At 48.1% G+C, this 72,089-nt stretch overlaps 2 pseudogenes; one reads left to right on the forward strand and one right to left on the reverse strand.

Moving 5' to 3' along the window:
• Positions 1 to 13,199: 13,199 nt before the first annotated feature.
• On the reverse strand, positions 13,200 to 16,603 carry LOC149367658 (uncharacterized; annotated as a pseudogene).
• Positions 16,604 to 29,266: 12,663 nt separating this feature from the next.
• On the forward strand, positions 29,267 to 34,183 carry LOC149367659 (uncharacterized; annotated as a pseudogene).
• Positions 34,184 to 72,089: the final 37,906 nt, after the last annotated feature.

A 72,089-nucleotide genomic window follows, 5' to 3' on the forward strand; every position in this document is an offset into this window, starting at 1 on the left:
CAAGCATTTAGCGGGAGGTTACTGTGGAAGTCGCAAGAGCACCTTTAGTTTACCGTAGAACCGCACGAACACAACGATAGCCAAGGCCGCAGTGGCGCCATCTGGTGTGATAATGTGAAAACATTTTGTGTCGTATTTTTCGCGGTTAGCCAACGCATTGGCCAAGCTGATCCAAGTCGTATCACGTAGATAGCCGGTTGCATGGCGTCCGCGATGAGTCGCGCACTGTGCAGTCGAGGCAGGGCCTAGCTTTTTTTTAAATTTTTTTAGGTAATCGAACCGAGCAAGGTTTTTTTAAGAACCTCATGGTATGTACTACTATTCTCTCGGACCCCTACTGCCCTACAGCCGAAACGGCCTAAACGGCTTCTTTTGGCAAGGCTGTGACTATCTTGGCATAAAAATCGAAATCAAGCCAATCCACAGTCGGCGGTGTTTTGATAGGGTTAGGAACGGCGGAATCGTTACACAGAATCCAAAATAGGGCAAGTTTATCACTTATTCGTGCTGCTGTCGGCGAGAGGAGGCATAGCGAATATCACACGTTCCATTTAAGGGCAACGAATGTGCCTAAAAACCCAGTAACACGACATCTTCTCTCCGAAGCGGGCGACGTGGGTGCCACCATGTTGACAACGCTATTTTTCTTGGCGTACGCAAGAGCACGCACGCTAAATTCGAAAAATAGCGTACGTAACGAGAACGTACGTAATCCATCGGTTTGAAATAGCGTTTGGCGCATGCGCAGTACGACTGACGCTATTTTATAGCGTACGCTATGCCTTTGCGTATGTCTACGTACGCTATACTAAAACTCTCTATTATGTAACGTCAAAATGAAAAAAAAAAAAACACGAACACCAGGGCGTTTATAAGTTTCACTACAAACAATTTTATCTATTAAAGGGACTATGCAATGAATTAAAAGTCACTTGTAAATGTTTTCAATGCTTGGAAATGATGCTCAGAAGCATTCACACCAAGTATGAGTCTGGAACTGAGCCGGCAATTTATTATGAATTTTTAAAAACCGCATTTTTTAAAATTCACAGGCCGATTGGTGTCTTCGTAGAGACAGACTTTGAAACCAAAATCGGGAAAATAGACGTCACTAGTCCCATGACGTCGGCAGGCCACCACACGTTGTCATTTGCTGGAGCCACGACGTCACGGGCACGCTTCCGGTAGTGGTGAAAATCGTCTGCTCGAGCCGCCGCGCGACTCCCTCGGGCAAGCGCGAGCCAGGGCATTGCCTTCACCGCATATGTTTTCAATTTACCTCTGCCGCCTCTTTCTGTCGGGAGTTCGGAAACCACTCGCAGTGCCTTTGTCGCAGTGACAAGAAAGAAATCCGACGTGCGCCGCAATCCAGGAAGGCGAGGAGAGACCGGAGAGACGCTGCCAACGCTGCTGCTGGTTTTCTGGGTGAGGCTGGGTGCGACAACCGGAAGTCGCAAACCGAATGTCAGGGAATGACGCAATCAAGGGCGTTGCCCAGTCCCGGAGCTGTTTTCTTTATTTTTTCTCGGTGCTCCGCGCGTACGAGTTGAGGGAGGAGAGGAGGAGCGTGATTTTTAATCGCCTGTAACTTCATTGTTATTGATGCTAGCTCAAAAATTCTTGCGCTGGGGTGACGAGTGATGCAATGCCTATCATCCGTCTGCTTTACGTAGTCGCAATTAATTTACTGCATGGTACCTTTAAGTAATAATATTTGGTTATGCAAATTGCAAGCACATAGTATTTGAGGATTGAGCTGTGTTCTTCTTTTCGCCAGCAGAAGCAAGTGACTCCTCTGGAGAGATCCTCCGTTGTGGCGCACTTAAAGGCAGTCCCCTCTCTGTTTCGCTCTTCAAGGTTAGGTTAGGTTAGAAGAAACACACGCACTTTGTTTGTTGCCTCCTTACAGGTGTGGGTGTTTACTTTGAGGAGACCCATTGAGCCTTTTCCATCAGTCAACTGCCTCGTAATATTCCTCGCAGCAATTTTCAATTCTAGTACAAACACACCCAGAACACTGAGGCGAGGGTACGCGCCACATTTGAGATCTTCTTATGAAATCATTGGCGCAGCTGTGTTCCCCTCCCCCCCCCCCCCCCTTTTTTTTCCTACAGAGAGAATAGTTGGAACAGCTGGAAAGTGGTGTCATTGAAATTTTCTCATTGTGCGTACGAAATTTTTGACGCTCATGTAGGTTCCCAATGAATATCGCGGCCGCACAGCGAATTTCCCACGCAGTCTTCCAGCTCCTACGTCTTCGTTGCAAGCGAGCACCACATCCGGTGGATGGTTGTTCCATCAGAGATCCGAAGCAGTAATGCATTGTTGAACTGGCACGTTGATCTCATTTGTACTAGGCCAGTTATGAATGGGCACAATTTCGTGTCTGCACTTTGCCTTAAGTTTCAGTTGTGAAACATAGTGACATTTGTTAATCAGGCATTGTGCTGCAGGGTTAGTTGAGGCATAAGTGAAACAGCGCGAAAGAAGAAGCCTGGAGGCGAAGCAGAGAAGGGACAGGAAAGAGCGCTGAACTCGCAACTGAATTTTATTGAGCTAAACTCGCACAATATAAAGGAAGGCAGTGGCAAAGATAGTCGGATGCAGTCAACGTCACATGGTGTGAAGAGCCATAAAAGTGATAAAAACCTAACAGGGTGATGAAGCTAAAAGTGCCGCCGCGGTGGCTCAGTGGCTATGGTGCTCGGCTGCTGACCCGAAAGACGCGGGTTCGATCCCGGCTGCGGCGGTTGAATTTCTTTGGAGGAGAAATTCTAGAGGCCCGTGTGCTGTGCGATGTCAGTGCACGTTAAAGATCCCCAGATGGTCGAAATTTCCGGAGCCCTCCACTACGGCGTCTCTCATAGCCTTAGTTGCTTTGGGACGTTAAACCCCATAAACCAAACCAAACCAAACCAAACCAAACCGAAGCTATAAGTCAACTGAATATCAAAAGGGATGATAACAAAATGAAAAAAAAAAAGTACACTTGATGGCTATAAACAGTTAATGTCACATGGTGTAAAGATCCATAAATACATATAAAACATCAATCGCAGGTAACAGGGGTAAAACCGATAAAAACTGACAAAATGGCATTGTGGAAAGAATATGAACTGAATGTGACAACGTGTGGCTAAAAAAAGTGCACAGACCTTAACAATAAAATGATGAAACAGTGACACTCAATGATTTAAACACTTGTAGTCAGCAATAAAAATTCAGAAATTTTGTTCCTTTGGCTTTGTGTGCACTCATTGTCGCAAGGATATGGAGGCTGATAAGTTTCTTGAGTGGGGCAAGCACTAGTGGGCAACAAAACATGGCTGACTGACGCAGGTGGATAATCAGAGAGGCTTTACTGTGGAGGAGATCTTGTTATACCTCCTAGGCTGTATAAAGAAAAGTGACTCGTCACACAGCACACTTGAGCTACTGTGCTTGCATGCAAAGTATGTGCTCCTCAAGTGAACATTCTGTGACGTAAGGCGTCCCCGTTTTAATTCCGTAGGAAAAAATTTTTTATTTCAATACCTCTCACTGCAACTCTGTGCCAATAATGACAAACTTAATTGTGTACCAGTTCTTTACATAGCAGCTTGCCAACCTTAACCCAGGGGTGAGACTTTGAAAACCAGTTTCGAAGTTCGCTGGCCAGCAGTTGTTATAGTAATAGCTATGGCTGTTACAGCTCAGAACTAGTTTTAGTGTTTGTTTACTTTTATTTTTTCTACTAATGTACCTTTTTCTTAAAATCTAAATAACCGCAAAGTGTCGCAATTTTGTATGAAACTAGCAACGTGCGCTTTACACAGTTGGGACTAAAATGCGCTTCGGAGAAAAACCACATTTGTTGTTTTTTTGTGTGTCGATCAAATAACACTGCTACATATTAAATTAAGGTTTTGTCTTTTGGTGAGAAAAAGAAATGCACCTACGCTAATGATTCTACTTCCAGCTATGTAAATGCGATTAGTTAACATCTGTGAAAAAATTTGTTTGCTTATGTGTTATAGCTCCCGAGAAAAAGGTACATAAACCTCCAAAAACGTTGTTTTGAGAAAACTGCTAATGAAGTCTCTGAAAACCACTTTCTTCACCAAAACTTCCCTTCGCAGAGGAGCTACAGGAGGAGCCTTAGAGGCTAAAAAATCTGCAAACGAAGCCAAACTCCAAACCGAAACCAAAACCTGAGTTTCCAATAAAAAAAATTCCTGAGCATTGAATTTTTGCAAGTATCCTAAACGACTAGACCACGTCAAGGTGCGCCAACTTTTCCGGTCCATGTGACAAACAAAAATGACAAAAAAATTATTTTCGAAATTGCGAATACCCAAGTGTAATATATTTTGTGAAAGGTAAAGAAATTCGCTATCAGATGATCGCAAAATCTCAAAATCTAATTTTTTGACCAAGTTTCACCCCACCGTGATATTTGGTGCTCCAGAGTGCCTTATTGGTTCAAAGTGCTCCAGACTGCTCCTCGGTCATTCTGCTGCTCCAGAGTGCTCCAAATGGGAAATTTTGCTCCAGATTGCATTTTACCAGCAGCATCACTGTATTTGTGATATAAGGAAAGGCAGTGATGCATATTGCTGGTGTAGTGTGCCAACTGTGACGGGTTCCGCTACCGTCATGCGCCGACACTACGCTGCGCCTGACTACAACAAAGTTGCCCCGCTCTCTTGGTGCTGGCTACGCCTGTCTACGCTGCAAGATCCTACACGGAGGTTCAGTCTCTCCGAGTGCGCCTAATAAACGCACCCCCACACTGGAATTAGTTTCACTGCAATTTGTGCAGGCAGGCTGTTCCAGTCGTTTGTTGTTCATGGAAAAAAAACTATTGCAGGAATACGGTGGACGTGGCTCGCTAAGGACAGGGTCAATGGGAGAGACATGGGAGAGGCCTTTGCCCTGCAGTGGGTGTAGTCAGGCTGATGATGATCATCATCATCATCAGCCTGACTACCCCACTGCAGGGCAAAGGAATCTCCCCTCTCTCTCCAATTAACCCTGTCCTTTTGCCAGTTGCGGCCACCGTATCCCCGTGAACTTCCTAATCTCATCCGCCCGCCTAACCTTCTGCCGCCCCCTGCTACGTTTGCCTTCTCTTGGAATCCACTCCGTTACCCTTAAGGGGGGACACTACCCTAAACAGTGAACTTTTGAACCATTTGCTCGATTTGATTGAAACTTGTGGGGCTAGTTTATATTACTGGTGGGACCACCTCTGCCAAATTTGATTATTCTAGAATAAATATGAAGCAGGTTATGCAACCTTTATGCCAAGGAGGACTATGCTTCCTTAGGAAAACTATTGTTTGAAAATAAGAGTAATTTTTTCAATTTCTTGTGTTATGTGGCATTGGGAATGTCCAGAGCACACAACTATGGAATTATTTTGCTTAGTTCTCCTATATTTTGAAAAAAATGATACCATGCAAAGAATGACATTGGATTTTCATTTTACGTTAATTTTTTTAAAGTCATTTTTCAGTGTGAAAAAAGGGAAAAAATAGACAAACTGTGCGCACAGTTGTGTTCCTCATCAAATTTCGCTCCAGAAAACCTGCTACAATACCAATATTATCAAGTAATATTGGAATGATAGTTTTTCTAAGCTGACAGTTTACTGGAGAAACAGGAGATGAGAAAAATAGACTCACATGATTGAAAATCATCCTATTTTATTTTAAGCACTACAATGTTCAAGACAAGTCCCCCCCCCCTCTGAGTAATAAAATTTGGCAGAGGTGGTCCCAGCAGTGATATTCGCAACTTTCAATGAAATCGAGCAAGCGGTTCAAAGTTCACTTTTTGGGTAGTGTCCCACCTTAAGGACCAGCGGTTATCTTGCCTTCGCATTACACGCCCTGCCAAGGCCCACTTCTTCCTCTTGATTTCGACTAGGATATCATTAACCCATGTTTGTTCCCTCACCCACTCCACCCTCTTCCGATCTAACGTTACACCTATCCCTTTTCTTTCCATGGCTCACTGCGTTGTCCTTGACTTAAGCTGAACCCTCTTTGCTAGCCTCCACGTTTCTGCCCCATAGGTGAGTGCAGGTAAGGTACAGCTGTTGTATACTTTTCTCTTGGGGGTTATTGGTAAACTGCCATTCATGACCTTAGAGAACCTGCCATATGCTCTCCAGCCCATTCTTCTAGTTATTTCCCTCTTGTGATCATGATCAGCGGTCACCACCTTCCCTAAGTAGACATATTCTCTTACTACTTCCAGCATCGCGCTACCAATTGCGAACTGCTGTTCCCTTGCTAGGCTGTTGAACATTCCTTTGGTTTTCTGCGTGTTAATTTTTAACCCCACCGTTCTGCTCTGCCTGTCTAACTCATTGATCATACTTTGCAGTTCATGTCCTGAGTGGCTTAGCAAGGCAATGTCATCAGTGAATCGCAAATTACTCAGGTATTCTCTATTAACTCTTATCCCCAACTGTTCCCATTCCAGTCCCTGGAATACCTCCTGTAAACAGGCAGTGAATAGGATAAGTGAGATCATGTCTCACAAGAAAAAAGTGCGGGTGGAAACATAACATAACGGCTCATGTATGCATTTCTCTTTTGGAATAGCAGTTTTACCACTTGGTACATTATGAAAGGTGTCCCCATAGCCTGAGTTGCTTTGGGACATTAAAGCCCCATCAGACAAACATTATGAAAGGAAGAGAGTCTCAAATTTTTTTCGAGTAACAGGCACCCCTCAAATCAAAAAAGCTTTCTTTGAAATCAAAATCTCCAGAGGCAAATCTAACGGCCCGTTTTTGGACACACTCCAGTTCCTCAATATTCTAATTTGTATTCATTTTGCATACAAAACTATGCACTTTACATTTGGGCTCACTTGAATTGAAAGCCTTGTTTTGTTTAGAATAGCTTAAAGACTACGCCCGTTTAGAACTACACAAATCTGTTCATTCGATGCATACTGCATTCAGCTGCCTGAAACTGCTGATCATCAACAGCAGTTCTTTTGTGATTCTGCAGCATTGTAAGTTCACTTTGTGGATGCAAGCTCTCAAGAGCTTTGTGTCAAAAGGTGATGTTAATTCGTCGGATTTTAGTTTGGACAGAGGTGACTGCTCCGCTCGGGACGCTTTACCAACAGGTGTTCGTCTGTAACTTTCATTTTAGGTCCTGCCTGAAGGTTATGGACAATTCTGTGACACCAGCGTTTATTTCTTTCGTGCCTGCATTGCAGCAGGGGGAGTCACTTTCACAGAAACGACAAATCGTGCACTTGTCGAGTGAGATAAGGCCTCAAAAGGATCTCGCAAAGAGTGAACAATGGAGACCTTTAAAAGTGCATCGTGCGGGCCAGTCAATGACACATCATGCGTCCCTGCAGGGAACTGCCCTGCATTTATTCTTCAGCCTGTTTTATACACAATATGCAGAGGACACCCTGTCCACAGGGGGGCGTATTTCACCACCAACATAGCGTGCACCACATGCATACCTGTTTATAAACAAACAAACACGAAAATTTTTTTCTTGAGGCCAAGGACAGCTTTCTAGCTTGGAAAACAGAAAAGACAACGAAATCAAAACCTACGTGGGCATACATAAAAAATCGGAGTACTGAATACAGTCACTGCACTTGCTCAATATTCTTGTAGGCAGTCCCCATTGAGTTGTCCTCCAGGGAGCCACTGCTTGCTGCGGACTTGTCGGCACAATGTGCCAGTTGGATTTTGCGCCACAGTTGGGTCGCGTTATGCGCCCGCAGGGGCAGCACATTCTTTAAAATCGTCATCGTGATGATGACCACCAAGGCAGAAATCTTCTCTGGTTGGCAGTTGCTGCTTGTGATTCCATCGCAGGAGTTGCCCGTCATTGCAACATATCCCTTTCAGGCGCCATTTTTTGTTTTGACTGAAACCAATTACTTTTTCACCTAAGCAGTATGTTCAGGCCTCAAGAAAGGGAATTTGTTAGTTTTCGAACGTGGAAGACCAGCAGGCAAGTTTTTACAACGATGTGGAGAATTCCATGCGAAGTGCCAGATTTGCCATGCTTCTGACGCAATGCATCATGCGGCTCTGTCGATAGCACATCATGCGTCACTTGCTTTTGAAAATGAACCACCCAGCGTTTATTTTATTCTTCACTGGTCTGATACACAATATGCAGAGGAGGGCGTATGCCACCATGAACATAGCACACATTACATGCTGTGCCGATTGCGACACAGATTATGATGCAAAAGGAAGTTCATAAAGTTTTAAATGGTGATTCCATTTCTTTGAAACATAGGATGCCTGCTTTGGATACTTCTTTTAATGTCTATACTAGTCAGAGTAATAAATATCACACGAAGAGTTTTAACCTCCGGCTTGTTCTGCAATGTTTAAGGTTTAGCCAAATGAAGATAGCTTTTGCTTCCTGGTATGCTAAGTGTCCAGTTGAAATTTCTGAGAAGAAAATGTATTTCCCTATTCTGAATCACTTTCAGTTTGTCTACACGCTCTTGCATGTATGGGTCCCAACAGATAGATGCATATTCAAGTATCATGCGGACGTGAGTAAAATAAAACTGTTCTTTGAGGTGTTTGGGCTGAGCTTCTTGTTAAGAAACCTAAGATACCAGCAGCTTTCTTCACAATGTATTCAACATGTTTTGACCACCTTAGGGTAGCAGTGAGATAAATGCCTATGCTTAAAATTTTGCGCTTTGTTCAACACCACATGGTTGGTAGTATATTACCTTCAGGCGCGAAGTAAGAAATACGACAAAAAAAAATTTTTGAATTTAATGGAACCATGTTTCTACGAGTCGCTCCAGCACATTTCAGTCGGCAAAATATTTTTGATTGCGCTTTGGAAAAAAAAATTGGGTTGTGTGCACACTGTGCCTGGATGCAACTTTCCAGGTTTTGACTGTGAGGAAAGTTTAATGGTTACAAATAAATTTTTGGGCACATTTGCTACTACAGAGCCCATTTGGTGATGATACCTTTAAGCCTATACAATGGAATTTCACATTTTATGAAATTCATAAAAGCAGTAACATTTGTTGCTAGGCCATTCTGCAATGCCTTTGAGGACTACAATATAGAATTTCACATTTTGCTATGCATTTCATAAAAGCAGTAACTTGCGGCAGACGAAAGCAACGCTTCAGGAAAAAGGCTCAGGATTCCAGGCAGTCAGTCTCATTTTGTTGCTTCTCCCTGCTCCACTTGCTGCCTTTGACATCTTCCCAACGTCGATATGGTATTCAACACCATGTTCACTGGCCCATTATTGTGCTACCTGGCAATGACAGTGTCTTTTTCGCTTACCTTCCTGTTGTAGCCCCCCCCCCCCCCTTCCACTTCAATTCCTTCGCACTTTTCAAAGGTCATCCGAGGAGTTGGTTTGATCAGATGGTTCCAGTGGCTAAAATTCTAACCTCCTTTAGTTCACGGTAGACCGAGTAAAAATAGTTATCATTGTAAACCTTTGTGTTGTGCCCATGATGCTGTACAAGCCACATGACTATAGAACCCCCAAAACCAAGGTGGGGATGGTGCTTGCTTATGCCTGTGCCCTTCCCATGGTTGGGCAAGAGTACACTAAATGAGGAGTCTACTATGTTGATGTGGCCGGCCCTCCCCCCAGGGGGTTTTACATAGCGGCAGTTATACTCCAGGAAAAGCAGGTTGACGGGCTCTGCGTTCTAGCTCTGAATGTGACACAGGCAGAGGATGTAGCCTCTGTGCTTGCCATAGCTGACCCAAGCTCAGAATTTATCCTTAAAGACTCTTGCCGGGCTTGTGTGGGCGACCTAGTGGGTGAGATAGCTCCGCCCTTGCTAGTCGACTGCTGATCCTGCCCCGAAACACATAATTTGGACTTCTGGATTTAGGCACTCGGCGTAATGAAGCTCCTGACACAACGGCCTGAGCGCTTACTTCCCAGGAACCTCCACCCACTCCTTTGAGCACTGCCTCTGCTGAGGCTCCGAGAAATTCAGGATTACTGCAGCCATCACCGCTCTCCCCCACGGCTCGGGGTCTGGGAAAGGCCGATGAGCAAAGGCATCCACAGATAAATACGTTGTTATGCCCAGTCACTGCGAAATATTTTGATCCGAACATGTGCAGCCAATGCAAACACTGTGGGGAAATGGCTGACAACTTTCACATGGTGTGGGCATGTCAGAAGAACCCCAACCTTCCCCCTACCTCCAACTCCATTAGAGAGGACTGGGAGGTGACCCTGCTGGACTGCTCCTGACTGGAGGACCAAAAAGGCTTGGTCCATCGAGCCTGAGTGGCAGCTTCGATCAGTGATGTCTGGTGTCACCTAGGGTATGCAGCATGTGTACGAGAGCAGCGGACGCAACAGTCATCACATCACATCACTTTATTTTCCTTAAAGACCCCTTGCGGGGTGTTACATAAGGGGTGGGTTTTTATGAAGTGCAGGTGTTCAATGCAGTCATGATTGTTCCAGGGCAGGTGATGGCAGCAATATCGTGGGGAAGGCCGTTCCAGTCAGCTGCTACTCGGCAAAAAAAATGAATTAGAGAAAACAGTAGTACGGGCACGTGGGCGCAAAACTTGAAGAGGGTGACTGATGCGATGGGATCTGCACGGTGGGGGTGCGCAGATGTAGGGTTCTTGTCTGAGTGGCGAATAAAAAACCTTGTGAAATAAGACGAGACTGGCAGTGCGACGGCGAGCAGAAAGATTAGATAGACCTGATTGCAATTTTAGAGATGATATGCTAACGTCATATGAATACGAGGAATGAATGAATCCGGTGTCCCTGTTCTGCACAGCTTCTAGGGCGTTTGTTAGATATGCTTGGTGAGGGTTCCAGATGGCCGATGCGAATTCCAGTTTAGTTCTGATGAGTGAAATGTGTGCTTGTAGTCTTACATGTTGAGGGGCATCCCGCAGGTGACGTTTCAAGAAGCCAAGTGTTTTATTAGCTGATGATATCAGGTTAGTCACATGCAGACGCCAGGATAGATCATTAGAAATGGTGATACCTAAGTATTTGTACAACTGGACGAGGTCGACAGAGGAGTTAGAAATTGTGTACTGGAAAACAAAAGGATTTCGGCGGCGGTGAAAAGACATATACTTACATTTGTTAGGGTTGAGTGTCATCAGCCACTGCAAACACCAATTTTGCAGATGGTTTAGGTCAGCCTGTACGGATTCTTGGTCAGAAGGGTTAGTGACTGAACGATAACGCAGTCATCAGCAAACAGACGGATATGACAAGATACATTCTGGGGTAGGTCGTTAATGTCAAAGGACCGAGAACAGAGCCCTGCGGGACGCCGGAGGTTACTGCAAGCGGTGGGAGGGCTGATTATTAATGAAGACGGACTGAGAACGATGCGTGAGGAATTCTTTAATCCACGCGATGATGTTTGGATTTAGGTTCAGCTGAGAGAGTTTGAGAAGCAAGCGTTGATGAGATACTTTGTCGAATGCCTTAGCAAAGTCTAGGAATATGGCATCAGTTTGTAGGTTAGTGTCAAGGTTGGCGTGAATGTCATGAAGAAAAATGGCTAGTTGAGTTTTGCAGGAAAAACCTTTCCGAAATCCATGCTGGGACGGATGGAAGAAGTGATTGAAATCTAGGACTTGTATGATCTGGCTGTAAATGACATGTTCCATTAATTTGCAGGGTACACTTGTTAATGAAATAGGGCGATAATTAAGAGGTGAATCAGTAGTACCTGTTTTGTGGACGGGAATGTCCTTCACTTTCCAGTCGTCAGGTATGGTTCCTTCAGACAATGATTGCGTAAACAGTGCACAAAGGATACTGGAACAGGCTAGTTTAGCGTTCTTCAAAATTTTTTAGTTTTTATCATCTATGCCGGTAGCCGATGAGTTGTTTACTTTATCAGTTATGCATGAAATTCCGCTACTGTTGAAAGTTATGGGTTCCATGGCTGTGGTGATAACAAGTGGCAATGTAGAATAGGGCAATTCGGATTCATCAGTAAAAACGCATGAAAAAGCAGTGTTAAATGCGTTTGCACATTCAGTATCAGTAATTGTAACACTGGCATTGTTAGTGAGGGTGATAGCGCTTTATCACTTTCCAGAATTTTTTGGGGTTATCGACTATCATTTTTGGTAGATCGACTTCGTAGAAGGAGCGCTTAGCTTTTACAATCGCAGACAAGTACAAGCGTTCAACTTCATGGTATTTTACCCTCGCAATTGGGCTCCCTTGTCGCTTTGCTGTACGAAATGCGCGTTTTTTTCTTATTTTCGAGTGTTTTGGTGAACCCCGGCTTCTGATTACGCTTCCTAAAACTGCACGTCGGGATATATTTATTGGTTACGTCAGCCATTTTATGTTTGAAGAGTGTCCAGTTTTCATTTACACTTCTGCTATGAAAGGAGGTTTCAAACATTGACAAGAAGTTATTTAATTCATTGCTGATTGCTTCGTAGTTTCCCTTGTCGTTGAGCATAATAGTATTCCGGGAAGGTTCTTTTAACACAGGTGTAAAGCTGAAAGTGGCATGAATTACCTTATGGTCACTGATTTCGCGGAGGTACGTAAGGGATTCTAAGCTATCTGGGTGAGTGGTCAGAATGAGGTCTAGAGTGTTAGATGCTTCTCCTGCGACACCTGTTGGTTCAGATACTAATTGGGTCGAATTAAAATTAAGACTGACATCAAGGAATTCTCTCGACTCTTCCTGACTGACCATGGGCTGAGGTTGACTATTCCAGTCGATATTGGGGTAGTTGAAATCCCCAAATAGGAGGATATGTGCCTTAGGGTGCTTTGAAACCAGTTGATTAAGGATATTGTGAAGCTTGCGAGGAAAGTCGGGACTACTTCGAGGTGGTCTATAGCACACCCCAATTAGAAGTGTCAGGGGTGAAGCACGGCACATGAGCCATAGTATTTCCAAGTCCGAGCAGACATTGATGACGGAGCATGATAACTTCGTTGACGGGCTTCTTTCCTATCGGCGCGAAAAAGACGAAAATTTGGCAATTCAAACAGGATCTCTGAGTCATTTATGTCGCTGTTCAACCACGTTTCGGTTAATACAAGTAGATCGCTGCCTGATGATGAAATAAGGTTTGACACGATATCGCGTTTCGGCAAGAAGCCGCAGATGTTAGTAAAGATAACTGAGAGGGAAAAGTTGGCACGAGGAGTAGGTGGGGAATAATGCGGTGGCCGGCAGGGGTGAGTTGATTGTTAAGATATTTCTTTAACAGTTTCAGAAGTTTCATCAAAAATGTAACGCTTTGGGCCGATATGCAGTGTTTTAAACCGCAGGGAATAAGACATAGACTTTGCCTTTGCGAAAGCTATAAGCTGTTTTCGGCAATTCTGAACGCGGGGCAAAAAATCTTCACCTACGCTGTAGCCTGTATCTTTGAACTTTAGACCTTTGGAAAGAACTGATTCTTTAGTTTTGAAGGATGTAAGTTTGACGATAATCGGGCGTTGCCGATCCTGAGAGTGTGTTCCGAGGCGGTGAGCACGTTCAATTTCGATTGGGCTTAACTGGATATCAAGGTATTGGGAGCAGTGGCGAGTGATTATTTCTTCAGATTGCGAATAGGTTTCAGAGGGGTTGGTATCAGGTAAACCATAGAAAATTAGGTTGTTTCACCGGGAGCGGTTTTCAGCTTCTTCCAGGCGAGCCTCTAGCACACTAACTAGGCGAGTCGTTTCGGTCGTAGTGGTTTGGATTGCTTCAAAGTCAGTGCGCATTGTAGACAGATTTCTGCAGTGTATTTCTAAAGTGCTATAGTCGTATACAACTTAAGTCTGCAGTGAAGCTCCGCCCACATTCAGCCTCCGCGCACAAAGTTCCTCCACGACAAAAAAGTAGTCCGCTGGTTTAACGTTTCTTGTTACGTAAACAAGAAGCTTATCAAAAGAAAAAGAATTATGAGCTCTAGAATTTTGATACATGGATTGTTTGATATAGTCAGACACGAAAAAGCTGATTTCATTTACTGTTGCGATTGGCCAGCGGAGTAATACAGGACGCAGCGGACCGCGGCCCAGTGTTAGCAACTGCTGTTTTTTTAAGTTGTATCCTACTATAAGACGGGTGGTAAAATCTGCCATTTTATGGTTTATTGAGAGAAGTTGGCTCTTAAGCTCCTGCACTTCAGTTACTAATTTGGTCTGGCCAGAAGACTTTTTTAGTTCGTCAAGAATACTGTCTAGCTTGTCAAGACTGCAGGGTTGCTCTCAATATCACCACACGACAGTCACAAGGAACGAACAACGTGAAGGCACTCAACACTGATAACAAGGCAGCACTGGAGGCTCGGGAGCTGCACCAGGAAATAGTTACTCGTTTTCTTTGAAAAGAGACTGTAATGGCCACCAACCTGCATGGCGAAAACGAGCAGATTAGAGAACTGTGTTGTGGCACAGCCACCGAGCCCACTGAGTGTCGGTGTTGTTGCGACTGAGAGAAGGATGAAAAGGAAAGTGCACGGGCCTGCCAACTGGCTCCTGCCGAGCGACGGTCGCTGTTCATTTATAGTTGACACGTTCAATGTAGTCGCTGAGGATGGGGCCTTCCAATCGGGTCCGAGGATCTAGTTGTTTTGAGCCGATATTGCAGGAAAAGGGACGTTTTTGGTTGCCTTGTAGATGGGACCTCCGTAAGCTGCGTCATGCAGGGGCGCACGCTCGATCGCGCTCGACCAGGGAGCGCAAAACATGCCAGGGAGCACGACGCAGACGATGAGGGGCGAGAGCACCTGCATGGCGAAGACGAGCGGATTAGAGAACTGTGTTGTGGCACAGCCACCGAGCCCACAGAGTGCCGGTGTTGTTGCGACTGAGAGAAGGATGAAAATGAAAGTGCACGGGCCTGCCAACTGGCTCCTGCCGAGCTGCTGTTGTGTTGTTGTGACTGAGAGAAGGATGAAAAGGAAATTGCACGGGCCTGCTACTGGCTCGAGCCAAGCCACCACCGCTGCCACGTGCAGATAGAGGAGAGTTAAAAGATCAGAGGAAGGAGAGAAAGGAAAGGAAAGACGCGCGTCGCAGCAACAACTGCGTCCGCCGGAGCGGACGCTGCTCAAAAATCAGATAAGCGGCCGAAGCCGCGCTCGCCGAAGCGAGAACAGATACACCGAGCGACGGTCGCTGTTCATTCATAGTTGACACGTTGAATGTAGTCGCTGACGATGGGGCCTTCCAATCGGGTCTGAGGACCCAGTTGTTTTGAGCCGATATTGCAGGAAAAGGGGCGTTTTTGGTTGCCTTGTAGATGGTACCTCCGTAAGCTGCGTCGTGCAGGGGCGCATGCTCGATCGTGCTCGACCAGGGAGCGCAAAACATGCCAGGGAGCATGACGCAGACGATGAGGGGCGAGAGCACCTGCATGGCGAAGACGAGCGGATTAGAGAACTGTGTTGTGGCACAGCCACCGAGCCCACAGGGTGCCGGTGTTGTTGCGACTGAGAGAAGGATGAAAAGGAAAGTGCATGGGCCTGCCGACTGGCTCGAGCCGAGCCACCACCGCTGCCACGTGCAGATAGAGGAGAGTTAAAAGATAAGAGGAAAGAGTGTAAGAAGAGACGCGCGTCGCAACAACCGCGTCCGCCGAAGCGAAGACGCTGGCTGAAACCCAGACTGCTGGTTGTTGTGACTGAGAGAAGGATGAAAAGGAAATTGCACGGGCCTGCCTACTGGCTCGAGCCAAGCCACCACCGCTGCCACGTGCAGATAGAGAAGAGTTAAAGGATCAGAGGAAAGAGAAAAAGGAAAAAGAAAACGCGCGTCGCAGCAACTGTGTCCACCGGAGCGGACGCTGCTGAAAAAACAGATAAGCGGCCGAAGCCGCGCTCGCCGAAGCGAGGACGTTGTTGTTGTGACTGAGAGAAGGATGAAAAGGAAATTGCACGGGCCTGCCTACTGGCTCGAGCCTAGCCACCACCGCTGCCACGTGCAGATAGAGGAGAGTTAAAAGATCAGAGGAAAGAGAAAAAGGAAAGAAAAGACGCGCGTCGCAGCAACACCTGCGTCCGCTGGAGCGGACGCTGCTCAAAAAACAGATAAGCGGCCGAAGCCGCGCTCGCCGAAGCGAGGGCAGATACTCGGAGCTACAAGCGAGGACGTTGTTGTTGTTGTTGTGACTGAGAGAAGGATGAAAAGGAAATTGCACGGGCCTGCTACTGGCTCGAGCCAAGCCACCACCGCTGCCACGTGCAGACAGAGGAGAGCTAAAAGATCAGAGGAAGGAGAGAAAGGAAAGGAAAGACGCGCGTCGCAGCAACAACTGCGTCCGCCGGAGCGGACGCTGCTCAAAAAACAGATAAGCGGCCGAAGCCGCGCTCGCCGAAGCGAGAACAGATACACCTCACCCAGCGAGGACGTGCCGGTCGCTGTTCATTTATAGTTGACACGTTGAATGTAGTCGCTGACGATGGGGCCTTCCAATCGGGTCTGAGGACCCAGTTGTTTTGAGCCGATATTGCAGGAAAAGGGGCGTTTTTGGTTGCCTTGTAGATGGGACCTCCGTAAGCTGCGTCGTGCAGGGGCGCATGCTCGATCGCGCTCGACCAGGGAGCGCAAAACTTGCCAGGGAGCATGACGCAGACGATGAGGGGCGAGAGCACCTGCATGGCGAAGACGAGCGGATTAGAGAACTGTGTTGTGGCACAGCCACCGAGCCCAGTGGAAGTAAACTGGTTTTTGACGAAAGGAAACAGCGCAGTATCTGTCTTGCATCTCGGTGGACACCTGAACCGCGCCGTAAGGGAAGGGACGAAGGTGGTTGTGAAAGAAGAAAGAGTTGCCGTATTGGAGGTTTCCCAAATAATTTCGATCACCTGGGGATCCTGAACGTGCACTGACGTCGCACAGCTCACGGGCGCCTCTTGCGTTTCGGCTCCATCGAAACGCAAAAGGCGCCCTGTGCTGTGCGATGACAGTGCACGTCATATTCGATTTTCTGGACTACTTGCTGAGAGAGTTCTGGGCTTCCGCTCTTTCAGGAAACACCGCCATCGTACGTCATATGACCTACTGAAGTGGCGAATTCGTAACATTTTTTGCGCGTAAGCTGCGGATGCGCAAAGCGCGCAGCAGACAATGCAGCAGACGACGCCGCTGCGTCCAGCATTACTTTACTGCGCCGGCGGCCAAAGATACCCAGTAGTCCTTCCGAGAGCGCGTGACTTCCGGCACACTTTTTGGCGTGCAGCTCGGATAGCGAGTGCCTCTCCTGAGTTCTCCCTGTGCCAGGGGCTGCTTGCGGATTCGTCTCCGGAGTCTGGCTCCCTCTAGGTTACCGTGCCAGGACGCCGTCGCCTGCTTGCAGAGGACGCATTTAAGCCATGGCCACCACGACGCAGTTGGGAGCAAACGCAGTTCTTTCGCAGTGACGTCGCGCGTATGTTTATGTCACATTTCAGTATGAGGTGTTGAATTATTTCCACAGGTATACCACATACTGCACATGTGTCACCATCTTCGTTTAATTTCTTTTGTAGCTGCGCGTTCTAAGACACCCTGACCTAGCTTCAAAGAGCAGGTTTATGGGTTTATTGGGGTTTAACGTCCCGAAGCAACTCAGGCTATGAGGGACGCCGTAGTGAAGGGCTCCGGAAATTTCGACCACCTGGGGTTCTTTAACGTGCACTGACATCGCAAAGCACATGGGCCTCTAGAATTTCGCCTTCATCGAAATTGAGCCGCCGTGGCCGGGATCGAACCCGCGTCTTTCGGGTCAGCAGCCGAGCGCCGTAACCATTGAGCCACCGCGGCGAGGCCAAAGATGTAGGGCACGGCCTCTTGAGTTATCATAGAAACATTCTTTCCTTATCTGCCTTTTCCAGTATCGATATAGTTCTACACTATGCTTCTTTTCCATTGAATTAATCCAATTTTTCCGCGTTTTTAACCTGTCGTTTAATGCTCTTTCTTTCTCCGCCCTCATGACCGGCGTACTAATTACTTGTTAGTTTCCGAATTCTTTTCCGCCACTCTGAGTCAACGCTCTTTCTGTATAAGTATTGAAATACCTTAGCTGCCCACCTGTTATCGTCGAATTTCCTCAGGCGTTCTTCATATAGTATTTTACTCTTAGCTTCCCGTGCTTCGAACGATGCCCAGCCCATATCCCCTTGTACTGCCTCGTTTGCGGTTTTGCCGTGGGCACCTAGCGCTAATCTTCCAACAGCTCTCTGATTTACGTCTAATCACGACTGAACTTTGCCCTTAAGCGCAGAACCGCATGGCCGAAAGTAAGCCCCGGCACCATATTCCTTTCCAAATACCCCAGTACTTCATATTTGTTGTACCCCCATAATGCTCTATGTTTCATTATGCCAGCGTCTCTTCGTCCTTTTGCCCTAAGAGACTGTTCATTCTTTTCCGTGTATATCTGCCCTTCGTTTAGCCATATCCCGAGGTATCTGTATTCGGCCACTTTGGGTATTTCGTGGCCTTGTAATGTCAGCACTTGATCATTTGTATCAGGTGTATCAGTTGTATCGACAGTGTAAGGCGCGCCACCTGACGCCAGCATAACCGAGCAGACGCCTGCGTGGTCAGAGCCGACGGAGGCGTTGGCACAGCTCTCGAGCAAATAGCCATGGACTAGGTGCATTGGTATTAAAGGTTGTTTACCACCACACGGACAACTTCCCTACTCGGAAAAGATTCTATGTGCGCGTCGACACAGCGCTCACCTAGTAGAGTGAACTGTATGGAAAACCTCAGGCCGTTTGATTCGAATCCGAAAGTTTGCGGACAGCACATTTTAAGTCCGCGTGGGGCGGGGGGGGGGGGGGGGGGGGGGGGAGGTATTGTACTGTACAGGGTGTCGAACTGGAGCCGAACTCCAATTTTTGCCCGGAACTGGAACAGAACCGAACCCCAATTTTTTTCGCCATCTTGGAAGTGAACCCGAACCGGTACGATTCAAAAGAACCGTTCCGAACCGTTTCAGGACTCGGTTCAAGCGCGCATTTTTTTGCAACACGGTATACTTTTTTTTTTCAGACAAAATGACATGTGCCAGCGCGTAAATTTACCCACGGAAAGCTCTCTGAGTTATGGAGTGCGAAAAATGGCATCCAGTCGAAATGGCTCCAGTTCGGCAACAAAACTGAAAGTCTCGTGTCTAGGAATAAAGGCGCTTCCGCAATGTGCTTTTGGTAATTCTTAAGTATTTTACGCCAGATTGATGTTAAATGTTGGATTTCATAGTATCCCCCTTTCACATGCTAATCGAATTGCTAGCACTGCTTTAACTCGTAAAGCAGTGAGTGAGAATGGTTTCATTTTCTTTGCGGCATGTACCATAAACATGTGAAGCATAAGCACAATGACCCAATCACGTTGTGCAATATATTTACTTTCTGAGACATTCCTTGTCTCAGACAGCAGATAATGAATAAGACCTCTCACGATGGCTCAGTGGCTGTGGTGCTCGCCTGCTGATGCCAAGGTCGCGGGTTTGATACCGGTGGCGAGGCCGCATTTTAATGGCGGCCAAATGCAAAAATGCGCGTGTGCTGTGCGATTTGAGTGCGCTCTGAGGAACCTCGTTGGTCTACGCTAATCTGGAGTCCTCCACTGCAGCGTTCCTGATAGACTAAGCGTAGCTTTGAAGCGTTAAAACACATATTAATGCAATATATTACAAAACGAAAAAATATAAATATGTGTTCTTCTTTCTAAAGAATCCTAACATTCTTTGTTGCACGCGACGGAAATAAGCAAGGAAAGGCATGCTTGTAGCGGCGGTGCAACTAAAATGAAATATAACTGTGATGAAGTGATTTTGTGTTATGCTGATGCATTGAAATTGTTCTGCTTATAAAAAGAAAACGCCAATCGCTAGCGTGCAGCTTCGTCACACTGTTTTCTGACTGCTGTATCTTGAATTCTCTGACGGGCTGCTTATATCTGCCTCTCACTGCCGCACATGAGGGAAGCCAAACAATCGCCGAAACCAAGGAGCATAGATAGGGGATGTACTTTAAAAAAAATTGTAGTGTTCATCAATAGGAGCTTAATAAGGTAATTATTTTAACGATAATTAATTAGAAAGAAAAAGAAACATGTGGCCGGTAGAATCCTAACTTTTTGCTGGGCTAGTTGGTCCATTCTGACATGAGTGAACACAGCGCGAAAAAAGAAGCCCAAAGGCGAAACGAAGAAGGGACAGGAAAGAGCGCCTTCGCCTTCGGGCTTCTTCTTTCGCGCTGTTATCACTCATGTCAGAATGGACCAACTAGCCCAGCAAAAAGTTCTCCTTGAATCCAAACCCTTGACTTCCGAATTTTGCGTGCTCTACCAAGTAATTAAGCTACGGCGACGATTTTTTTTCTTTACTGCATGGAAGTAGCTAGTGCCGAAAAGGAAAACCTGAGTAGGCTTATGCCACAAAACTCCGAGCTGTGTAATACGAGCCCACCATACCCATGCACGTCCCTCACCTTCCCAAACATCAAAAGTGTGCATCCAGACAGGGGAGCCAGCAAGGCGGCTCTTCCAGGGAACCGTATACTCCCTTCACTAAAGCGCATGGCTCAGGGAACAAATATTTTGATGACCGCGGTGATTCCGCGTGGCGTTTCATCATACAGCTCTTCAACAGACTAAATAGTCAGAGCAACATTAATAGATCATGCGGCACAACACAATTTTTCTCCACTGGCAAAAAACGGATACTAACGGGTGCGATTTCAATGTCCTTGATTCGCTGTAAATATGTCCCAGAAGAACGTATATCATCATTGCACAGAAGAAAACAATGGTAGTTGGCGCACTGCGCAGGCGGCAATTCACCGTCCATGGAGCATGAAGTCATGCCTTGACAGGCAGCGTCGATCTGTGCAGTTTACAGAAGAACGTTTTTGCAGCAGAGGACATTCGCTTAACACGTTTTAAAACACTGGCGTCCAGGAATTCCAGAGAAGGTTGCCGATATAACGGTACAGGAAACAAATACCCTGTAAGTACCTGGGTCGTCTGCCTTCTGTAGTGGCTATAAAGAAAGAAAAGCGCACGGTGAGGAAATTTAAGGTGTCCGCTACTTCCTCGTTGCGGCGACGACTACCTAATCTTTTGGCTTTGGGGAGTAGTACTTATGTGTGGTGCAACCGAACCGTGAGAATGTTCACCAGCGCCACTGTGCGTCTTCGTTTACCGAGAGTGCCACATAGGAACGTGGTCGAACGGTGGTGTGCGAGAACCTTCGGGTTGTTTGAGTCTGAGGCACCCCCGCCGCGAAAGGGACGGCCACACCGGCGGCAAAGGGTATGCGGGTAATCTTCCCATGGCAGCCACTCTATTCCAGTTGGCGTTTAATTAGCTCTGCTACTTGGACACACACACACACACACACACACACACACACACACACACACACACACACACACACACACACACACACACACACACACACACACACACACACACACACACACACACACACACACACACACACACACACACACACACACACACACACACACACACACACACACACACACACACACACACACACACACACACACACACACACACACACACACACACACACACACACACACACACACACACACACACACACACACACACACACACACACACACACACACACACACACACACACACACACACACACACACGCACGCACGCACGCACGCACGCACGCACGCACAAGGGATAGCTATGAACTGCTTCCGTAATGAACTGCAAAAGAGTTGCCACCACAGCATCAAGGCAAGCTTCGATAACCAGTTTGAACGCTTGGAGGCGGCCGGTTTCCCGAAAGATCTTTTGAGGGTGGTGGCAGAAACGTTGTTGCAAAAGATTAAGGTTCGAGACGTTAAAAGGGTTGACCCAAATGCAGTTGAAAAAAAAAAATTGAAGTGATGCCTTATGTGCACAAAATTTCCCACACCATCAAAAAGGTCGCTGGAAGGCAGGGCATCAGTGTTGTGTTTTCTGCTCCCTGCAAATCATCATGCCTGTGCTCACGGGTTGCACGTCGCAGGACTTATCGTCCGGTCTGTTCGACGCAGCATGAAAACCGCTACGTCACTTGTGCCAAAGGTGTGGTGTAGAGGATTCCGCTGACCTGCGAAGAGGTGTGCATTGGCCAAACAGGCCGGTGTAATAATGAAAGATTGAGAGAACACCACAACTCTCTGTCCTCTAGGGACGGTGCTAACATGCCTCGACATTGCCGGGAATGCGGCTGCTACCCGCTGTTTTCTAATGTCAGTATCGTTGGCAAATGTCAGGCAAAGTCAGGCAAAGGAAAAGTCGAGCGACAAATCCTCAAGGCATTCCTCATTGGTCGCAAGGGGATCATTGCATCAGTAATCCTTCTATCTCCTTTATGCAGAAGGAACTAAGCTTCCTTTGGCAACGGCACTAGAGCAAGGCATATCCTTAGAATGCAGATTTTTGGTGAATGAGCTGCGCATGCTGTGCCACCTTAGCCTGTGTTTCCTTCAATAAAGCACAGTCGTAAGCCCAGTCGTCGTGTGTCTGCCTCGTCTCTTCGCTGTGTTCCGTCTTTTGACTGTTTTCATGAATATGTACCAATTGACCCGCGTTTCAACTCTACTGAAATATTTCTTTACTTTGCTAAAAATTCGATTTAGTTAACATCTCACTGCTATTACATAAACTAAGTGTGCTGAACAATGACCCTGCAGTTTTTAACTGGATCTGTAGATTTCCTCCTTCTCGTGCTGAATTTGTCAGCATTAATGACGCTGATTCCTCTACTGTACCACTTGGTTCTGGGGTTCCTAAGGGATCAGTATTTGACCCCTTCACCCTTTTTGGTCTTCTATATTTCTGTGGATTGCCGTTCCCCTCTGTAATGTACTCTGTGTATCCTGGGTGTAAAATAAATAAATTAATAATTCTTGCCAAGGAGCATGCCCGGAGGAGGGGGGAGGGCGAATGAAAAAGAGGGTGCTAACTGAGCCTCCCCCCCCCCCCCCCCCCCCCGGGCGCCTATGCATAGAGATTCGGGACAATGCGACGAGAGACCTTCGTGCTTTCCAAGGAGGCTTTCCAAAAATGGAACGAACGATGGGAACGGTGTATTGCGAGTAGAAGGTACTACTCTGAAGGGGAGAGCGCTTAAAATGTAGCAAAATAAGCAATAAAGATGTTATAACAAAAGTTCGGCATCTTTTCGGAACAAGCGGCTCTCTTCTACGTAAACATGAATGCCCTGTCAACATGCGAGTTCGGTTTCTGCTCCTTGTCTATGCTCATGTGTGCCCTTCGTCCCGTTCTCCTTGCGCAGTTTCTGTCGTTCTTTTGAAATGAACAAACGAGCCCGCCAGAGCGTCGTACTTTTTGAAGAATACACCTCGCATATGCATAGCAAGGGGCTTGCACTCTTCTCTCAAAATGTTCTGTTCATAATTTGGGACTCTCCGGCAAGATTGGCCATTTTCACACTGTTGGCAACTTGCAGGTTTTTCGTTTCCGGCTCACCCCTCCGTCTTCTGATCCTAATCCACTGTGCGGAAGAAGAAGAGCAGAATATATTGAGGGCACACGGAAAACACCCAACCGGGAGTTTTGTGTTCTTTCTTGTCTTCCTTGTTTTCGCGCTGTGGTTTCCGTCACTTATTAAGCACAAGCTAGGCCAGGCAAAAGTCCGTATTCCTTACTGTTATGAAAGAACTGATGACCAATCCTTAACGCAGTCGCATGCATCTGAATGGAAGCAAGACATGAGAAGTGAGAACGTGAATTGCGGTGACCTTCCAGCGAGGTCCAGCGGAGGTGGCAGGCCATTTCTCAGAGTGAGCGCGCAAGCTAGAAGAACAATGGGCACGCTTTTCACTCTGGGTAATGGCGAAGCCGCAGCCATAACCGAGCCATATGAAAAGCTTTGAGCGCATTGTCGCCCCAGAAGGCACGCGGCGTCTTAATTATTAGCCCTCTCTTTTGTGAGGAAGCTGTGCCGATGCTTCGTGTAATTTTTCTTTTGTCTATTCCTTCTGCTGCGCGCTCGTAACTAGGGCACTTGTTGCTCCGAGGTGGCGCCTCTGATTGTTGCTCCGGCGTGGGAAGCTGTTCATTCGGGGCGATGCTGGTCGTCGGTGGAAGATTCGTTAAAGTCGGCAGAATGCGGAAGACGGAAAAGGCGATCATTCATCCAAACAGCCCAAAATAAGGGCAACAGTGATGAAGACATAATAACTACTCCGCAGGCATATTACCCTACAAAGGGGAATGTGAAGGGCAGGTCAGTCTCATATGAGTGCACGGAGGTAGATTTTAACACACGAAAATTTTTGAGATGTAAATTTCACACACACACAGAAAAAAAAATGCCGATGATCTAGATATTTACGTAGAAGTGACGCCTCTTGAGAATTCCGGTAACTGCGCGGACTCCCAATTGAATTCTTTGCCGGCCGCGATTGGTTCATAGCTTTTATTTACTTATTTGTACCTCACAGGCCCCGAAGAGCATTGGGTCAGGGGGCAAATCGGAAAAAGGAATATTCAGAAGGAAAAAAAAAACATAGTATCGGTACAAGAACGCGGTACAAAGCAATTACATGAAAGGAACACGAAATTTATACAAAACAGAGTTAAAATAACATCAGACACGAAAATAGAAAAAAATGCGAAACACGAACATGTGAAGAAAAAAAAGGCGACCAGGGGCAACAGAAGAAGTGGGAAATGGGAAAACAACGTTAAGAACAAATGAAACTGTCGTACATTTCGAACATCACTAGGGCAATAAGTGTATACATAGATATTTTTAAACTCTCCAGGATGAATGAAAGAGATTGCGTTTTGTCATTCAAGAGTTTTATTGCTCTAAGTAATGCTTTCCTCTGAAACAGTATCTTGAAGCACTCCGCCACTCAGAGAAATGCGCAGAATTTTAGCAGCACTCATCACAGCGCTCAAAAATTATCAACAAGCATTTGTTTCAGTGGAAACATGAACAGTCAAGCAAGCGCTCCTTAACCAGGGTATATGAGAGAGGCATGCACAAAGGTTCCAAAGAGATCTGACCTGCCACTTCAAACAGGTAACTCCAATTCTTGTTCCAAGTAAAAACTGATTTCTCGCTATTCTGATATTTTTTGAATATATTGCTGAAGCAATCGCATTAAAGGATTTTGCCGCCATTCAGTTCAATAAGTGACGTTCATTCATATGCGCAAATAGAGAAAATATGTACGCAGACCGAAGAGCACCAAGTGTGTGTACACGTGTGGTCTTCTTGTCCGTGTTTTTTTTCTCGCGCATTTAAAAGTACGATCGTCTGCCAACTTTCCCAGGTTTCGATCCTAACTTAGTTACGTAATGGCCGAAGGGGTTGCGTGATCATCGCGTTGGGCTGTGCAGCCTGGACTCACAGATCTGCGTTCAAAACCTCTCGGCATCGCCGCAGTTTGATCGCGAAAAGTGCCTGTGGTGGCGGTACCTGCATCAGTTTTTAGTGCGTAAGCAATACATCGCCAGGTTTCGAGCCGTCGCGTAGCTCCCGGCGGTGGCCGAGGTCAAAGAAATGGAGCGCCGTTGCAATAGCAACCGTTTCAGCCGCGCTCCACCAGGCGGCAGGACCGTCGCTGCGCCGCCGCCGCGGCCGCGCATCTGCGCGCTCTCGACGCATGTGTCTGAATGTGGAGAGAGGAAGAGGGAGGGAAACGGGGAATAAATACGCGCCTTCGCCTCGGGCAAAACAGTTGCTGCTCGCTTACGCAACTTGCCCGGTTTAACCAGAGCTAAACCTCAGCTAATTTTTTAATGTTATTTAGCTTGCAGAAATGTTTTCGGTGAGAGTTGTGTTTTGTGAATATTTAGTGTGATACAGCCATTTGTTCCTGTGACCCTTTACAATAAGCAAGGTGAAAAAGCAAGGCAAGCACAACTTGGCGCTGCTTGCGTTATCTGTGAAGAGCACCAAGGGCGTCCAGCTTGAGCTCTTTAATGTTCGATGAGTTGTGTCGGAGGCCAACAAGTGCCAGCGCGCTGTGGCGTCCTATCTACAGAGGCGCCTGAACTCGCTCCAAGCCGGTGAACTCTTACCCAAATTAGGCTAGAATTTGGAAGCACCAGGATGCGGGTGATTGCTATGTTTTCAGTGTGGATGTTCAGGACCGTTATTATTCGTTTCCTCACGATGATTTCATCAAATATGCCAGACATACATCAGCCAAGACAATGACGAAGTTGCTTTTTGGGCAGGGGTCTCTGTGCAAAGGTTCTTTCAATTTTGTTTTATGTTTGCCGTCTACTAGAGCAGGGTGGATTGTCCAGCACTTCACCCAAAATTGGAGAGAGTGCATGTTACTCTGCCTCGTTCTAAGCAATACATTTGCGGGCTGCGTTGATAGATCCATCAAAGATAGCTCACATGGCTTGTTTCTCAGGATATGTTATGTGGATAATTAGGTGGTACACCTTCATGTATCTGATTTCTATCCTGGCATTATGGACACCTTGAAGTTGTTCAGGGACAGTGGTTACACAGTAAAAAAATTTGCACCCTTAAAGGTGTAACGCTCATGGCTGCACCCTTTCCAAACCATCATTTTTCTTATTTTTTTGGAAAAGGGTGCGCTGAGAACGTTAGCACCTTTAATGCAGCCATGGACCCTTCAAAGCTGCACGGGTGCGAGGGTGTTGTAGCCCCTTCGGGTGCAAGAGTGCGTAAGGGTGTACGGTATTCTTTGACTTGTCGAGCAACATTCCAGTAGTTCAATCAAGCGTGCTTTTAAAATGATGCGAGCTATTCGAGTTTTCCATTAAAAGACAACTGCAACCTTGATGCGAGCAGCTATGACCGGAGTCTGTGTCCCCAGAATGTGATAACTGACTGAATTATTTTAGCTGAAGTGCTAAGCGTCACTGACTCCAAATAGGGGGTCGCTGAAATGGCACATATAAACTTAGAGAAATTTTGAGCAGAAGGGTATCTGTTGTTTCAGCCGGCGTCATCGCTTCGGCGGACGCGGTTGTTGCCACGCGCGTCATTGCACAGCAAGGAGGTTCAGAAACACCGTTGGGCACAAATCTCTGTAATTTAATTATAGTTGGAGATGCCGTAACGTTAGTGCAAAGGTAGACAGGTAGTCGGCAGCTTTTCGTACGAAATGTTTAGCTTCTATTCAAGAGTGCACCCCAAAAAAAGAAATTGATCAGCGCCTTTTAAAGCAATAAGAACCTATGAAACTTTAAAGCAGTCGGGAAAAGGGTGCGACAAGCATACTTTGCACCCTTTTACGTAGCCAAAAAAATACGGGTGCAACTAACGATCCCACCCTTGCTATGGGTGCGACGAGCATACTTTGCACCCTTTTTGGGAGGGTGCAAGGATGTGAGTTATAGACAAGGAAATGCGCCCTTAAGGGTGCACATTTTTTTACACTGTAGGAGTGGAATTTCCGAAAGATGGAAAACTCCAGCTTCTTGACCTCAATATACGACTCCTTCCTGGTCAGACGTGTGGGCGTACCGTCGGAGATTTGATGAAGGCCTTACTACATTACTACTGGAGCTACTGCGAAGTAGTGAAGAATGGTATCCCGTTGTCATGTATTAGGCCGGGCGTGTACGATTCATGTGTTCGAAGGCAGCTTTTCGGAGCAAACCTGGAATAGAGTGGATATCCGGGACATCTTTATATCCAAGGCACGTGAGATGGTCTTAAATTTGGCGAAGGAAGGCTCGCGCCAAGAGTGCATTCGCAGTCAGGCTAATGAGGTGGCTGCTCTATCACATGTACGCAAAATCAATCAATCAAATCTTTATTTCAGTTTGTACACGCAAACTGGGGATGGTGAGAAAAAAGCAGTGAATGATACACCGCTTGACGGGCCTCACCATCCTTACAAGTCGGCAGTTGGCACGAGGCAAAAAGAGAGAGAAAAAAAAAACACTGTTGAAAAGTGGATACAAGTGCGCTTATGAAGAACAATGTATTATAGGAAACAGATATCTAGCAATTGGCAGTAATAATTATAATAAAAGACAGTGAGGTTATTACACAGAGTGGCATAGTACACCCAGACGCTTCGCATCACTGTAGCACATATTGCTGAATAAAGCTTTTCCGGATGGCAGACAAAGACAAAATATTCACTTGGTCACTGAATGAGGTATTGAGGAACTTTGGCACAATATACCTTAACATACAGAATCCATAGTTAGTTCTGCATTTTGGTAGTACAAACCTACATTGCAATCGGATGTCGTACGATGATTGGCGATATGTCATTGGCACAATCTGAGAAATAAATGAATCACCCTTTTTTACCACTGTTTTGTAAAAACATGCAAATCTGTAGTCAAATAGTTTGTTGACAGGTATAATATTATAATGTAGGTAAATGTGTCTAGTAGGTGAATCATATGACCCATTGACGATTGCACGAAGCATTTTCTTTTGCAATGTTTGCAGTTTTAGGACGTTAGATACCGTTGTGTTGCCCCAGACAAGGAAACAATAGCTTAGGTGGGAAAAGAAAAATGCATAATACAAAGTAATTTTAGTTTTGGTAGGTAAAATGTGCCTGTTACGCATATTTTACCTACCAAAACTAAACCTATCTCCCTTCGGCTGAAGGATATGTACGGGAACGGTACGGCATGAATGCTGTTTTATCCTCCCCTAAGTTGAGCAGTATTGACTGCAAATTGCAGAAGAATCTGTTAAAACCAGAGTATCGAACCAGGATTTTTTCTGGTTTGATTTGTGCAGACAAGGTCGAACCAAGGGAATAACCAAGATCAAAGAAACGATGGAACCATAGGAGAAGGAATAGACACAAGCGTCAGTGCCAGATTAATTCAGATATAGGGTGCATTCACATGGAAGGCGCAGGAAAAGGCTGAAATGGGAGAAAATAGAAGGACAGTAAAAAGAGGAGGAATTAATGTGGTATGGGTTAGTGGACACACATCTTAGGGACATGGAGCAACCACTCTTCAATCCTGGCTATGCATGGGAATGTTGCAATAGAATAGAGGGCAGCCAAAAGGGGGTGGAATTTGGGCATTCATTCATAAAAGTATCAATTGGCAAAAGGTGAAACAGAAATGCAAAAAAAATTATGCCTAAAAGGAAAAATGGCAGGCAAGCAAACACTCCTTGACCTTGTATTCCTGTGGACTGGAGCTAATGCCAAAGAAGAGAACAGAAAAATGGTAGAATGTATCACAAGTGACATCGATGAGCTTGGAGGAGAGGGCGAGCAATTATATTAGGCGACATTAATGCATACTAAGGTGGCCTGGATGGGTACGCAGATTCGATAGGAAGCATGGTGCCAGGTAAGTCTTACAGGCGTGATTTAGTTGTATGTGACAGTACCGAGAAGTGTGAAGGGCTCCGTACATGGGGAACAGGTAGTCTGCGTTCGACGATAGATTTTGCACTTATGTCACACAGGATGCTTAATAGGAGAGAAGCCAACAGCCACAGAAACCAAGGGACACGAGGGATTTTTTTTAATTATTTTATTTATTTTGTGCTGTTTTTCGATTAAGAATATTACTGAATAGGTTACCGCTTAAAGATAATTGATTAGAAAAGCAGAAGAAAAAACAACCACGTGCCGCCGGTGGGATCCGAACCCACGACCTCCGAATTACGCGTCCGGTGCTTTACCGCTGAGCTACGGCGACGGCTGTCAATTCTTCTGCTTTCGGGGGTATTTATGTTTACAAATAACCTAACCTTTAGAGTGTTCACCAGCGCCACCCACGCTCTTAAGCGGCGGACGTGGCACGTCCTGAGTTACCGCTGATGTGACGTAGAACGTCATCGAACGGTGAGAGTGGAAGCTGTGTGAGAACCCTCTTATGCTTCCTATGGCGTCAAGGCTGCCAGAACCGAGGCCCTCGCTAAGCAATTAAGCAAACAAAAGAGGGGGGGATGAGGGGCTCGTTATAAATATGAGAGAAGCCAACAGCCACAGAAACCAAGGGACACGAGGTATTTTTTTTAATTATTTTATTTATTTTGTGCTGTTTTTCGATTAAGAATATTACTGAATAGGTTACCGCTTAAAGATAATTGATTAGAAAAGCAGAAGAAAAAACAACCACATGCCGCCGGTGGGATCCGAACCCACGACCTCCGAATTACGCGTCCGGTGCTCTACCGCTGAGCTACGGCGACGGCTGTCAATTCTTCTGCTTTCGGGGGTATTTATGTTTACAAATAACCTAACCTTTAGAGTGTTCACCAGCGCCGCCCACGCTCTTAAGCGGCGGACGTGGCACGTCCTGAGTTACCGCTGATGTGACGTAGAACGTCATCGAACGGCGAGAGTGGAAGCTGTGTGAGAACCCTCTTATGCTTCCTATGGCGTCAAGGCTGCCAGAACCGAGGCCCTCGCTAAGCAATTAAGCAAACAAAAGAGGGGGGGGGATGAGGGGCTCGTTATAAATATGAGAGAAGCCAACAGCCACAGAAACCAAGGGACACGAGGGATTTTTTTTTAATTATTTTATTTATTTTGTGCTGTTTTTCGATTAAGAATATTACTGAATAGGTTACCGCTTAAAGATAATTGATTAGAAAAGCAGAAGAAAAAACAACCACATGCCGCCGGTGGGATCCGAACCCACGACCTCCGAATTACGCGTCCGGTGCTCTACCGCTGAGCTACGGCGACGGCTGTCAATTCTTCTGCTTTCGGGGGTATTTATGTTTACAAATAACCTAACCTTTAGAGTGTTCACCAGCGCCACCCACGCTCTTAAGCGGCGGACGTGGCACGTCCTGAGTTACCGCTGATGTGACGTAGAACGTCATCGAACGGCGAGAGTGGAAGCTGTGTGAGAACCCTCTTATGCTTCCTATGGCGTCAAGGCTGCGAGAACCGAGGCCCTCGCTAAGCAATTAAGCAAACAAAAGAGGGGGGGGGATGAGGGGCTCGTTATAAATATGAGAGAAGCCAACAGCCACAGAAACCAAGGGACACGAGGGATTTTTTTAATTATTTTATTTATTTTGTGCTGCTTTTCGATTAAGAATATTACTGAATAGGTTACCGCTTAAAGATAATTGATTAGAAAAGCAGAAAACAACCACATGCCGCCGGTGGGATCCGAACCCACGAACCCACGAACCCACGAAAAAAAATCCCTCGTGTCCCTTGGTTTCTGTGGCTGTTGGCTTCTCTCAGGATGCTTAATAGGTCAGGGGTAATGAGCATAGATGAACATGGCTCCAGGTGTCTAGGTTGTGACCACAAACGTATCAAGCTGACTTTGAGAAAAGAAACTAATGTAGGACCGAGGCAAGATGAACAATCAGATGGGATATTTTACTCAGAACAGCAATTGGAAGCAGCAGGGAAACAAATTGAGAAAGTATTTTTGAGGATAATGAAACAGAATGAACTTATACCAAATTATCTCGATTACATGAGCTAGCGCTAGCCAAGGCGCAAGTCAGGCCAAAAAGGAAAAGAAGACGCAAACGCAAGAGTTGGTTGGATGAGGAGGTTAAGGACGCCATGGAGAAACGTCAGGAAGTGCACAGCGAATACAAATATTCCGAGAAAAAGGGGAACCAGAAGCTGAAGAAGACAGAAAACGGAATACCTTCATAAAGTGTAGAAAGGAAGCATCCTCTTTGATCAATGAGAAAATTAGAAGAAATGAGGGTCAGTGGACGTGAAAAGTAAATAAAAAGAATAGGAAAGCAAACAGAAAATTTTGGAAAATCCGAACTCCATGAGCAATAAGACTAGGTCAGAGAAATGGCTTATAGTTACAGATCAGGGTATTCGGCTAGAAGGGGATGAAGCATGGAACATGTAGGAACAAGTATGAGAGAAAAATTTAAAACCAGAGAAGTGTTACACATTGAAGGAATCTATCGAAGGAGGATAGAGCGGTCACAGCAGTTGTTTCGATTGGACAAAGAGAGTGGGAAAGGGCAGAGAAGGTTCCTAGTAGTACTTCGACAGGACGAGATGGTATTCCGCTCATGTCAATAAAGATGCGATGACCAAAGTCCAAGGAAACTTAAGAGAGGTAGTGAGCGAAATGATAATAGATGGATGGCGTTTAAGCAGAATGAACATCATAAATGAGAGACAGAGGGACAAAGCTGGCATGAACAAGTACCGTTCCATACTTGGTAGGAAGACAGCGCAAAAACGACAACCACAGGGGAGGACAAGAAAAGAACGCTACTATCAACTTTTGTGTCTTGTCCTCCCCTGTGGTTGTCGTTTTTGCGCTGTCTTCTTACCAAGTATGATTGACCAACTAGCCCAGCACCATGTTTTATTACCGTCCCATAACAGTTGTGTCTGTGGTTTACAGGGTCGTGATGCAGATTATAAAGGACAGACTGCAGGCATGGGTGCAGAATGACGGGATGCTAGGCGAGCTACAAAATGGGTTTCGGAAGCAAAGAAGGTTGGAGGATAATCTGTTTTCATCGATGCAGTGTATAGATAGCTGAAAAGAAACACAGGCCCCTGCGGCTAGCATTTCTGGATATCAGGGGAGCCTACGGCAGCGTTATTCGAGAGGATCTGTGTGACATACTGGGCACCTTGGATGTGGAAGATGGAGCAATTAATCTTTTAAAATGCATCTATAAAAGAAACAAAACGCTTATAAAATGGCAAAAATGCATCAGAGCATATAGTGGCACTGCGGGGGCCTAAGTAAGGATGTCCTCTGTCGCAATTGTTCATGTCGTACTTACAAGGAGAGGGGCAGACTTTATTTCAAGCAAGCCGAATGGATTAAACAGTACGCGGATGATACAGTGCTAATGGCTGACAAGGAAGATTTCCAGAAGTTTATAGACACCTGTGTGGTACAGAGATGGATAGATTAGACTTCAAGTTTAGTGAGGAAAATCTTCACTCATAACATGTAATGATAAGGGCGACGTGCATAGGATACAGGAGATCACGCTAGAGGTAGTGGGTAAGTGTGGATAAATAACTGCGCCGAGTATCTGACAGAGCATCAAAAAATTCAGGGGCCACTTTAACGAGGCTGAAGTGCGCGAGGCGAACGCCTTTCCACGCAACTCTGGCCGCACGCCCATTGGCACACACGAGGCGGCTATGGGGCGACTTGGTTTGGCTGGCCATGACTAATTGAGTCATGACTAGCCAATGAATCATTACACATGACTAATTAGTCACGATTGTTTATTGGCTAGTCATGATTAGTTATTGACTAACTAGCCATGACTAATTAGTTCATGACTGGTGAGTGACTAATTCGTCTTGACTGATTGGTTTATGACTAACTATTCGTGACTGGTTAATGACTAGTTCACTTTCGCTTTGGATGTGACAGACGGACGGACTCATAGCCGCGAATATGAGTCATTAAAGGCTTTCGCCTTAACATATATAATGACTAAACATAGTAGGAAAACAGCTGTCATGAAAAATAGGGTATTGTAGAATTAGGATAGGTGCGAACTGGTAAGAGGGATCTGGAAAGGGTGATCGTTGCTAGCCTTACTTTCGGGCATGCGGTCTAGTGCGTGAGACCAGTTGTTCAAGCGAGGTTAGAAATCAAACAATACGGCGTAGAGAGGGTTTCTTTGGGAGCACACTGCAATGCACCAGATCAGGCGGTACAGGGTGGCATGGGATGGGCGTCGTTCGAGATTAGAGGAGCTAGCAGTACGATAGAATTTGAGGATCGATTGAGATAAATGGGGAAAAAGCAGTGAGGTAGGAAAGTTTTCTGTTACTTGTACATAAAGTATGTCGACACAAAATGGCGAAAGCGAACAAGAAAACTGGCAAGCAAATATCCGGACAACAGCTGGAGGACAAGCAATTATCAGTAAAGAAAAAGGTTAAAGAAGAAGAGAGGGCCTTGTGGAATAGAGGTATGCTTAAGAAATTGGCACTGGGAGCATGCAGAATGTTTAGGCAGAAAATTGGAAAAGAAAATATTACGATAACTGTAGGGGAAGCACTTTGCTTTTCGAGGTCAGGACAGGAGTTTTGCGGACTAAGACACACCGAGTCAGGCACCGCGATGTAGAGACCTCATGCGACGCATGTGGAGAGGAGGAGGAGGAAAGAGCTGAATGCTTGATACTTTTCTGTAAAGGGCTTCACCCTACAGTTGAAAACAGCGGGTCTGATTTATTTAAAGCATGAGGGTTTAAGGACAGTGAAGGAAAAATTGATTTTAAGCGGGTACAAGTGAACAAGAGAAGGTTATCTGATTAGCTAAAATCAAGACGAGTGAAATTATACGAGTCATGGCTAGGTGGCTAGAACCACCACCCGATTTAAAAGGTTCAGCCCTTATCCATCCTTCCGTCCATAAGTCCGTCCGTCCGTCCGTCCGTCCATGCATCCATTGTACGCGACGATCTTCCCAGCCGGAGTCCTCTGCCCCCCCCCCCCCCCCCCCCCCCCCAAGACATGCTGCTGACGGTAATTTTAACCTTATTATTCATAACTATATTGTTACGGGACGGCGGGCCCGCGCAGAGAAAGGCACAGGAACGTAGAAGATCCAGGCACAACCGGCCGCGGCGGTTCTCTTTCGGTCTCTGTCTCGCGCTACCACCGCGCGCTCTCCCCTCGCGCTCGCCCCGCGCCTCTTCTTTATTCGTGTAGCGCAGCGCGCGCTTCGCAGCGCTGAGGTAGCACGCAGTTCCAACACCGCCGGCGTCCTCTAGCGCGTGTTTCGCTTTGCAGGTTGCCATCAGGGTGGCTAGTGCTCCTTGAGCGTGGTCGTGTCCCCGGCGAAAGTGATGGGGATTACATCGCTCGCGAGCGACGTATTGTCGAGCACCTGCAGGTTCTGTGCCAGGGGTGAGCGAGGTTCCGCAATGTCAGAAAAGCTTTCGCCGCTGGGTAGGGACGAGGAATCCGGCGACGAAGCGTGTGGGCTACGTGACTCCACGCCGGTGTCTCCTGCGACGGCATCCGATAGGGAAGGGAACGGAGGCACTGATACGAGAAGCGCCCTGCATATCTTTGACATTTTGCGGCGCTTCCTTGACGGGAGTGCATTTGTTGAGAAAGGCATCGAACTCGTCCCGATGAGCCCGGGTAGGTTCTTCTCACCGGCGCAGCTTGATTTGCAGGAGGCATCATCACGTTGTGATGACAGTGTCGTCTGACACCAAACTGTCCAGGTAGATCTCGGGGCTGCTTGCAGGCGATTCCTCACCGTACGACAACAGCGAGGGCTTTTGCCTGCCTTCGGAAAGTGGTTCCAGTAAGCCGTTCATCGAAATCTGAGGCCGACGTTCAGTTCCGGTGGCGTAGTCGGGAGACAGCGTTTGTATTTGCGTTTGCGGCTTCGTGTTAGCTTGTGGAAGCGCATCGCCGCGCTTGCCCTCGTCTAGTGTTCCTGTAGGCGACTGGGTTGCTTCGACGTGCGCAGTCGGGGCGGACAGAAGTCGCAACTTGTGATTGCGTCCATGGCACAGCGCTCCACTTATGTGGCGGCATTCCGGGAGGGAGGCCTGGTGCTAGCAGGCGGCGGCGGCACTGTTGAGGACGTGGGAGCCAAGTCGGGATCACGGCGGGTGCCGGAGACATAGCGCTTCATGTTTGAGACATGTTCGGGAAAAATGTGGTGCACACCGCGTGGTCGAAGCTCGGGGAGGTCTTCTAGGCGGTACGTAACGGGGCCGAGCCGTGCAACGACACGGTAAGGGCCGCGGTATCGGGGCAAGAGCTTCGCGGCACGGCCAGTCGCGCTGATGGTGCGGCGAACGAGGACCAAGTCACCGGACCGGAAGGAGGGAAGTGGTGGTGCTGCCGCATTGGCCACTTGCGCACGCGCATGAGCCGTGAGAAGATTGCGCTGAGCGTCGAGGCGGGCGTAACGAAGTCGTTGGGCGCAGTCAGTCGGTGACGAAGTAGGACGGGGAAGGCCCAACTGCGCGTCGAGAGGGATGGAGGGCGTTCTGCCATAGACGCCTGAGAACGGCGTGACATGCGTTGTTTCTTGAGCCGCAGTGTTGAGTGCAAAAGCTGCAGCAGAAACGAAACGATCCCAGTTTGTGTGGGACGGGGCGACATAGGAGGCGAGTATATCCGTGAGGGTGCGGTTGACACGCTCCACGAGGCCATTGCGCTGGGGATGATTGACGGACGTAGTGGAATGCGCAATTTCAAAGGAGCGGAGGGCGCGCTCAAATTCTTGGGACATAAAGCAGCTCCCACGGTCCGTGATGAGGCGTCGGGGCACACCGTGCCGAAGAACGAGATTGTGTTCCACAAACAAGACGGCATGAGCGGACGACGTGTCGAACGGGCAGTGCTTCGACCCACTTGGAAAAGTAATCGATCGCAACCAGAATATACCGATTGCCGGCGCCTGTCTTCGGGAACGGGCCCAAATGGTCAAGTCCAACCAGTTCGAAAGGTGAACTCGGCGGTGAAAACGCCTGCGGGGGTGGCTTGGCTACTCGTGTGGACGACTTCCTGAATTGGCACGGCTGGCAGGACGCCACGTGTTCCTTGACGTCTCTAGACATACTAGGCCACCAAAAGCCCTCCGACACTCGTGCGTTGGTTTTGCCGCGGCCAAGGTGACCAGCCGTGGGAGCGTCGTGTAGGCCGCGCAAGATCTGCGACCGCAGTGTTGCCGGCACCACTGGCAACCACACGGGTGGTCGACCACGGAACCGCCTCACATGACATAAGAGATTATCCTTCATTTGATACACCCGGCGCAGTTTGCGCAGGTCGGCGCCGACGGCGGTGCCAAGGGAGTGGATTATGGCAGCAACGTCGGGATCTTGAGTTTGCGCAGTCCTGAGGTCCGTCAAAGCCGTCACAGAACAAGGGTGGCGAGAAAGGAAATCGGCATCCTGATGTGCAGAGCCGCGCCAATGCACTATGGTGAAATCATACTCTTGAAGTTGCAGGGACCAGCGTGCAATCTTGGCATTTAAGTGTTTGGCAGACTGCAGCGAAGTGAGAGCGCTATTGTCCGTGACGATGGTAAAGTGACGGCTGTACAAGTAGGGACGGAACTTCTCGACTGCCCAGACAATAACGGCGAGGCACTCGAGTTCTGAAGAGTGGCGGCGGCGCTAAACGTCGGAAAGCCGGCGGCTGGCATAAGCGAGGACTTTGTTGTCACCAGAATCATCCTCCTGCAGGGGAACAGCCCCGAGCCCATCTTGGCTGGCATCCGTGTGGAGGACGATGGGGGCCGATTCGTTGTAATGGGCCAACGTAGGAGGCTCGAGGAGAGCTTGCTTGACGTCAAGGAACGCGAGCTGTTGGGCCGATGTCCAACTCCACGCTGCATTCTTCTTCAGAAGGGTATATGCTTGGGCTTGTTGGTTCATATTTGAAAGGTAAAAAACGTAGCGCAGAGAGACGAGGACACAGAAAGACAGACAACACACGGCGCTATGTGTTGTCGCCGTGTGTTGTCTGTCTTTCTGTGTCCTCGTCTCTTTGCGCTACGTTTTTTACCTTTCAAATTCTTCTTCAGCAGGGCGATTAACGGAGCGCTTCGCTTGGCAAAGTCGGGTATAAAACGACGGAAATACGAAGCAAATCCAAGGAAACTTTTGAGCTCCTTGGCAGTGGTGGGAGCTTCGTAAGCCGTAAGCGCTTTTAGCTTCTCCGGGTCGGGACGGATGCCATGCCGGTTCCCAACGTGACCCAAGTACGTGACCTCTGCGAAACCGAAGAAACATTTCTTTAGTTTTAAGCAAAGCCCAGCAGAGGTAAGGGCTTCGAGGACGAGTTTGAGTCGCCTTTGGTGTTCTTCAAACGTGGCCGCATAGAAAATGACGTCGTCCAGGTAGACCAGCGCCATAGTCCACTTCATATGGCCTAAGACGCGGTCCATGAGGCGCTGAAAGGTGGCCGAAGCATTTGAGAGACCGAAGGGCATACGGTTGAATTGGTAGAGGCCGTCGGGAGTCACGAATGCCGTCTTTTCCACATCATCGGGGTGAACAGGCACCTGCCAGTAGCCCGAGAGCAGATCTAGTGTGGAAAAATAACGGGCCCCCTTCAGGCGGTCAAATGCATCGTCGAGGCGGGGCAGCGGGTACACGTCGAGACGAGTGATAGCGTTAAACTTGAGGTAATCAACGCAGAAGCGGAGTGTTCCATCCTTCTTGCGCACAAAGACGACAGAGGAGGACCAAGGGCTACAAGAAGGGGCGATTATTCCCTGGTCAAGCATATCGCACACGTGCTGCTGGATGACTCTCCGTTCAGCTGGCGCGACACGGCGAGGTTGGTGATGAATAGGCCCACGGTTTTCGGTGTTGATCCGGTGTTGGGCCCAGGAAGTGCACCCGAGTTCACCGGCGCTTAGAACAAGACAACTGCGATGCTCTAGCAACAAGGCCTTCAGAGAGGCGAGCTCCGCGCAGGTCAGGGTGGGCCCAAAGTTAAATGCGTCCCATGATAGGACCGCCGGCGCTGGATTGTGGTGGGTCTGGTGAGATGGTTCTTCAGGTTGCAAAGACGCAACCGGTGATTCGGAGTGCAAGACTGACGCTGTACCCAATTGCCTGCCGGGAGTCAGCACGCGCGGTGCGCGGCTGATATTAAGCATTAATACGTGGGCCTCTCCTTTGAGCACAGACAGAAGGCTTCGAGGGGAGGTCATCTCTCGGGCTGGAGCCGAACACCTGGTAGGTTCGAAAAGCACATCCGCTGTGATGAGACTGCCAAACTTGGCATTAACCCAAGTTGCCGCACCCGGTGGCAGAGTCACGGCGGTCGCCACAGTCACGGTAGTGACGTCGACTGGCTTGACTCGACGTGGTCACTTCGTTCCGAGGTAACGCTCAGATCCTGAAGCACGCTTGGTCGCCGACACCAGGGACTGCCACAGGGTAACAGCAAGGCTGGAAATTCGGCTAAGCCAACCTGGCCCACACAGAGTTCGGCTTGCACGTGGTTCTGTGGTGGTAAAATTAAGGACGACCGCGGCTTGCTGGCACCACCCGCACCCGAGGACCCCTGGCCAAATAGGGCTGTCCGCGACAACAAACTCGGTGGAGATGGTCTTTCCGAGTGCTCTGAAGTTGACGATAACACGTCCGACTTGCTCCACCGAGGCGCCGTTAAAAGCTACGAGCTGGGTTTTGGCGGCTGGAAGAAGCAGGTGGGGCGCGTTGACAATAAACGATTTGTCGGGCGCATTGACAGCCGCTCCGGTGTCGACCAAGCCGCTACGTGCCGATCAAGCAGGGCAACGTCAACGAGCACGTAGGGAGCTTCAGTTGTCATCGAAGCCGACGAAAGAAGGGGACGCAGTGAAATAAGGAGTGCGGGAAAGGACTTTATCCGGGGGCACCGTTCCACCGAATCGTTTTCCGACGTTGGAGGGCCAGCACAGTCCCTCGCGTAGTGTCCCCTCAGGCCACAGCGGAAGCAGGTCACGCGGGTGTCGTTACGCACGCGTCGGGTAGAGGCCGCTGTAGGGACTACCAGTCGAGGAGCCTGCAGCGGGATGCTGCGCTCGGCAGATGGTGGCGACCCCCGCGTGGCCGGCAAAGTCAATTCCGCCTCGACGGTGAGCGCCATGGCGGCGCGAACGGACTCAGGACGCCCAGAGGGGACAAAGCGCTGCACCTCAGGGAGTCGGATGGCGTCGACAAACGCCTCAGTGCCAATCAGGGCCACGGCGTTCTGAGGCGCCCCCGCGGCAGCGACTGCAGTGCCAGGCGCTCAATGGCGGCGGCAAGGTCCTGATATGTCTCCCCGGGCTCTTGACGGCGGGCTCGCAGGCGATGGTACTGGACACGGGGGTGGCCAGAGGCACTGTAGTGGTCGGCGAGGAGGCCCGCCAGGACAGTATAAGAGCCCAGCTGGTCGGGCGGCACGTTCTGCAGCTGCTCAGTCGCGCGGCCTCTCAGTTTGGCGAGGAGCATCCATGCCTTCATTTGCTCGTCCCAGCCTCTCGCCGCCGCAATACTGTCCAGCTGGATGCGGTAAGCATGCCACGAGATGGTGCCGTCGAACGTAGGTAACTCCACGACGTCCAATGATGTGCCCGCGCCGAGCACGCTATTGGCGGCGACGACCGCAGGTACAGCGACGGCAGAGCCGGGGACAGCGGTGGCGGGGACGCCCAAAGGCACCTGACCCGTATTCGGCTCGAGTGGCAGAAGGCGACGGAAGTCGCGCGTAGGGCCTCCATCTCCCCAGCCTGGGCAGTCAGACGGGTCTCCCATGCGTCCATCCGCTGGGTAACCATATCCAGGAGGCGCCCAATACCAGCGTCCAGCCGCTGCGGAGGACCGAGCCCCTCCGAGCACCCAGGTCTAGCGGTGCCGGCCACTGCGTCGTCGGCGCCATCGGCTGGTGGCGGAGTCCTGTCATCTGGCACGTCGGGTACTTGACTCTGGGAGCGGGTGAGTGGCATAATCCCACCGCTGCCACCAAATGTTACGGGACGGCGGGCCCGCGCAGAGAAAGGCACACAGGAACGTAGAAGATCCAGGCACAACCGGCCGCGGCGATTCTCTTTCGGTCTCTGTCTCGCGCTAGCACCGCGCGCTCTCCCCTTACGCTCGCCCCGCGCCTCTTCTTTATTCGTGTAGCGCAGCGCGCTCTTGGTCAGCGTAGGTCCGTAACAATATCATCATCAACATCAGCCTGACTCCGCCCACTGTAGGGCAAAGGCCTGTCCCATGTCTCTCCAATCAACCCTGTCCTTCGCCAGTTGCGGCCACCGTATTCCCGTAAACTTATTAATCTCAACCACCCACCTAACTTTCTGCCGCCTCCTGCTACGCTTGCCTTCTCTTTGCATCCACTCCGTTACCCTTAAGGACCAGCGGTTATCTTGCCTTCGCATTACATGCCCCGCCCAAGGCCACTTCTTCCTTTTGATTTGCGACTAGGATGTCTTTAACCCGCGTTTGTTCCCTCAGCCACTCCGCCCGCTTCCGATCTCTTAACGTTACACTTATCATTTTTCTTTCCATAGCTCACTGCGCTGTCCTGAACTTAAGCTGAACCCTCTTTGTTAGCCTCCACGTTTCTGCCCTATAAGTGAGTACCGGTATGATACAACAGCTGCTGTGTACTTTTCTGTTGAGGGATATTGGTAAACTGCCATTCATGATCTGAGAGAACCTGCCATATGCACTCCACCCCATTCTTATTCTTTCAGTTATTTCCCTCTCGTGATCCGGATCAGTGGTCACTACCTGCTCTAAATAGACACATTCCCTTAATACTTCCAGCAGCTCGTCACTAATTGCGAACTGCTGTTCTCTTGCTAGACTGTTGAATGCTACTTTGGTTTTCTGCATGTTAATTTTTAGCTCCACTGTTCTGCTCTGCCTGTCTAACTCATTGATCATGCTTTGCAGTTCATGTCCTGAGTGACTTAGCAAGGCAATGCCATCAGTGAATCCCAGATTACCTAGGTATTCTTCATTAACTCTTATCCCTGACTGTTCCCATTTCAGGCCCCCGAATACCTCCTGTAAACAGGCGGTGAATAGCATAGGTGAGATCGTGTTGTCTCCCTGCCTGACTCCTTTCCTTATTGGAATTCTATTGCTGACTTTATGGAGAATTCCGCATGCCTGCATGATTTCCTGATTCCGCAATGCCTGCATGACAGCTGAGGTTTCTGCTGAGTCGAATGCTTTCTCATATTCAATGAACGCTATAATATAGGGGCTGGTTATATTCCGCGCAATTCTCTATCACCTGACTGATAGCGTGAATATGGTTATTGTCGAGTATCTTTTACGAAAGCCTGCCTGATCATTTGGTTGATTGAAGTCTAAGGTTGCCCTGACCCTATTAGAGACTACCCTAGCAAATACCTTGCAAGAAACAGACAATAAGTTCATCGGTCTGTAATTATTCGACTCCTTGACGCCTCCTTTCTTATGAATTAAGATAATGTTAGCGTTTTTCCTAGCTTTAGGCGCACTCGAGGTCACAAGGCATTGTGTATGCAGGGTGGCTAGTTTTTCGAGCACAATCTCTCTCCCATCCTTCAGCAAATTTGCTGTTATCTGATCCTCACCAGCTGCTTTCCATCGTGGAGGAAGTAAAGAAAGCCTTAGGAACTATAGATAGGGTGAAAAATTAATTTAATTCATTGAAACGAAGGTCTGGAATGCACTGCCGATAGAAATATAGCTTGCGAGAAAATTGTAAGCTCCCTTGGAAGCTGTTTTTCTTGCACACAACAGTAAGGATGTGACTTCGCTATCTGCTTTTTGTTTGAATTCAGTATCTGTATTTCGTTTAAATGTTGCTTCTCACCTTCCACATGGGGTTGCCTATGTGCTATGTTGTGTATTCGACCCGACACAGGATGATTTGCATGTCTCATTTAGTTGTTTATATTTTGTTTAATTCTTTGTTCACACATTTCATATCGCAGTTGCGCAAATTTTCTGTTTTGTATTGGACCGGATACTAGCCGTGTAGGGTGTCGGTCCGAATACTGAATGTGTGTAAGTTTTCCTTGAATGAGCAAATAAAGTTTCCTTTGATTTGAAGCTCCTTCTCCCTGACATCGACGCTTCCTTTGTGGCGCTTATGCATAGGTACCTCCAAAGCCGATACTGCTATACGAGCATTAATGAACAGACATCTTTCAGGTAGAGAACAACCAGTGGTGTGTTTCAAAGTTTCGTTCCGGGTTCCCTTTATTTACAAATGACGTTTTTACTGTGAGACGGAACTCATCATTTTTTTCTGCATGCCGATGACATCAAGACATTTAAGGAGGTGCTCGAATTTGGGGACTGCAATGCTGTCCAGGCTGACATTTCTTCATTCCATCTGTAGTGTCTCAGAACAGTCTTATTTTTGAATGCGGCGAAAAGAAATGTTGCCTCATATAGCGAAAAAACTCCTACAGAAGCTCAGCTCTGCCGAGGGCTGCCGGAACGCGCCATTTGGGAGCGCTTTTAAGGCGAAAGCCTTTAACGCCTCATTCAGTCGTGACCAAGGAATGTTAGCAAATGTGTCTGCGTTGCGGCTTCACTACTTAGAAAGAAACTGCGTCGAGGCTGGGAATCGTTCCAGGGCCTTTGGCACTTGAACTGGAGACGCTACCACTCCGCCACGAAGGCTCAGGGCTTGGGCATGGATAAAGGCGAATCCAGTGAATGCATGGGTTTCATAAATAAAGTAAAAGAAATAAATAAGAAAATAAAAATAAATAAAGATAAAAAAGAAACAAAAATAAAAGTAAAATAAAATAAAATGTGAAAAATAAAAAAAACACCAGAATTGCTATCGCCTTGCAGCACTTTAGAGAGCCAAAAGTGCCCCCGGAATTTTTTTTATTATTCTCTGTTGTGTTCGCCGTATGAGATTACTGGGTGTGCTCTTCAGTACCTTGGCGCAGCTTGCCACTTTTCCGGACATTCTGGAGGTGCCCTTCCCTTCCTAATTAAAGCTGCATAAACCTTTCTGTGTACGTCTAGTCGAATACAGTTGAACTGTTTGGAAGGAGCGTGCAAATCCAACAGTGACCGTATTGAAAGAGTTCAAAATAAGTTCCTGTCTACCTGCAAACAATGTTTCCGTAATCTGAAGGCAGACACGAGCATTGACATGTCTTTCCTGGCAAGTCTTCTCACTCAGTGGTGTCGGCGGTTACGGGCAGATCTTTTCATAGCTGTATAGGGTGGTATTTTGTGTGATGATCAACTGAGGTTTGTCACCATTCGCGTGCCGAACAAAACCGTCAGGTGAGACGGCCTCTGCACAGTCGTCACTTTCCCACCGACAAGTTACAGTCCTGCATAATGCATCTGAGAAGGCAAACTTGTATCATATGGTATGGGCTTGTCAGAAAAATGACAGCATTGATATCATAAATCAGCCAACGCGGGAGGGCTGGGAGGCGGCCCTGTCCAGCTCGGACCTCGAGGAACGACGAGCCCTCGTCGCCAGAGCACGGGCAGCGGCTTTCACCAACGGCGTCCCGGACTAGGGACCCGATCAGCCTTCCCTTCAACTAAGGCATTGTGGCTTTAATAAACGTTTTCATCATCATCATCTGAGGGTCTCCGCATTTTGCAAACATCTCTACCATTAATTTCAAACGAACTGAGAAGTGTAGTTTTTAACTGGCTTTAATATTGTCACGACCCGAGGAGCCGTGAAGGTAGGCGTGGGGAAGAACCGAAGACTGGGAGCCTTCTTTTAATTCGAGAGCCAGGTCCCAGGACACAGAATAGAGCCAGCGCGCCTCGAGAGCCCACCGCCGCTTCGTCGTCGTCTTCGACTCAGCGCGGAGGCCGCGCGGCGCGTTAGGCGCGTGGCAATATGTACAAATTCCTTTTCGTTCTGTTCATGTCTATGTTTGTCTGTTTTAAGTGTTTTCATTATGCACCCTTTTCGCTGTTTTCATGTTTTCGCTTTTAGTGCGAAAGGACTCCTTAACGAGATCGAACCCCAGCCAAGACAACTGTGCGAAGCTTGACCCTGAGGGCGACACACACTACCGGAGCTGGTTACTGGGCGTACTGGTCGATGGCACCGCGGGACCTGTGTCGCCAGTGCGCTCATTACGCAATGACGGCAGCTCTCGCGGCGTGGTCGCCTCGCTCATCATGTGCCACCAGCGCTGCGAGTGCGCCATTTGGGCCTCCTTCGCCTGTGCGCTATCTTCGCCCACTAGGAGGCTCCTATGGCGCTGTTGTTTAGGCGTGCGCCTCTCTGGTGGTGGCGCAGCTGCAAGAACTCTAGCGCAGATCGTTTCGATGCCAGTCAGAACAAATGCTTTCGCACGTCCACTCGGTTTGACTACCTTTAAAGCCCTCCCACTTTTTTTCGTTATCTTTCTGTTCGCTCTCACTCCTCTGTCTTAAGCACAGGCCTTGTGGACAGTTTTGTCTCTAGCGCCTTGAATGGTGCATTATTTTTCCTCATTATTGCTATCTGTGCGAAAAAGATGGTAATATGTTGGTTTTGTAGGTTGGGTATACCAGCACAAAAACATTAAGGTTGTTCCTTGGCACCGCAAAGTTTTATTGATTGATTGATATCGAAATAAGTAAGGCAATGAGAAGGTGATATCCTAATAAACAGAGGGGATGAGTGGTACATACTAGCGAACACAGACTTGGATTTGGGGCCCAAATATGCGAAACTTGCTGCGAAGCCGTCCTGGTTTCTTCGTCGCCGTCGAAGCGCACCGAAGAGCCGCCACAGCTCGCTAGAAATGCAAGGCTGGAGCCGCCCAATTGCGTGTGCACAGGCAAATCGTAATCCAAGCGAAGCCTTCCCAGAATTGCATCCGTTGTTCTTATTTGAAGAAATGGGAAGAACCTCATTACTTGCCACAAATCTGAAGCCATAAAGTGAATGGGGGAGAAACATTGTTTAAAAGTAGATTACTACTAACCTTGAAATTACTACTAGCTCTGATCAGCTTGATTTTAATAACAAATTACTAAAAAATGCCTCTCTAAACCTCTATCACGTATTGACATCGCTTTTTTCACAATCATTATCGTCTGGTACAATTCCTGATGACTGGCGTACAACGAAAGTAATACCCATTTTCAAATCCGGAGACCGCACTAATGCACTTAACTATCTCCTTATCTCGTTAATCAGCAACATTTGTAAACTCCTCGAGCACGTAATTCCCACTCAAGTCATTAATTATCTAGAGGTCACGATATCATTTTCAAATACCAGCACGGTTTTCGCAGGGGTTATTCATGCGAACCTAACTCGCTGGATTTACTAATGACATATTTTCCACACGCAGGCTTAAAGGTTGACGCAGTATTTTTAGACTTTTCTAAATCATTTTAGCGCGTTCCCCATCACAAGCTATTAACCAAATTGACACTTATATCTCCATCCAAACGTTATTTCATGGTTAAAACAGTTCCTCTACAATAGAAAACAATTCACCTCTGTCAACGGCTTTAACTCGTCTTCTGTCCCTGTAAAATTTGGAGTCCCCCAGGGCAGTGTACTTGGTTCTCTGCTTTTCAAATTTTTATGAACGATCTACCCAAGTGTGTATCGTCTGAAATTAGGTTATTCGGGAATGATTGTGTTATATATCGTAATATTACTAATGAAACCGACCGCCGTTCCCTTCAAACTGATCTTGACGCTGTAACGGCTTGGTTTTCCTCCTGGCTAATGTCTCTAAGTGCATCTAAAACAAAGTTAATTTCGTTTACTAGCCGTTCCACTCGAATTCCTGTAGCCTACCTCCTCAAAACGATAACGTACAACTTACAACAACTTACAAGTACCTAGGAGTTCACTTTCAGTCTGACATAACTTGGCATTACCATATTAACACAATCTTAGCATCAGCAAAATGCGCACTTGGCCTTCTTAGGCGTAATCACAAATACGCACCTTCACACTTCAAAAAAAAAAAAAAAGCTCCGCCGCGGTGGCTCAGTGGTTACGACGCTCGGCTGCTGATCCGAAAGACGCGGGTTCGATCCCGGCTGCGGCGGCTGAATTTCGATGAAGGCGAAATTCTAGAGGCCCGTGTGCTGTGCGATGTCAGTGCACGTTAAAGAACCCCAGGTGGTCGAAATTTCCGGAGCCCTTCACTACGGCGTCCCTCATAGCCTGAGTCGCTTTGGGACGTTAAACCCCAATAAACCAAACCAAACCAAACCAAACACTTAAAAAAACTTGCTTACGTCACGCTAATCCGCCCGAAAGTTGAGTACGATCTGCCATATATGAGACCCTCACTAAGCATGCATCATAAACAACACTGAATCCCTGCAAAACCGTGCCATTCGCTTCATCTTTTCAGATTATTCACGCTTCATTAGTGTCACAGCATTACAACAACGTGCCGAGTTGGAACCGCTATCATGTCGACGCCATTTCGCTTGCCTAACCTTATTTCACAAACTGTATCACCATCCCACCCTCCACGACGACTTCTTTTTGCCACAGCCTGCAGTCTTTCCTCGCCGTGACCACGATAACAAAATAAAACGCATAACATGCCGTTCATCGCTTTACGCGAAATCATTCATTCCGCATTCATTACATAAGTACTGAGGTTAACTTACAATCGTTTTAGCATTCGTTAAAGCAAACCATGGACTAACAGATATTGTATTTTTTGCATTATGTGCATTTACTCGATTATATAATTCTGCGTTGTTTGTTGTTTTATTTGTGTACATTACTAGCTTTACTTTATAGCTCGTTATTTCATGTATTTCATTCAAGCACCTGTGCCGCATTTTCATGCTTGAATCCCCCCCCCCCCCCCTATGTAATACCCTCGCACAAGGGCCCGCCCTTAGGGGTACTGCAAATAAATAAATAAATAAATAAATAAATAAATAAATAAATAAATAAATAAATAAATAAATAAATAAAGCAGCATATAAGTGGTATATTTTAAAAACGATATTGTTTTTCGGATCAAAGTTTTAAAGCAGAATAAAAAAATTATTATGAAGCATATATCCGAAAAGCATGCATCTGGGTACATTTAATTACCAAGCATACATACGCCCACAGTCACAACTTCAATTTCCCCGCAGGGGTGTCTGCAACATGCAGTTCCTGGTGAGCTCACCCGATGCCGAGCGTTTCGACCTTCAAAGGGGCTCTGAAAGGGGGCCCGAAGAAAGTTGTGGTCTGCCTGGGATGCTAAAGGACGCAGCGTCACGAACATCCTCCAGCATCCTCGTATATTCCTTGGAACTAGTCCAAAATAATTCTGTTCGCTTCAGTCTTTCAAATTACAACCGTACGGCAAGCATCACAGCCATGAAATCTAACGTGTCACTCCCACCGTTACAATCTCGCCGTAAAATTGGTCGCCTAACACTATTTCGCAAGATATATCGTCACGTTGCGCTTCACGACTATTTCATATCACCCCGAGAATAAATTTCACGGCGCATCGATCACCGCCACAAGGTTGGCATCCCAACACGCCACACCAAATCTTCTTTTCAGTCATATCTTCCTCCCACATCTGTGGAATGGAACCGCCTTCCCCCCGATATTGCAGCCATTGCAGATAACAAAACCTTTCACGACAAAATAGCTAACATTGTTTATTCGGAAGGAAGTTGATCATGTGTCATATCTGTTTCGACTGTGTTGTGTACATTGATTTTACGTTATTTACACTTTGTGAATGTTGTTTGTTTTATTCTGGAGATAATTTATTTTGTACTACTTGTTTTCACTGTATTATATTCATTGTTCTTTATCCTAATTAGCCCACTCCCCTCTGTAATGCCTTTGGCCCTGAGGGTACAATAAATAAATGTTGTGTATTCGTCGGACGCCAGGCAGGAACTGAACAAACGTTTATTGATACAGTGCCTTTTTATAGGCCGATGTACATGTGATCTGCCGACGACTGCTTGCGTGGCTGATAAGCGATACATGAAAATTCAGTGTTTAAAACATGCGCATGCGCTATCAGTACACCACAATAAATAAATAAAAAAAATTATGCGTTTCGCGGAAGCGTAGTTATCTGTAGTAAAAATTTGAATTTCCGCTTCTTCGTGCCTTTCCCTCTCCTCTCGTCACTTACTGAACGCTGAAATGTCGGTCCGGCCGCCGACGCGCCTGGGAATTTCCCCGGGGGGCGGAGCCAACACCTCCTAAACTGGTTTGGCGTCGACGGCGCTGGCGCGGCGAGCCAATGATGGCCGTCCACCGCTGGTCGCCGCGAGGCGCGGAAGCGGGAGTTCTTAAAACTGTATTGTCAATTATCGGCTCGCCTTCGACGTCTCGTGCGCGGCGTGAACGCTCGGTGACCTGTACTCTACTTAATAAAGCAAGCATTTTAGAGCGAACCACAACCACCCCCTTCGGGGCCTTTTTAAGGCCCCTCGGCGGACGCAGCAAACCATTTTGGCCCCCGCTCCCTGTAGAAGGCAACCCCGGCCTGACCCGACAGGTGGAAATCGGTAGTTGCCGTTTCCTATCTTCCTTTCTATTTTCATTTTGGGTGGAAAAACAGAGCGAAGGGACGGAAGACAAAGATGAAGGAAACCACACGGACGAGCGTTGACTCACAACTATTATTTATTCAGAAAAAAACAGACACTTATAGTTAAGAAAAGTCACGTGACCTGACATCGCCCGCGCGCATGCCCAGGGTGCAACAGTCAAAGAACTACATCATGTGTCAATAATAAAAGCCTTACAACTTGACTTCAGAAGACCGTGACTGACCGAAAAAAAACACGAGACCGCCCGAAAAAAAAAATCCAAAAGCACTAGAAAACATCACGTGTTGTCAAGAAACGAGACCTCTTTATCTACCAACAATAAGAAAGCGTAACTGACGCATTCATTCCATCATATCCGAATACGATATGCCTCAATGGCTCCCTTGTCGCCTTATCTTTATGACGAAATAAAATGCGTGTGTGCGTGACTATAGATCTGCACACTTTCTTATTTTCCTTCTTGCAAGCTTTGCAAGTGCTCTTTTAGATGTGAATAGCTTGAGTCTGAAAGTGATCGAAGATGCTCCCTAAGTCGAATATTGATAAATCGAGCAAGGTGTGTTGCTGGGCGAGTTGGTTGGGGTACATCTTGTGAAAAAACAGCGCTTGCAGACAAAGGGCCAGAACAAGCTTGGACACACAACTGCGCAGACTAACAACTTTTATTTCGGAAGGGAGCCGATTTGCCGAGTTGTTAGCGCAGTTGTGTGTCCTTCTTGTTCTGGTCCTTTGTCTGCAAGCGCTGTTTTTCTCAAGATTGATAAATCGGCCGGTCTGTCCTATATAACCTTTTTTACATGAAAGAGGAAGTCCATACACAACTGAACATGCGCACTCTACCCATCTTGATCTATGTTAAACCAGACTACGAAGTGGGCTTATTCCTGGTATGTTGTCATGGCGGTTCCTTATCATGCGGTAAAGCCCCCCCCCCCCCCCCCCCCCCCCCCTCCAACTTGTGTGGCGCAGAAAACACCACATTCACGTCAAATCTGCCCGCCACCTTCTTTAGATTATGAGCCGTTCGGTGCACATACGGAATAACAACAAATATTTTATCTGTTCTGTCCAATGCTGCATTCCAGAAATCTTTTCGCACTGCCCGCACCAGCTTCTCGCAAGTTGCTGATATCACCACCTTTGGAAATCCTGCGGCTTCTAATCTACTTACTTGTAACAGCACACTGTCCGCTATGCAGTGATGGCATGAATTTGTGAGGATTGAACGTAAGGTAATCATTGCAGTTCCAATCTTCACTAGTTTTGAGTGCCCCGAGGAAAGACTTAACACCAGTTTTTGGGTTTTAAAGTGACTTCTATAAATTGCGTGTTTCAGCAATAAACCCCAGTTGCGAGTTAGCGCTTGTCTGCGTCGTTTCCTTTCCGTCCCTCGTGCTCCTTGAGCGCTATTGTTACATCATGAACATTCTCGCCGGCAGCCACGAATTGTCGGCTTGGTCCCCTGCCTGCGACGAAGCTTTCGCAACGCTGCCCCAGCTTCTCATCTCTGCTCCGATCTTGCGCCATTTCGACCCTTCCGCGCCTACAGAACTCCACACGGATGCCAGCGGCATCGGTCTCGGTGCCGCTCTTGCTCAATGGAAACATGGCGTCAATGAGTACGTCGTTGCGCAAGGCGCGCACTTACAAAAGCGTAGACTAATTATTCAGTCATGGAAAAAGAATGTTTAGCGATTATTCGGGCGATCAAAAAATTTCGTTCTTACTTACATGGGCGCCAGTTCTATGTCACAACAGATCACCATGCCCTTTGCTGGCTGTCTTCACTCAAAGATCCGCCTGGCTGCCTCACTCGTTGGGCTCTCCATTTACAAGATTACGACATTCGGGTCATTTATCATTCCGGTCGTAAAAACTCCGATGCCGACACTATCTCGCGCTCCCCTGTGACCTCTGATCCTGACCCACCATCTATTTCCGGCCTCATACCTTCTCTTGACAACATTGATATGGCTTCTGAACAGCGCGAGGATCCCTGGATTCCTTCTGTTCTGGATTTCTTAGCCAACCCCTCAGCGCGCCTCCCTTCTAGAGCGCTCCGTCGTCAACCTCATCACTTTGTCGTGCGTGACCAGCTGCTGTACCGTCGGAACTACCTCCCCGATGGTCGTAAATGGCTGCTCGCGATTCCAAGACATCTCCGCTCCGCCATTTCTGCCATTTATAACGACGATCCGCAATGCGCTCATGCCGGTCTGCTAAAAACTTTGACTCGTCTGGCCCTTCGGTCTTACTGGCGCGGCATGTATCGTTCTCTCCGCCAGTACGTACGCTCTTGCCTGAAATGTCAGCGTCGCAGGCCAACCATCACACTCACCTAACCTTTACCGTGACCAGCCCGGCCATTCGGCCGTGTTAGGATTGACCTTTATGGCCCTCTTCTCAGCACTTCTCCTCCAGCTCAGGTCAGTCTACACAATTGCTGAAAAAACACCAGGACCGCTATAGCGTTGTTCAGCAAACATCCCCATTTAATTATCTCGTCGAGCCCCTCACGCCATCGCCTGCTCATTGCATCCGCGGCCGTGATATTGTCCACAATGGTGGTTCAACAGCGCAAACACACACAGACCAAGAAAGAGACACGACACACAAACCAGCTCTTTCTTGGTCTGTGTGTGTTTGCGCTGTTGAACCACCATTATGAATCTACACGAACTAGCCCAATTTGCAGTTGTTCTAAAATTGTCCACTTAGACCGCCTGAAGCGCTACTACGACCCAGCTGGTCTCGCACTCTTATGCAGCCAGGATGGAGCCTTTTCACCCCTCGGGTATTGTAAGAAAGAGAGTTTGGGGTTTGATGCCCCAGCGGCCGACGAAGGAGAGAAAGAGGAAGGAAAGACCAAGCTGACGAAGCTCAGTTTTGCGCTCACGAACGAAGGACCGCTGAGCTGCACCGTGGTAGCAAAGATGGGGTCGTCCACATTTGTCGTTCTTTTCGCCTCTTTACATATTATGTAAATATTGAAGGTAACGATCCATTCTTCTGATATATAGCAAGGTCTTTTAAAATGTTTCCACTGATTACATCGAACAGTTAAGACTGCCATAGAAAAGAAATTGGGAAAGCTTTTGACGACATCAAAAACTTTATAGAAAAAAAAAATCAAGGCTGCCATCTGGTGATCAGCGCATTTATTCAGTGTTATAGTGCAATCTTACATTATAAACAAATGCGTTCATAGGCAGTTTCCTGCTCAAAAATGTTTTCGTCCAGAGTTATTGGGTGAGCAAAAAAATTGCCGACGATTACATTGCTTCCTAATGCAAAATTGCGCAGCTCATCAGCTATTTCAGCTTTTCGATAGATTGACGCAAAGAATTCGAGCAAGACATGTATGTACAATTACAGACAACTTGTTATTTTTCGCACATTTTCTTTCTTCAAGAAACACTCCACTAACAGTTCTTGATTGTCATGAGGGAAGCTTTGTGGTCGGAGAAGTAGATGGATATATGCTCGACTTGCTGCACCAGCGCCTGGTTCTCAAATACGAGGTCTGCGCAAGTATTTATCGAGGTCGTCACAGCTGTGGGAGCTGTTACGAGGGAGAGGAACGGGATGTTCTCCCGCATAAGTGGTAAGAAATTCCCGCTTGTCTTTATATATCTACATTAAAGTCCCCACCCACCTGCCACCCCGGCTGGCGGCAGCGTTGCTGGCACAACGTTGTCAATGCCAAAGCATGTAGCGCACATCTGTCAATACTGTCACATAGCCTTCCCTCTTTTTTTTTGTTTGTTTCTTGCTAAGAAGGAGAGGAGGTTGCGCTTTTACCCTCTCCTGGTTACAACGGACAACGGTGACGGCCACGCCGCGAAACGTAGAAACGGGCGCCTAACAGCTGCGCTCTAAAACACATTGTAGTCCCAAGCGATCCGGCAAGCTCTGGATCACTCGCAACGTAGTCAGACTTATCGCTGAAAAACTCAAGCTTGATCAGTCCTTTGTAGATTCCCATGCTCCCGACAAACTTAAAGAATTCAATTTTTTTCAGAATAACTTAAAGGTATAAAAAAATCTAAGCACGAATACTATGTAGGATTGTTTGGTAGCCACTGTCTACAAAATAGCGGTCTAGTTTGTAAAATTCATAATAAGTTACTGAACAGGAACGTTCACACTAATTCGATTCCAAACCTCGTAACTGACAAGCTGTAAGTGGAATAGACATTGCGGACTACGTCAACAAAATTTTCGTAGAAGTAGGAAGAACGGCTTATTGACCCCAGGCCTCATGTTCTGTTCATATATTACCGAAAAGCTTATTTTTCACATTACTTGTCAGTCACAAGTAATATCTGTTTTCCAAAGACTGAAGAACAGCTGCAGCGTTGATTAGAACAATATGGAAATGAAACCCATAAATACTTTGCGGATATAATTGCGCCTGCTTTAACGCATATATTTAATTCTTTCCTATCTACTGGCGAGTCGCCAGTAATATGCAAGAACTTACAATAATGCAATACAGAAAAAATCTGAATCGCTTCTGATTTTAGCAAACCTACAAAAAAACGACAAATAGCTATTTATTTCGCTGTCAATCACCATGGTTCATTCCATTTTCTTGCACAATGTACGGAAAACAACGTCTGAAGCATATCGTACCATATACGCTCAGTGAGCTTGACAGGAAACAAATAGGCATTCTGGAAATGCCTTACCAAAGTGTTTTATAAATTTTTGTTTCTGTACCATAGATTTTGTTTCAATTATGTTTCAAGTGTCTGTGTTATCGGTTACTTGAAATAAGGGAGTAATTACTCACTGACGTCCACCCGCGTGCAGCCAACGGCTACAAAGGAAAACTATACAGCTTTCTCAGAAACTTCGCAGTTAAAGAAAAATTTGTCCTGGTCCGGGCTTCGAACCCGGGACCACCGCTTCACCGGAGCAGTCGCTCTACCAATTGAGCCAACCTGGACGGCAAGCTTAAGGTAGGGCGAAAGCGAATTGATCAATAACTCGAAGTGGGAACAGTGTTGGTCAAATGTTTAGGGGAATTCCCCAAGGTGGAGTAGATTTGTAATAAGGGAGTAATTACTCATTGACATCCACCCGCGTGCAGCCAACGGCTACAAAGGAAAACTATACAGCTTTCTCAGAAACTTCGCAGTTAAAGAAATATTTGTCCTGGTCCGGGCTTCGAACCCGGGACCACCGCTTCACCGGAGCAGTCGCTCTACCAATTGAGCCAACCTGGACAGCAAGCTTAAGGTAGGGCGAAAGCGAATTGATCAATAACTCGAAGTGGGAACAGTGTTGGTCGAATGTTTAGGGGAATTCCCCAAGGTGGAATAAATTTGTAATAAGGGAGTAATTACTCATTGACATCCACCCGAGCGCAGCCATACGGCTACAAAAGAAAACCATACAGCTTTCTCAGAGAAAGCTGTATAGTTTTCTTTTGTAGCCGTATGGCTGCGCTCGGGTGGATGTGAATGAGTAACTACTCCCTTATTACAAAGCTACTCAACCTTGCGGGATTCCCCTAAACATTTGACCAATTGGCTACTTGTATTTTTAACTGCGATTGACGGCGGTCTGTTTCTTTTAGGAGTCTGTTTATCGATGTTTATGAAACTTTGCTTGCTGTGCAAGTGCTTGCTGTGGTAGCTCTGTCAAGCTGCAATGCGAAGCAGCTTTCCCTCTCGTCACCTTTTTTGCTCAAGCAAAATAAACTTCTTCTTCCGTAGAAAAGAGCCTGCCAACTGAGTCGGCAGCCCAAAAGACTGGCCCGCATCAAGGGAGGTCTGAATCTCGCACACCCGAACTCCAGCGCCTTCAGTGAGGCAATGGACGCAGTCCTCAGCACATCCGCAAAGCACGGGCTGCACAGCTCGCGTGAGCGTGCGAGGAAGCCAAAAACTAATATTACAAGCCCCAAGAAACCAGGAGCCTAGGTTATTAACCGCATGCCCCCACAAACAGTAAAAACGGCATTTTTAATCCATTGGAACTGCCGATGTCTACTGAGCAACTACAGACATGTAAAGGACATTGTAAACTTCACTCTTCACTCATCATGTAAAGGACATTGTAAACGCAGTTTCTTCCGTGGCGCTATGCTTACTGGAAACGAACTTAGGACCTCAACATAAGAACATTTTAAAAACATATATAGTATTCGGCTGTGGCAGAGAGCACTGAGCTAGGGTCTCTGGAGATATCGCAATTATTGCACAGAATGGTGCTGCAACTCGCGAAGTCATTTAAACTACACACGAAACTGTTGCAGTCGCTGTCCTAAATTTTAAAATAATTATGCTTTGTTTGATACACCTCGAGCTACTGTTAACGGTAACACTGAATGATCTAAAAGCACTTTTTAAACAGCTACCAGAGCCATATCTGGTAGTTGGGGATTTTAATGCTAGCTCTGGTTTTTGGGCAAGTGCACAAAGAGATACTAGGGGTCGCACTCTCAAGGATTTTATTCTGTAAAATAATGCCTGCCTGCTCAATACAGGCAGAAACACATACTGTTCTCCAAGCTCGGCAAAATTGAGCTGCATAGATGTCTTTTATTTCTCCGTCTTTTTTATATGTTTGGAGTGTCCTGGACAACTCCTACGGAAGCGATCAGCTGGCTCTAGTAATCAGCTTTTCATCATCGCCATCACTCATCCCAAACAAACGGCTTCGTTGGAAGCTTCGTATAGCTCACTGGGGGCTGTCTCGGGAAAAGGCCTGTCTAGAAAAAATATTTGCAGATCATCTCAGTGTTGATCAACTGAAGGAAATGTTTACATCCTTCGTCATTACTGCGGCACACCTAACTATCTCTCACTACTCAGTACTGGTTCAACAGAACGACGAGATGTGCTATAATAAAGAATGAAGAGAACCGAAATAGGAGCAAAATAAAGCCTGGAGAATTTTTCGCATGCACTCTACGCACGATAAATGCATTAACTCTAAAAATGTGAGAGCCAAAGCTCGGCGTATCCTTCGCAGCGCCGAGAAAGCTTTCTGGCAAAATTACATATCACCCATAAACAGTTTATTGACATCCAAAACACTGCGGGAGCAAGTTCGTAACTTAAATGGCAACTTCTGCCTTTTCACAGTTTCGTTTCTTAGAGCCCCTGGAACACAAACAAGCATAGAGAAACAAGAAGACATCCTAGTTTAACATTTGCCAAGCGTTTGCAGTTCTTCAAACCAAGAGATGCATTTATAAAATACAAAAACACAGATGATGAAAATAGACTTCAACATGTGGTTGCAGAAACGGATAATTCAGTAGATTAATTATAATAAAAGAAAGAAACAGAATTTTGTCTGCCGAAAAACAGACCGCTCCCGGCTCTGATGAATACATAAGAAATATTGGAACACCTTTCCCCAGCCTTCTGTAGAAGCACTTTGAAATTTGTTAATAAAATTTAGACATAGGAAAGTTACGGAAGTTTGGAAAAAGCCATTATAGTGCCATTCCTGAAACCTGCATTGCAGCCAACATCACCCGGTAGTTTTAGACCAATAGCTCTCGCCAGCTGGTTAGCAAAGTCTTTTGAAAGCGTTTTCAATATCAGGCTAGCCTTCGTACTTGAATATCGTGAACCCCTTGACGTTCCTCAACGTGGTTTAAAAAAGACATGCTCGACAACAGACCATTTAGTTCGCTTCGAAAATACTGCACGACCCAGCTCGGCGGGATAGCTCTCGAGCTAGGTTATGAGCCGCCTCATTACCAGCAAGGGAGGCATGAGCAGGCGTCCAGATTAGGCGAATGCGCCGCGTGGGCTGATAATTTAGCAGAATCCGTGCTGCATGTGGAGAGATTCTTCCAAACGTGTAGTTATGTATTGCCAATTTTGAGTCGCTGACAATGGTTTCTGCCGAGGATCCCGCAATGGCTAGAGCAATGGCTGTTTCTTCTCCAACATGTGTGTGCTGAGTGCGTATAGTGCCCCCAGTTATGAGTGTACCACATTCCGTGGTGACCACAGCTACCATCTTGTCAGCCGAAGAATCTGCTGCATCAACATATACCACAGAGGTATCATTAAGGAAGCGTTTGCCTAATGATTTGGCTCTCTCTGCACAACGTTCAGCGTGGAAATCGGGGTGCATGTTCCGAGGTAGTGGAGGAATGACCAGAAGCTGGCGTATATGTTTGGGAAGGTCAGTTGTTGGTCCGCCTTGTCGTTCGTATGTTATGCCGAGTGTGGACAGAATGTGTCTGCCAGTTGGTGTGGCCGTTAGTCGTTCGTACTGCGAGACGGTTACCGCTTCAATAATCTCACTTAGAGTGTTATGAAGACCGAGACCTAAGACTTTCTCAGACGCTGTGTGCATGGGTAGCCGAACTGCCTGTTTGAAGCATTTTCTGATTATGGCTTCCACTTTCTCTTTTTCAGCTGACTTGAGATGTAGGTAAGGGCATACGTAAGCGATGCGGCTGATCTTAAAGGCTTGTACTAAACGGAGAGTATTGCTTTCCCTCAAGCCCGAGTGGCGGTTACTAATGCGGCGAATGAGTCACATAATTTGCTGCGAGGTTCCCTGAAGCTTCTTAATTACGTCACCATTGAAGCCGTGTTCTTGTAGAATTAGGCCCATGATTTTAATTTTGGGTACCCGAGGAATGGGGACTCCGCGAATACTGAGTTCGATGGCCGGTGGGGGTTGCGCAAGGGATCTGATTTTGCGGAATATGAGAAATTCAGATTTGGCTGGAGAGCACCGTAGCCCCCTTGGGTCTACATAGTCCCCCACGATATCTATGGCACGCTGCAGTCTCTCTTCGATTTCGGCATCACTGCCCTAGGCGGTCCACAAGGTGATATCGTCAGCATAGAGGCTGTGGTGGAGTTGCGGGATCTGCGCTAATTGGTGTGGAAGTTTCAACATTGCAACGTTGAAGAGAAAGGGTGACAGGACCGATCCCTGCGGGGTGCCCTTGTTGCCGAGGGGGAAGTCACGCGAGTGGAGACCTCCTACTTGAAAATGCGCCTTTCTACCTGAAAGTCGCGGATATAGTTGAAGGTGCGGGCTCCCACCCCGAGTTCATGAAGGTTCTCCAAGATCGCATCATGTCTGACATTGTCAAAGGCCTTTTCCAGGTCGAGTCCAAGAATTATTCTGGTGTCCCGCGTTTTTGCCTCAATAATCTGATGTTTGAGCTGAAGCATTACATCCTGCGTAGAAAGTTTTGGTCGAAAGCCAATCATGGTTGGGGGGGTACAGCTCGTTCTCCTCCATAAACCGGTTGAGGCGGGTATGAACTACGTGCTCCATGAGCTTACCTACACAAGACGTGAGCGAAATTGGCCTGAGGTTCTCAAGGCTGAGTGCCTTCCCGGGTTTTGGAATGAGAATGATCTCTGCCGTTTTCCATATTTGTGGGATTGAGCCCTCTGACCAGCATTTCTGCATATACTCAGTTAGTGATTGTAGCGACTGTTCATCAAGGTTGCGGAGGATCTTGTTAGATACTGCATCTGGGCCAGAGGCGGATTTACAGTTTAGCCTGGCAATCTCTGCCCTAATTTCATCCACAGTAATCGGGGAGTCGAGCTGCGTGTTTTCCGGACCTGCAGGGTCAAGTAGATGACGGAGCAAGTTCCAAGTCTTAGAGACTCCCATATTGCGATCCATGCGGTTGCATATGTCCTCCCAGTTTTGCTGAGTAAGTTTGACCGCATGATCCTCGATCTCCTTGTTTAGCCTAGCTATTCTTCTGCGCAGATTGCGGTTCCACCGCTGTCGTTTGAGTCGGTTCTCGAGTCCTCTCTTTGCCTCCCATAGGTGAAGAAGCCGGCTGTCCGCAATCTCCAGGTGGTCAGCCTGCTCTAACGTACGGGTGGCTGCCTTGGTATCTTGACAAAGATCGTGTGCCCAGACATCTATGTCTAGTATATCGGGAGTATCAGCTTCTCGGGCGGCCCTTTTAGCGCGGAACATGTCCCAATCGACAAGGGTGGGAGCTCGAGCGCTACGACGCTTGGGGCCAGTTGAAGCCACTATTTTCAATATGTAGTGATCGCTGCCGAAATTTTGTTTAGTGTTTATCCATGTTGGAGTGCCCGAATCTTTAGCAAAAGTCAGATCGGGAGTCGTATCCCTGGAAACACTGTTGCCGCAGCGGGTGGGGACTACTGGGTCTGTAAGAAGAGTCAACCCACACTGTTGTGCGGTGAGCCACAATTTTCGACCTTTAATGTCCTCCTGTGGGTACCCCCAAGCCGGGTGTTGGGCATTAAAGTCTCCCGTGAAAATGACGGGGTGATTGCCTTCAAGTTTCAGGGTCGCCTAAAAGAGCGGGCCAAAGCTTGCTTTCCGTAACTTTGGGCTGCTATAGACATTCAGCACAAACGGGGTGATTGCCTTCAAGTTTCAGGGTCGCCTAAAAGAGCGGGCCAAAGCTTGCTTTCCGTGGGTCAGGTTTCCGGGGGTCAGGTTTCCTAGGCGGAATTAATTCGACTAGCACGTGTGTGACATTTGTGACTGGGGTATCGTGCTGGACAACCGTAATATTTCGTTTGACGAGAGTCGTGACTCCAAGCGTTTCACCCCCCGATGAAAAGGATTGATATCCAGCTAGCTTGCTGTTGGTTTGTGTCTCTTGTAGTGCGATTAAGTCCGATCCGTCCCTATTGTGGAGGAATTGTTGGAGTACAGCTCGTTTGCGGCTAAATCCTCGGCAGTTCCACTGCCAGATGGTGTAGTTTGGTTGTGGCGCCATATTGTGCTAGTCTGATACCGCTTCAGAAGAAGGGGATTTGCGAATTTTGACGGGAAAGAGCCTAGTCTCTGCTTCTTGCTGCCAGGTGCCTAAGTTAAGTAATTCCTGCCGGTGTCTGCATAATTCTTCCATGATGGAAGTCATTGTAAGCTGCATCTGAATGAGGGTGTTGGCAGTCTGCGTTTGCGCTTCTTCAATTTTGTGAATGCTGTCGGCTAGTTTTTGGTCTTCGGAGAGGGAACCACCCGCTTTTCGCTTAAGCGGGTGTGCCCGCGGTGATTCAACATGCATGTCCGCTCCGGCGGAGGTAGAAGGGGTAGGGTTATTGGCGGCACCAGTCATAGACGGTGACCCAGTCTGCATTTGTTGCTGTTTTAGAGCGGCATTTTCTTTCTTTAGTTCCTCCACCTCGCGAAGTAATTTCCCTACCAGCACTTTCAGGTCTGCTAGCTCAGAGGGGTTGGAGTTAGATTTCTGGGAGGCTTTATCTGCCCAGCCTACCTTTTGCGGGCCGACGGCGTCCTGGTTCAAACCGGGGTTCCGTGGCTGGTGTGAAGGAGTCCTGGATTTGGAGGCGGACCGGCCTCTCGGTTGCAGTAGTGGAAAAGAGCTGGATCGATGTCTATAGTCCGTCCGCCCCCTGCTTTTGGAGCGGCTGCGTCGCTCTTTAGACTGCGGCGTCTCTTGGCTATGCTGGGTCAGATGTTGGCGTTCCTGTTCCCAACGGCGTTTAGTCACAATGTATGGAGTGCGGTAGATCTCGCGGCATTTGTTGCTGCCCAGCTCATGGCCCTTACCGCAAAAGGCACACTTAGGCTCACAGGAATGCGTTTCAGGAGGGTTGGCCATGCCGCATCCGCGGCAGCGAGCGTTTTTCGGGTCCGGGCAAACGTCTCTGCGATGTTCGAGTTGTCCGCACAAAGAACACACTTCGTATTTTTTTTTGTAGAGGCAGCAACGAATCATGCCACCGACGAAGCTGATCCAACGGGGAACTCTCTCACCGTTGAAGAGAATGAGGACCGTCTGCGACTGCGCACCCATGCGCCGGACACCACACATTGGAGGATTTCTGGGATGCTGAAGGTTCGCTAGGATGACAGCGTCCGAAAGATGTTTGGGAACGCCTTGGATCACTCCTTTACCACTGCCGTCCGGCGTGGCGACATACGAGGTGATGGCGATCTTGTTCTCGCCGTAGGTGAGCTCCTGGATGCTTAAGTAGCGTTCCACTAGTGCCGCGGAATGGGTGGCCACCAGTATGGTGTGTTGCTTGAAGTTGAGGAGCATGCAGTCTTCAGAAGATTCCGCCAAGGTTACACCCGCGGCGTCACGAATGAGTTGAAAGATTCCGAGTTGGCCACAGCTCTCGAGTGCACGGAGGCCGCCCGATGGCCGGAGTATCACCTTGGTTACGCCCTTGCGTAGGCGAGGTAGGTTCGACGCCACCGATTGTCGAGCAAGTCGTCGGCCAAGCTTTTCGCAGAGGAGTCGGCAGATTGCCGCATGCTGCCCTGTCCCTGGGCGCAATCGGTTCCATTGTGTGCCGCGGGGTCAGTCCTTCGGCGTTCGTGACCGGATCGTTGAGATTCACCGACGGTGAACCAACCATATTGGTGCGAAACTTCTTCGGGGGCTATATCAGTCCCCTCCACGGTGACTTCCATATCCAATGTTGGGCGAAGATCCCACTCAGAAAATGCGGCACAGCCCCGTCAGAGCGGGGTCGCTAGGCCTGGCGTAGGCCTAGCGGGCCGTGCGTACCGGCGAGAGCCGAATCGCAAAAAAGTCCGCACAAACAGGCAAAAAGGGACTTGCCGATGCGTTCGACGGCGTTATCCGAGCTTCGAAGACGAAATCCAGGCGAGAGCGGTGTTGACCGTCGCCGAATTCAGCGGTGGGCATGGGGGAAGCGAGGAGCGTTTGCACGAGCGTCCGATCCACCTCCCCATGTGGTGGAAATTCTCATAAAGGAGGGTGTGAAATAAGAAAGAGGGGCCATAGTGGAGGTCTCCGGAATAATTTCGACCACCTGGGGATCTTTAACCTGCACTGACATCGCAAAGGACACGGCCGTCTTTTGCGTTATGTCTTGTGTTTTTGGCTTTTTAATAGACGCAGGTTTTCTCGAGACGGCACGTGAAGTCGAAAGACCAATGGGAGGCCTTACTACTGAGCTCCGACCCGGAGACTCAACTGCAACTCGTCCGACTGGCCGAAGCCGCCGCCGAGAGCCAAGACCTTTCGGCCGTCGTCTAGGCGGGTAGCCCTATAGCCACCCTTTCTCTGTTGGACATTAAAATTTTTCCATATTGTGCTCGAGAGACTAGGAATACTGATCCACTGCTTTGCTTCACTTCTTTATATTCCTCAGCCGCCTTCTCGTGCATGAGAAGAATGGTGAGGTATTTAATTGATCGGTTTGGAGCCTCAGAATTTCCGGAGCCCTCCACTACGGCGTCTCTCATAGCCTGAGCCGCTTGGGGACGTTAAACCTCATAAACCAAACCGAACCTTGCGTTCTTGCAGATGACATTGCCTTACTAAGTCACTAAGGAGATGAGCTCCAAAGCATAATCAAGGAGTTAGACAGGCAGGGAAGAACGGTTGGTCTAAAAATTAACATGCAAAAAGCCAAAGTAATGTTCAACAGTCCCGCAAGAGAACTGCAGCTTATAATTGGTAGCTAGGTGCTCAAAGTGGTAAGGGCAGGTAGCGACTGCTGATCCGGATCATGAGAGGGAAAAAAGTAGAATAGGAATGGGTGGAGCTCATATATAGATTCATGAATGGTAGTTTACTAGTATGGCAAATCATGAATGGCAGTTAACCAGTCTCTCAAGAGAAATGTATAGAACAGCTGCATCATACCGGTACTCACCTATGGAGAAGAAATGCGGAGGCTTACGAAAAGGGTTCAGCTTAAGATAGGGACAACGCAGCGAGCTATGGGAAGAAAAAATAATAGGTCTAACGTTAAGATACCGGAAGCGCACAAAGTGAGCTGGGCTTGGGAAGGGCATATAATGCGAAGGCAAGATAATCGCTCGTCCTTAAAGGGCCCCTGAAAAGGGTGTTCGAGTTTGGCTATAATACGCTTGCATTATCATTTACAATGTATTTACAATCGTTTACGATTACATTTACAATGTATTTTAAAAAATTCGCGCTTCTAAGCGTCGGCGCTACCAGTGTTGCCGGGGTTTAGCACAAACTAGCGCGCAACGCGTCATGCAGCACTCGTTACGTCCGCAGCGGAGGGCTATAATTGGTTCGCCGCGCCAACCCTTTCTGACGTCACGCAGCCATCATGGCCGCGGCCAGAAGCTCCGCTCCACGGGCAACTCCCGCTCGCGTGTCGGCGAACGGGCCGAGCGGGTGGGGCCGACACTTCAGCGTGCAAAAGGGACGAGAGGAGAGGGAAAGGCGCGAAAACGGGGAAATTCAAATTTTAGCCACAGATAACTCAGCTTCCACAAAACGCATTAAAAAAATTCTTGCTGGAGGATATTGATTATGCGGGGTCCTTTAACATCCTAGGTATACTGCAACATTATTGAGAGTGTCTTTCAGAGCCCCTTCAAGGCTAACGGAGAGGATTCCAAGGGAAGAAAAGCGTAGCAGGGGGCGGCAGAAAGTTAGGTGGGCGGATGAGATTAAGAAGTTTGCGGGAATACGGTGAACGCAGCTGGCAAAGGGTACGGTTAATTTGAGAGACATGGGAAAGGCTTTTGCCCTATAGTGGGCATAGTCAGGCTGATAATGATGATGATCATAAAGTTATTAGATTTAAAAAATAGGCATAGAGAGCAAAAAACAATTATTATTAGCCTCAATTGAAAAAATTAAGAAGAAAAATGACTAATCCTACAAAAATTATGTAAGTATTGAGATGAGAAATCTTCATTTTCGGTTTGGTTAGTGGCACAGGGGCCTACAAGTTTGGTTTTAGCTTTGGTACGGTGTTTATTAAAAACACCAGAAGTACTGAATTTTAAAAGTTGCCTGAAACCTCAAAACGAGAAGGATTTCCTCTGTGTATTCGCAAGGCTCACTTGTCCAGTTGAAGAAATTTGCGGACGTGCGGAAGATTGGAAGTCACCGCGCTATTTATAGGCGCTAATACAGTTTTCGCGATGCGATGCGTTATCGCAGCCTTCTTTACTGTGGTGCGCAGAAGCAGTGGCACTATCGCGCGGGTTCTGAATGGTTTTCCAGAATAAGTAGAACAACGCAGGGGAATAGGAGACAACAAGTGCGCCACTATCAGCGGCAGCGTAACGGCATAACCAGGGTTCCGGCCAGGGAGCCTGGAAACGACATTCTGCGCGAGTGAACAAGATTACTCTCTGTGCGGTTGGGGACCACGAAAGGTCTGCGCCGGCATCCCCGGAGAGGCGCCTGGCGCCAGCTAACTTACTCCTCCGTCTGTGCTGCGTGACACAAAGGTCTGTCCCGCATAGCAGTGAAGGAAAAGGGGGAGGAGGGGGGTTAATTTACGCAGACGCTCACAGCTCCTCCTGATGATTGCATACGAAGGCGTTCAATTGGAGTAAAAGCCGCAGTCCGGTCCCGGCCCCAAAATCGAAGCAGTTGCCCTCGACGCTGAGGCGCAACAAATTCTATGTGGCGCTAAAATACTTGCGCTTTCGAGAAGCTTGCAGGCAAAGCAACCTCCCCACTGCACGTAACTCGTCGAAATAGCCAAAATTTTTTAGGCCACAGTGCCGAGGGTAACCGCGTTTTCGAAACCCTTAAAACTGTTATGAATATTACTTACAGTGGGCTTCACGCCACTCAGTAATTAACAAGATAAACACTATTCGTTAAAAATTTTACTTTTCAGTATTAGTCAACCAGCCTGCTAGTTAGCTCATCGAAGCTGTATTCTGATGTACTACACCCACAGTGACAGTGACAGTGTAAGAACAAAAAAAATCTGGGGGCACTTTGTTGACCTAAAGTGCGATGAGGCGAAAGCCTTAAGCGCGGTGTTGCTGCTTGTGTCACTGATGTGTGGTTAAGATGTTGAGCTTCGCCTCTAAGAGTGGAACGCGACTGCGTCTTGCAACGCTGCTAGGGAGTCCACAGAACGCCATCGCCCGTTCGGCTTTACGCCTTGCTCGTAGGTAAATTGGTTTTTGAGGAAAGGAAATATATCTGTCTCGCATATCTCGGTGGACACCTGAGTAGTAGTAGTAGTAGAAAACTTTTATTTAGATCTTTTAAGAGATTCGCGGATTCGAAGCCTCCGTCGTCTTTCGTGGCGCCGGCGACTTGAGGCTTCTCTTCAGCAAGGTTGGGCCCCTAGTCCAGGGCTCCACTGAGTCGCGCTGCATCAGTAGCGTGCCGCACTAAGGCCCTTTGGGCCGCGAGCTCGCTGCTGGTGAGCCGGCTCTCCCATTGCTCCGCACTCGGGAATTCGTGTTGGTGGAATGCTTTATTTCGTTCGCACTCCCATGTGATGTGGTATAGTGTGGGTGTGTCGCCGCACCAGGGGCAGTTTGCTCTGTATTGTGTTGGTGACATCTTGTTATAGATGCACAAGTTGGGGAAGGAGTTTGTTTGTAGCCTACGCCAGCCGACTGCTTCCTCCCTCGTGAGGGCTTTGTGTGGTGGTGGGTACTTGAATCTAGTCCCCCTGTATAGTTGTAATGTCTCTGTGTATCCCTCCTCGCATGCTAGTAGCTGAAGCTCCAGAACATCTGACATGCCTGCTCGGTATGTAAGCCCTCGAGCTAGGCTGTCTGCTGTTTCGTTCCCCGCTACGCCTGCGTGGCCTGGGACCCAGATTATGTGTTGTATGGGTGTCTTCTCAGCAGAGGCTGCTGCCCCACTGATTATCCTGAGGGCCATGCCGCTAATTCTGCCCTTCGTATAGTTTTTACACGTGTCTTTCGAGTCTGTTAAGATGTTTAGGGATCGGCCTTTCCTATAGCCTTCTGCTACCGCCAGCGCGACGGCAATTTCCTCGGCCTCCGTTATGCCCACGACCTCCACTGAGGCGCATGTGGCCATATCTCCTGTGCTATTAACTACCACCGTAGCGGCTAAGCGCTTCCCTGCATGTACGTACATGGAGGCGTCCGTATAGACTGTGTTCTCTGATCGGCCTAGCCTCCTTTCTATCTGCTCGGCCCTTGCTTTTCGTCTGTCCTCGTGTAGGTTAGGATCCATGTTTTTAGGCAGGGGTCCTACATTAAAGGTCTTTCTAAGGTCGTCCGGTACGTCCGCGTATCTGTCTATGAGTCCGCACGTGTTCCGACCCAACCTTCTCAGGAGCGCCCTTCCCGTAGAGGAGCCTCTGAGTCTGATGAGTTGTGCCCCCAATTGAGCCTCGGCAAGCTCATCGAAGGTATTGCTGATTCCGAGTTGGAGTAGCTTCTCGTTTGATGCGTTTCTGGGCAGGTGTAGAGCAATCTTGTATGCCTTCCTGAGAATACAGTCGGCTTGCTCTCGCTCCGCCTTTGTTGTTGCGTGGTAGGGCAAGGAGTACATAACTCTGCTAACGATTAGGCTGTTGACGAGTTTGAGGGTATCTTCTTCTTTCATCCCGTACCTTCTCTGAGAGACTCTACTGATCATTCTGCCAACCTGCTCCGCGGCTCTTCTCAACAGGCTGATGGTATGGCTGCATTTTCGGCTGCTCTGCAGCCACATGCCTAGGATTCGTATACCATGTTCTGTTCTTGGATCAGTTGCCCCTCTAGAACTACTTCCAGCGAGGCTTTGGTAGGATTTCCTCCGATCCTGATGATTTCCGACTTCTCCGTCGAACATCTGAGGCCTCTCTCCCAGACGTAGGTCTCTACGCAGGTCGCAGCTTCTTGTAGTCTGTCTTGCTTCTCCCCTAACGATCCTTGGGTGACCCACACCGTGATGTCGTCGGCATATATCGCGTGTTGGATGCCCGGGATTTCCTTGAGTCGTCTTGCTAGCCCGATCATCGCCATATTGAACAGGACGGGCGATATCACGGAGCCTTGGTGTGTTCCTTTGCAAGGCGTGGTGAAGACGTCGCTTCTCAGCTCGCCTAGTCCCACGGTCGCTGTTCTGTCGCTTAGGAAGGCCCTGATGTAGTCGTGGGTTCTTCTACCGCAGTTGGTGTTGTTGATGCCTTCCATGATGGCGGCGTGGCTCACGTTGTCGAAGGCTCCCTTTATGTCGAGGGCCATGACAACGTTTTCGCCACTTCTCGGCATTTTCTCGAGTACTTCCTCCTTGAGTTGGAGTAGTACGTCCTGCGTAGACAGGTGGGCTCTGAACCCGTACATGCTGTCTGGGTACAGTTGGTTCTTCTCTAGGTGCGACTGGATCCTTTTTGTGATTACTTTCTCGTACATCTTGCCCAGGCACGACGTGAGGGAGATATCGGCCTGAGGTTCTCGACCTGGAGTTTCTTGCCTGGCTTCGGGATCATTACCACAACCGCGTGTTTCCACTCGGCCGGCACTGTTCCTTCTTGCCAGAGCTTGTTGAAGTAGGCTGTGAGCTGATCTATGGCTCCATCGCTGAGGTTTCTTATGAGCGAGTTCTTGATTCTGTCCGCCCCCGCTGCTGTGTTTTTTGTTGCCGACCTGATCGCCTCGACGACTTCCTCTCTCGTTATGGACACCTGAACCTCGCCGTAACGGGAAGTGAGGAAGATGGGTGTGAACGAAGACATCGTATTCACTGGACGCACCTTTGTTCGTTCCAAACCATTGAGCTGGCATGGCGGGGTGCATTCTACTTCCTGACGCGATAGCGGACGATTGCAGGATCATGGGCTCCCAATGAGCGGCGATAGCAGCCGTTGCTGGCCGCGGAAACAGGTTTACCAGCGACGAAGATAAGGAATACGAGATCATTCTGCCTACCCTGCCCACTGTGTCGTTTTAAGGGGGGGAAATCCGACTGTGCGGCCTGCCCGTGCCCCCCCCCCCCCCCCCCGCCACCAAATACGGACCGGTGCGGTTTCGGCTGCTAGGTTTTGTTTTGGTGCAACGCACAGCGGTGAGTGGAGCCGCCGGAACCCACTCTTGGGGTTGCGAATCCCCAGGAAAGGTTCAGCAGACTTTCCGCGACATTGTGAGCGTGTCGCGCCCACGATGCCCGTTGCCTAGGTGGGAGGGCAGGTCCGAGAAGGGAGACGGACTGGGCACGTGGAATCCGGCTCAAAAGCAGAACTGGTGACTAGAACGACTTTGTGCTTTTGGCGTGGTCGCCCCGGTAGACGCGGTCGGGACTTTGTCGTTTTGCCGTTGGTGCTTGCGCCTCGGTAGACGCGGTTCCGACTTAGCTGTTTTGCCGAGCGACGAGATCGCCCAGGCAGAGGAGGTCGTTCCAAAATTCGCAAAATTGAAAGTCACACGGTTCCCTCTCGGTACGAGGGCGTACCACCCAGCCGCGGACGCGTTGGTTTCCGATCACGAAGTGGTGGTGAAAAACATTTATAGTGCAATAAATATTAACAGAGAGGTGATTGGGGTAGGCCCTATTGGCCCTTTCCCCTCACAATACTAGGTGGAGCCCCTATTCCGGGGCCCCATTGGCAAGCAACGCCGCCCGCGTCCGGTGAACTAAGGCTTTTTGGGTCTTTAGGTCCTGACAGCCGAGCAGGGCCGCCTCCCAGTCCTCTCTGGAGGGGTTGGGGTTGGGGGGATAGATGGGTTTGATTGACACGCCCATACCATGTGGAAGGTAAGAAGTGCAAGATGCCGGGCTAGTTGGTAATCCATGATGAAAAACAGCGCAAGGAACGGGACGAAAACACGAAGGAAGAAGACACAGACACGGGCGCTGACTAACAACTGAAATTTTATTTCGATGCAGGACACATATATAAAGTACAAAGAGGGGGGTGTGTCCAAGGCGATCCTGCACAATCACCGAAACAGTGTAGTCACGTGCAAGGGTAAAAACGATAAAAAGGTGAAAAAGCCGAAAGAAAGACAAAAAGCGATAAAACCAAGGTGTAAGAGGCCGGGACGGAAAGTGAAAGCGATGAAAACGATGAAAACAGATATGCACACAGCCAAAAGGCAAAAGGCAAAAAAACAGCGTTAAACTAACGGTGAAAAACGGGACTAAAATCGCGGCAAAAGGTGATTAACAAAAAAGACAGAGAGGGGCATTTAAGAACAGGATTAAACATTTACCCTGCCTCTAAGAAAATCCAATTCTTTTTGCGACAGGCACAGGGAGGGTGCACTCACACATTGTTCCTTTGCGTTGTGGATTTCGAATGCTTCTACGATTTCCCTGAATATCCTATCCCGTCCTCTAGTAAGAATTGTGCAGCGATTGAAATCTGGGTAACAGGTTTCGTCCGGATCATCATCTTTACGTTTGCACTTTTTGCAGTGCTTGGCAAGGTGCACAGAAATTGCAATATTGTCTACATTATTCCTGTGCTCTTGAAGCCTAATGCTGAGGCACCTGCCTGTTTGGCCAATGTATCTCTTCCCACAGGATACGGGCAGAGAGTAGACGACGCATTTGCAGGGGACGAGTTGTTCCGAATGAGTCTGCCCACACCCACGGGCGATCAGAGGCTTGTTCACCTTTGGGCATAGGGCGGAAAGCTTATTTGGCGCTGAAAAGACAACGTCAACCCCTGAACGTTTCGCGACCTTTTTGAGGCGGTGGCTGACCTCATGACATGACGCGACGACATGACAGGCAGGAGGCGTCCAACAGGGAGAACAGAAGAGTGGTCGTAATGCCCTACATTCATGAGGTCAGCCACCGCCTCAAAAAGGTCGCGAAACGTTCAGGGGTTGACGTTGTCTTTTCAGCGCCAAACAAGCTTTCCGACCTATGCCCGAAGGTGAACAAACCTCTGATCGCCCGTGGGTGTGGGCAGACTCATTCGGAACAACTCGTCCCCTGCAAAACCGGCGTCGTCTACTCTCTGCCCGTATCCTGTGGGAAGAGATACATTGGCCAAACAGGCAGGTGCCTCAACATTAGGCTTCAAGAGCACAGGAATAATGTAGACAGTATTGCAATTTCTGGGCACCTTGCCAAGCACTGCAAAAAGTGCAAAAGTAAGGATGATGATCCGGACGAAACCTGTTACCCAGATTTCAATCGCTGCACAATTCTTGCTGGAGGACGGGATAGGATATCCAGGGAAATCATAGAAGCATTCGAAATCCACAACGCAAAGGAACAATGTGTGAGTGCACCCTCCCTGTGCCTGTCGCAAAAAGAATTGGAATTTAGTTTAACGCTGTTTTTTTTTGCCTTTTGGCTGTGTGCATATCTGTTTTCATCGTTTTCATCGCTTTCACTTTCCGTCCCGGCCTCTTACACCGTGGTTTTATCGCTTTTTGTCTTTCTTTCGGCCTTTTCACCTTTTTATTGTTTTTACCCTTGGACGTGACTACACTGTTTCGGTGATTGTGCAGGATCGCCTTGGACACACCCCCCTCTTTGTACTTTATATATGTGTCCTGCATCGAAATAAAATTTCAGTTGTTAGTCAGCGCCCGTGTCTGTGTCTTCTTCCTTCGTGTTCTCGTCCCGTTCCTTGCGCTGTTTTTCATCATGTGGAAGGTGTCAGCCACCTCCCCACAGAACTGGCACGTGTCATCAAAGGATGCGTTGAAATGTTTAAGTACCGCCGGGCACAGTACAGTGTTAGTAAGAATTTTGATGAGGAGGCGCTCGTCAGTGCGATCCAGTCCCTTAAAAGGGGCCGGGTAGCGCCGGTGCTCCTCCTTGTAGTAATCGGTGATTTGTTTGAATTTAAGGGCCAGATTGTCTGATTGGGAGTACCCTTCCAAGGACAGGGAGATAGCCCGGGGAGAGAGTGCGCGGGCGGCCTGATCGGCCTGTTCGTTTCCCAGGAGTCCCTGGTGACCGGGGGCCCAAATCAGGTTGCGTGGAGTTGGATCTTCGCATCGACAGCTATATTCCAGTATGCGCCAGGCAAGCGGGGGAGCCCAGCCCAACTCGTAGTTCCGACAGGCCCCTCGCGAGTCGGTGATGATGTGTTTCGACTTGGGAGTAGTGATCCAGAGCAATGGCAATCTCCTCCGCGTGTGTTGCGCTGTAGGCTTTGAAAGTGAGCCCGTTAACTGTGTTTGTGTTGTGTACGACTGCGGCCGTGTACCACACCCCGTGGTGTGGGCCGGCAACGTCCACGTAATACACATGTTATTGGTTACCATAGTATCGCGCCAACGCTTCCGCGCGCGCCTGGCGACGACCGCTATGGTCTTCTCTGGACATGTTGCGGGGAAGGGGTCGGACCCGGAGGGCGCGTCTCCAGGGTTCTGGCACTCTCTCCCTCTCCTCAATATGGTAGTCATGTTTGATGTGTAGCCGGTCCAAGAGGCGGCGACCGGACGTGGTCTGTGCAAGACGCGTGTATTGGTTGACTAAGTGGGCTTCTCGAAGCTCCCAGAATGTGTTTACCACGCCCAATGCCAGAAGTCGCTGGTTGGACGTGGTGACCGGGAGGTCGAGAGCCCGCCTGATGACTTTCCGGAGGATGACCTCCAGTTGGTCATCATCATGTTTGCGCAGGTGCAAGTAGGGGGTTGAGTAGAGGATTCTACTCGTTACGAAAGCATGGGCAAGCCGCAGTGCATCCTTGCTTCGTAATCCGCCCCGCTTGTTGGAGACCCGGCGGACCATGCGGCCCACCTGCTCTCCCACTGTGCGAAGTTTGGCTAGGGTGGTGTCGACCCTGCGTTGATGGTGTATGAAGAGACCAAGGACGCGGATCTCCTTGGACTCCCGGATCGGTCCCGAGGGGAGACTGATGCAAAGCGGAGTTGTGTCCCGAGGGGAGGGACTTATGTGCACAAATTCTGATTTAGATGGGGCGCACTGGAGTTCGCAGTAGGCCGCGTAGTCGTCGACTAGGGTCGCCGCTGCTTGCAGGCAGGATTCCATGTGGCCCAGGTTACCTTGCGTGGCCCAGATTGTAATGTCATCCGCATAAAGAGCGTGATGTATCCAGGGCAAAGAAGACAATTTGGAGGGAAGATGAAGCATTGCCAAATTGAAGAGGAGGGGAGACAGGACCGCACCTTGAGGTGTTCCCCTCAAGCCGATGGTGTATGGCCCGTGTTCCGCATCTTGTATGCATATGTAGGCTTGACGGTCTGTAAGAAAATGTTTTATGTAGTTGAATGTTTTGTGGCCACAGTTGGTATTACTGAGGTGGTCCAGGATTACTTCGTGTTTGACGTTGTCGAATGCGCCTTTAAGATTCAAGGCCAGGACCACCTTGTCGTTGTGGGGACATTCGACAGGATCTAAGATGTCGTGGTGAAGCTGCAGAAGTATATCCTGCGCAGACTTGTGAGGGCGAAAACCGAACATGGTGTCCGCGAAAGTGTGCTGCGTTTCGAGAAAATCGGAGAGTCTGTCGCGCACCATCGTCTCCATCAGCTTGCCGACACAAGACGTGAGGAAGATGGGGCGAAGGTTCTGAACATCAATAGGTTTGCCGGCCTTCGGAATAAAGGTCACGAGAGCCGATTTCCAA

This window comes from Amblyomma mixtum, chromosome 1 (assembly GCF_055824585.1).
Source record: "Amblyomma mixtum isolate Tamu chromosome 1, ASM5582458v1, whole genome shotgun sequence".
Taxonomy (NCBI): Eukaryota; Metazoa; Arthropoda; class Arachnida; order Ixodida; family Ixodidae; genus Amblyomma; species Amblyomma mixtum.